Source organism: Pipra filicauda, unplaced genomic scaffold, assembly GCF_003945595.2.
Source record: "Pipra filicauda isolate LSUMZ 115617 unplaced genomic scaffold, ASM394559v2 scaffold142_size1944046_pilon, whole genome shotgun sequence".
NCBI classification, from domain to species: Eukaryota; Metazoa; Chordata; class Aves; order Passeriformes; family Pipridae; genus Pipra; species Pipra filicauda.
Window position 1 is genome coordinate 1,877,968 of NW_024103907.1, and position 66,081 is coordinate 1,944,048.

At 37.6% G+C, this 66,081-nt stretch overlaps 1 protein-coding gene across 6 annotated transcripts; it reads right to left on the reverse strand.

Annotated features, from left to right (window-relative positions):
• Positions 1 to 2,793: 2,793 nt before the first annotated feature.
• Positions 2,794 to 47,458, reverse strand: IFT88 (intraflagellar transport 88). Of its 6 annotated transcripts, none has more exons than XM_027743383.2 (26): positions 47,177 to 47,458; positions 46,359 to 46,452; positions 45,341 to 45,403; positions 44,534 to 44,590; positions 43,338 to 43,391; positions 42,974 to 43,043; positions 42,828 to 42,897; positions 41,745 to 41,835; positions 40,250 to 40,354; positions 39,062 to 39,164; positions 38,309 to 38,423; positions 37,978 to 38,209; positions 37,214 to 37,284; positions 36,458 to 36,544; positions 33,773 to 33,872; positions 28,947 to 29,033; positions 28,113 to 28,299; positions 27,473 to 27,581; positions 25,862 to 26,012; positions 24,583 to 24,698; positions 21,244 to 21,296; positions 19,338 to 19,403; positions 17,605 to 17,711; positions 13,235 to 13,289; positions 3,753 to 3,848; positions 2,794 to 3,064 (listed from the first exon to the last, which is right to left on the reverse strand). In XM_027743383.2, the coding sequence occupies exons 2-26, from the start codon at positions 46,446 to 46,448 to the stop codon at positions 2,943 to 2,945; spliced, it is 2,457 nt and encodes an 818-aa protein (XP_027599184.1). In that variant the 5' UTR covers positions 46,449 to 46,452; positions 47,177 to 47,458; the 3' UTR covers positions 2,794 to 2,942. The 6 variants fall into 6 exon arrangements, with proteins under 6 accessions (XP_027599184.1, XP_039234602.1, XP_039234601.1 ...); XM_039378668.1 differs by having other exon boundaries at positions 46,935 to 47,458; XM_039378667.1 differs by lacking the exon at positions 47,177 to 47,458 and adding an exon at positions 46,706 to 46,924.
• Between the last annotated feature and the right edge of the window lie 18,623 nt (positions 47,459 to 66,081).

Below are 66,081 nucleotides of genomic sequence, written 5' to 3' on the forward strand. Positions count from 1 at the left end.
CCACAGTATGGCTTCTGGAGATGGAGTCTGTTTTGTACAATCAAACCCGAGGAAATGTTTCTGTTTGAATTTCTGGGATGAAGGTAGAATTATTTAGCTCATTCAGTGCTTCCACTCCTGTGGTTTCTGAGACTTATCACAAGACTAAGGGCATCCTACATGGCAGCAGGCAATGTAACTCATTGCACCTGAGCTAAATGCCAACCAATCTTCAGGACAGGGGCAGTATGATCACATCAACATAGCACAATAATCCCATATAACACAGGTAATTATTTTAGACACAACACCCCACTGGCCTGGCCATGCTTCCTTCGAGACCTGAGCTGTCTGAATCTTGCAGGTGTGTTCACCTCCCAACAGCTTTGAGGCCTTCCAACAACACGCTGACACAGCTCTTTGGACATTCCTGCAGCTTCTTTCTCTACAGATTCCAGTGTACTAGTCCCCATCAAGGATCACTCTTCAGCCTTGGGTCCAGCTGGGATGTCACATCTTGTGTTCCCTCACACAGAACGCCTCGCACCAAAGAAGAAGGAAGTTGCACTGAAACTGCTTACAAAGAATGCTTCCTGGCCCAGGCTCACCTTTGGATGATGCAAGGCAATTGTCTGGGAGATCATTTGTCATGGTCCAAAACTGTACTCCTGTGCACCCCTGTGCTACTGGCCTTACAGTACAGACAGTTACACATCAGCTCCTCTGCTCTGGGCTTGCCCTGGCAACACTGCGATTCCAGTAGAGATGTAGCCACAGTTAACATGGTTTTGAAGTAGATGAACCTGGGCTACATCACTTTGACTGTCAGTGGGACTGATTATTCTGGTGTTGGAGGTGGATCACATGGCTTTTTGTCAGTTCAGAAGGAGCTCAACCGTGCTTACAAAATAACATGCATTAAAAAAATACATTATAACCCAGAGCATTATATAATCAGATCCTCATGCTGTAGGAAACAACATGTTCCAGAAGTTCCTGGGAGTTTATGCATAGGAAACAACATGTTCCAGAAGTGCCTGTGAGTTTGTGCAGGACTGGAACAAAAGTGCAATTCCTTGTAATCCACAGGATTTTACATAATGTACAGTTACTTAGGACAAACTGAACCAAGAAACTGCTGCTGGTCAAAATCTCTCTGATGTCCACAGGAGTGTTTCTACACTCACTAACTTGTGAACCATATCCCAAGTTATTAGTAATTCCTACCACTTCATCATGGACATGTCTGTGTGATTGCAATGTTTGATTAGATGCTCTACACAAATGTTTTTGTGTTAGAACGCCATGACAGCACCTTGTCTGTCTTCTCTTTTGCACTGTTTCACAGGTTCATTTATGCTCCTTGCCATGGTCCCAAGTATTTCCACTCAGTGTGATTAAGTCAGATATCTCATACCACTGCTGTCTGTAGCTGAAAATGCTCCCTCCTGCCTGGCACATTGCATCCCGGGGGTCCAGCTCTTCCAAGACTAAGCCTGACAGAAAAGAACTACTATGACATCCAGGAATATGTCATTCCATGACCAGAGCAATAGACACAGCAGGACTAAGGAGCAGGCAAGAAGACGACTTGGAGAAGTAAGACAGGTGCCATCCACATCCTTCTTGTGTTGTTTTCCATCCCTTAGAAGGATCAGACCCCATAGCTTTCTGTGTCTCTCTCCTTTGATGAGCTCCTTGGGATGTTCATAAGCCACTCTGCATATGTTCTGCTCATCCCACCAGGAGGAAGCTGGTGCAGTCCCAGGCTAAGCACTGCACCAGTACCATGGGAAGCAGGTACATATGAAGTAGCTCATTAGCTGTACCATAAACCCCACAGGACAACATTCCTGACCACTTGTAGAGACACACTATGAGGCTGGGCAGATATTTTTAAAACATGGAAGGAACCTTTTGTGAAGATATGAAGAGACCTCTCCAGTGTCACTAGCTGGGAAACAGTTTGAGCACCAACACCAAGCACTGAAAACACCAGTGTTGGAAATTTTAGAAGACTAAATCCTTGCATTTCAAAGTACAATAACCAAACTCTAACTATTAAACCAAACTCATGTTAATGTTCTAAAAACAAGCCACCTCAGTGGACTAGTTTTTCAAATATTTATTAGGAAATTCTGAACACACAACTAGTATTTTTATCACCCAAAAGTGATATAAATAAGGAATTTAACGTGTCTCAGTAACTTCAGGTCAGACTTGCTCAGTTCATAATCAAAATGATGATTTCTGTAACTAACATTTTTGCCCATACTCAGCCTGGGCTGTAGAAAGCTACCACTGTGTAGTCAGTGCCACAGTCTCCAACATAAGATTCAAAAGCTGCAATCTACTTAGGAATTCTGAACAAACTAGACTGAAATCCTGCCAACTCTGACCAATAAGGAGGTTGCCAAGAGACTGCAAAATGGCCCTAGTTCAGCTAAGCATAGACTAAAATTAAGATGCTTTCCTTGGTATCAGTGTTAAGTGCTTTGCTGAACTGGGGCCTTTAGGAAGACCAAGGTCACATCCAACATTTTCAGAAAGTCAGTTCACAGGCCTTAAATAAATTCTGGCTTTGGATGAAGGATATGGCATTTTCAACCTTGTAAGCACTGCTTTGAGGTATTTCACACTGAAAGGTGAAATTTTACAGGCTTCTGTGTTTCATATGATCATCATATCTATCTCTGAAAGGAAAAGCTTCATGCATTTGATATAGTTTGCAATGAGTTTTAGTACCTGTGTAGATTTTATGCATGAGTAAAATAACCATTATTTTTTTAAAATCAATAATAAAAGATACCACAATTTCAAATACAGGTTTTTAATACAAGGTACCATATATCCAAAATATTTCCCAAATAATTTATCAAAATCTACTACAAAATCATAATGAATGAAAGTTTTTCAGCTAAAACTTTTACAGGGATTAAAAAAAATGTTGAGTGGCCCATATGCTATTCTGGAAGCAGATCGTCTCCTAGTTCTTCATCAGCAAAGTCATCTTCCTCAGTTCTTTTTCTTGCTGCTGTTCTTGGTCTTTCTGCTTGTGGGCCAAGTGGATCTATGTAGGAGGCATCTGGGATTTAAATAAATACATTTGAAATGGTTACCTGCAAGTAATTTTAGCTTTGTTTCAAACATACAAAATCAAACACAAGATTGGGTTTTAGCACTACACATCTGTAAGGTGTCTTTGAAATGCAGACCAGAAAGAGCACATGAACACTAAAGGAGAACAAAATATTGCATTTAGGAACTGATGAAGGGCACTAGAGTGAAGTTCCCGAGTGCTAGTGATAGAAGCCTTTTTTTCCCCTTCTTTTTTTTTTAATAAATTTCTCGTTATTATATAACAGTGAGAAAAAGACTTTGGAAAAGTGCAAGGAACAGCAAGCCTGATTACTTGTTTAAAGAACGGCTTTTTAGGAAGTACCGCATTCCACATGGAGTTGAGTTTTTAAACCCCTTTGAAAACTCAATCTTATTGAAGATTTCATGACTGCAGACCCACAGAAACTGATTTAAAAGATGCAGAAGACAGATACTGAAAGTAATATGAAAATAAATGAGCCACATTTCCTAATATTTACAACTACTTTATAGTGAGCTCCGAACAATGAAGCTAAAATCTCATTTTAATGAGGAAAGTGTTTCCCTAAATATCTAATTTTACATGCTCTTCCAATAATTTATGTTTTCCTCTCTCCTTATTTTTCCAGTCTGTGAGGGCCAGGAAAGTAAGAAGGCCTAAGATGTCCACTTGCCTATTTCTTTACTGCTTCTACTTTCATAGGGTTCATTTGTTCCAGGCAAAGCTTTTAGTTTGGCACTCAGTCTTTCCCCTTTGGTACCACCACTGTCTGGGGAACAGAAAAAAAAAAGGAAGACAAATAACATGCTGTTACATTCTGTGAAATCATGATACAAGAACAACATCAATTTAGCTACTACTATCTGTCAAACACGGTTTGGATGAAACCATCTTTTCATGATGGATACAGTACTCAGTTGTAATAGTGGTCTTTAAAACACAATGGACACTGTGTCCATACACGTGTGTGTTAATGTTTTTTAAAAAATCTATACAGCCTTATTTACTTTGGAGTAAACACCTTAAAATATTTCTGCTTCAAATGCTGACATTTCAGTTGCTTATAAATTACAGTCACATTTTGGAGTTAAAATAAGCACAGTGAATATAAACACCGTTACAGGGTATACGGGACATTTCCTATGTCTGTGTGCTTACCAGTATAGCAGTGTGATCCACCTGCTCCGTACTGTCAAAGTTAAACACAACACTGACTTTGCTTCTAATGAGAAGGGTATATTTGACACGTGCTGTCTGCATGGCAGGCAGGCACAGTTCATGTATACAGACCATCCTAGCCCTACATCTTGCTGTAAACACTGTGCTGGCAGCTCAGTTTGCAGCGGGGCCCCAAGGAATGTGTCGGCTCCAAGGGCTCCCTCCTGCCCAGACAACATCAGATTAACATTCTCTTGCCACTGCAGTGTTCCAGACACTTTAAGTATTCTGTTCACCTCTCAATCTCTTTTTCACATTCATGGCAAGCTTTCAATCTCATCTGCTACAAAAAATTTTTATGACATATATTTTGTCCTAGGAGAAAATATTTCGAGTTTGACTTGGTAAACTTAGAAAGCAGGGCATGCCAAACAGCCAAATACAAACATGCTCATTTACTACACGAAAGAACACCGTTATTAAAAGTCTCCCATCTGTAAGGAGCAAAAATGGGTTTCATTTAGTAAACATTAATTACAAAGTCTGGACTTGGCAACACATTTCCATTGCCTTATTTACTCTAAATGTTATTTTAATAAATATTGTTACAATTAAAAGAAAACAAACAAACAAAACCCCAAACTTCTACAAAGATGACAAACCTTAATATCTCTATAAATACTATTGCAGACTTTCGTTTGCTCAGCCCTAAATTGGAAGAACAATGTCTCTGCTCCAAGCAAGATCTAATACACACAGTCACATGTCAAACACCGAATAAGTTCACAAGATACAGATTACAGGTGAAATTTCAAAACGAAGAAAAAGTATTTTAATGTACATCTACCTCCCTCAGACCAATTCTCACTGAAAGGCTTCATGAAAGAAGTGAATACTTAACGAAGGATTTGAAGAAATGGAGAGAAATCAATGGGTTGGACTGGGGGGGGCTCAACCAAAGGGCTGAGAAACTACAAAAAGGGACGTCCCTTGAGTTCAGCAGGCTCTGGACAGGCCTGTACAACAAAGATGGTGTGGATAAAAATGTTTTGAGGACAGTTTAGAGGAAAATACAAAATGATAACAAGGAGAAAAAGAGTAGGATAGATGTAGGCACAGAGTCTTGCGCAGCGGAAAAGAAATAATTTACAAGATAATGAATAAAATTGGAAGAAGCAGTAAAGAGTTGCAAAGACAGGAACGACACAGCAGAAACTAAACTAGGGAAGAATGAGCTAGTCAAAGAAACTCCACAGGTTTAATTGGTTGGTTCCAGAACAGAAGAACTGGGTATAATGAAAATAAAAGAGGAAGAAGATGGCATATCAAAGGTTTTTGACTGTGAAGGAAGAAAACACGTGGGGTTTAGCAATACTACCAGAGGAAGGTGAAATACTTTGTATTAACTAAAAGACGGAAAAGAAGGATGGTAAACAAACCAAACTGGCTGGGATAAACATAATATCCACAAGTTACCTGCACATCTCATTGCCCTAAAAATATACAATTGAAAACAGAGGCTTTCTTGGACACCCTAAGACCCTTAAGTTTTATTAGGGTTATGTCCAAGAAAGGAATGAGGCAGTAAGTCCAAAATTTGAAGTCTATTTCCCTCTCTTTTTCTCTCCCCATCTACTGGATGTCCAACCCTGCTCCCCCTTCCATAGCTCTGAAGTTCCTTAAGCACATATTGCTATGATCGAGTTGCCCAAAATGGCCATGCCTGCAGGTTGTTCAGCCTGTGACCCTGGAGCCTAAGCTCCCCTCTCTGTTTATGAGCCAATACAGTACATGGAATTGTGAAGTGCTGTAATAGTGAGTAAATGTAGCTCTTCACACAACTAGAGCTTTTCAGGCTTCAGATTTGATTCAGTTGCTCAAACACATTATTTACTGTTTTTAATGGACTGGATCAACTCACCAAAGGGTGAGATTAATGCTAGAAGTAGTGCAAGGAAAGCAGCAAGAACACAGGAAAAGGAATGGGAAAGAAAAGAAGTGCTGAGAGGGGGTGGGCTGTTGTTTCCAGAAACTGCACTCTATTTGATCAATACATCCCACCTTGACTAAACACACCCTGGAAAAACTATGAGTAGGTGTCTATGGGCACAGTGTCCTCTTAACACTTAAGCAGCAAGAACATATGGATGCCTTACTAGATTAAAGGTCTATCTAAACTGGCTTATTGTCCATACAAAAGATCACAAAATGCTGAGGGAAGAGCATTGTAAGTAAAGCAAGTATATACAGCAGCTCTCCAAGAATAATTTCCTAGCTTCCAACAGTTTGTAAATCAAACGTGCATTCGGGGAAACGGGGCAGCTCTTTGTGTTTAATAATGGGATCGATGGACTTATTCTCCAAGAACTTGTCCGTTCTTCTCTTGTGACCCTGTGAAATTTTTGCATGTGTAAGAACCTGAGGTAAGGAGTTCCACCTTTCGTTTCCTCTGAACCTACCACTCTAGCCCCATCTCACCACAGAAAGGAGCACCCTGCCCTTCCTGCCCTGCATCGTATCCCCTTCCATATGCTGTCCAGTGGCAGCAGGCTGTGCTGGAGCATCTTCCTGATACATTTAGAAGTAACCTAATGAAAACCTTTTTTCGGGTGGATCAGCAAAGCAATGCAGCTCACCTTACCTCTAGATGAGCATTATATCTTCAGCAAGAATGAAGGCAAGGTTAACACCACTTCTGGTAGCAGCCCACAGTTAGTTTAAAATAGGCTAACAGGCAAAACCCCATCAAGTCTCCATGGACTGCAATATGCTCTGACCACATCTAAAGACATGGAAGAGAAGCATCCATGACCACATCTAAAGACATGGAAGAGAAATACGGAAGAAAGTAAGAGGTGCTTGACAACATCTGCGTTACATGGAGATGTCAGACAGCAGCTCAGGAACAGAGAGGTCTGGCTTCAATGCCTTCCTTCACCTGAGGGAGTTCGAACCCAGAGTTCCAGCTTTCAGAAGGAATGTCCTAGTTTTTGAGCCAACTGGGGTAAGCTTTTCTTGACACTCTGCCATGAGATACAGGATTTGCCTGCCAATACGGCAGCTAGTAAAAATTCTGTTGACCATTTAACATGATCTGCCGGAAGTTTAAATCTCATTTCAAGTTACTTTTTCTAGTTCTGTTTGCAGATAAATCATCTGCATGTTTTTATTCAGTATACATTCACACATAATTTGGCAATGTTAAGGAACACAAGCTTGCAATGCAGACTTCAGGATTTTGGTATCCTACAGTGAAGAGAACTTCAGGGAAGGAATTGTTTTTAAAGCATTTTATCACAGACACAGATACTTTTGGAAGGTGAGTTTTACAGATTCTACTCACCATTCCCTGCTGCCCTCACCCTATCCAGGAAAAAGATTTTATACACATTTTGGATTAGGGAATGAAACTAACTTTCAAAGTAATACACAGAAGAAAATAAAGCTAACATTGGGTCAAAGTATAATAATAAAAACTGTGGATAAAAAGCTTTATTTGTAGTTTTTCTCTGCTAATAACACAGCTTTGAGTGTTAATGTCTTTCTGATTGCACTTGCAATCAAAGGACTACAAGCAGACATTTCTCAAACTGCGAATTAATTCTATCTGCATTACTGTATTAACTGTACAAACACATGCTCCTAATTAAAGACAGCTTTTGAATAATGGACGACCACTGCTGAACTAAATTGTTCTCTGTATCAAAGAAGCCTTCACTGCAACGAATACCTGTTCCTTATTTACTTATTGTGCTTTTATTAATTATGTTATTATTATAGTTCATGTGGAGGCAGTCCCTGAGTACTCACTTTGGGGTGAAAATGTGGTCACAGACACATAAACTGACTGCAGGAACATGGCTCCAGGTTTCAGTTGAAAAAGCACCAGTAACTAATTAAGTAGAGTTGGTCAATATATTTTTAAAATCTGATTTGCAAATACATTTACTCTGTAAAACAATTATACTTGAGACTTGGATTATCATGCTGACATTATCTTCCCCTCAGTAGCCTTAACTGGGCACTATGCATACAAAGACATAAAGAATAGACTGCATGCTGATACCTTTTACAGTGCATTCCTTTCTCTCATCTGTTTAAAAGTCATGACCGTACTACTATATTTAGGTTATTTAATTTATTCTATTATAATATGTTCCATTTATTTATATTTGTTCAACATCTTACAAAAACTAATTTGAATTAATTCCTCCACATAGAATTTGGAGGAGAAAAAAAAAGAATAAAAGCATAAAACTTAAGTTTAAAAAAATTGGTTAGTTTTAAATGGCAGAAAAATAAATAAAGCAACATACTTCAAGAGTAATCCTATTTTGTAATAATCCTATTTTAGGAAGTGATATCTAGCAAAAAACATTCTAAATCTTTTATGTGTTTCTGTACTTTCTACGTCGCATGATACCTGTCTGTACTCCAACCCATAAAATCCACAGTATTTGTATTTATTTTTTAAAGGAATCTCACTAGTTGCAATTACAGTGATGAGACTACTGCACTCAATACTCCTCCAGGATCACAAAGGATGTAAATTAGAATTTTTAGTACCATTTTACTCATTAGGAAAAGATAATAAAGGGTAAGGTTGTTTGGTAATCCACCTCCTCTGCAAGATGCTTATGTAACAAAGTGCACAGTGGGTTAATGCTCCATTGAATCCAGAATGCCTTTTAATGCAGCTTTGTGTATCTTTCATATTTGGAATACAGACACAATCTTTGGAGAACAATGGGCATTGGTTTGACCAAAGAGAAGAGTAAGTTCAGTGTAGAAGGCAGAGTATTATATTAAAACTGTGAAACGGCACGGGAAGTGATGCAATTTTTAACTCCACTGCAGGTCATTTTGATTTGATCTGGTGTGTCAGTTCAGCTAACTCCTCAGGTGAGTTCATAGCAGAAAACTTAAGATATTCTCTTCACTCAGAGATTTCCCTGTCTATTAAGAAAACATTTTTCCTATTTTGCACACACAGCCAATGGAACCATCTCACAATGACTTTTAATTAACGAGGCATCAACAGGCACACAAAGCCTAGAAAATATAAGTGATCATGAGGTCCTGGCTGCAGGGTAACAAGAAAATCTCTCACCTCTCAGTAAAGATTATCTGTGATGCCTACAGCCGTAACATTTATAATGTGCTTCCATAATATATGAGGAAATCCCTATGGGATGGTAAGAGGTCTTTGAATACGGGACGGACAAACCAATTTCTCCACTAACACCATCATCAGTGGAACAAAAAAGGGAAAAGACACCTAAGTTACTCTCACATGGTGTCCTTTCCAAATTCATCTGGACAGGCTTAGGTAATAAGGAGAATGCAAAGTGCTCAGCCTTTCATCTTCTGAATTCAACACTGCTTCTTTGGGCTCCTGTCTGAGACTCCATGGTTCCTCTCACCCAGTACAAACCCACCCATTCAGAGAGCTGGGCAAATGCAGAGACCAAGCAAACACTGCCATGGCAATGTATTCCTTAAAGTCATACTTTTCATTATCTAAAGGCACCGTGCTATTAAACAATAAAAATCTCTTATGGTAGTAAAAACCACAGTGCCCTAACTTCTAAATTCTGAATGTTACCATCATATTTCTGCAAAACACAAAAAAAATGAGCACGAAAACAAGAAAATATTATTGGAAAGGAAATCTTTGAGAACTGCCTAAACTGAGATGTACTGTTAGCTTCCTTCGGGGTTTTGTGGTGCTTTGGTTTTGTTTTTTTTTCTTTTTCTTTCTCCTTTCATATAGTAAAAAGAATAATTTTAACAGGACCGTATCAACGTCATCTCCTTCCAACATAAATCAAATAAGATTGAAAATCATAACTCTGATAATTGTGGGGAGAAGAAAATTTCACTTTTTATAAGAGTGACAAATGTGTTCAATTTTAGGTAGGCATTTTAGATTTAATGCTCATCTTCCTCACACGACAAGAGCAGACTTTAACTGATGTTGACACACATGTCAGTTTTCTTGGTCTCCCTGTTTCCATTCTGTGTGCCATTCATACATACACTAATCCTATTGTGCAAATTGTGCTTTAGTGCATCTCATACACCTTCTGTTTTAATTTATATTGGCAAAGTAGTGGATGCCCTTTGAAGTACAAACCCTGTTGGCTTAGTTCTCTTTCCTCTTAGCTTCCTCTTTAATAGCAATTGTAGATCATATTTCCTAGACCAAGAAGTCTGAATTATTAATACTTATAATATAAATAACTACATAGGGACAAAATACTCGGGGAAAAAAAAATCTGTTAGGAATGCCAGCAAGTATGGGGACAGCGAGCTGCTAAGAGGGAAGAAATAAAACAGGCATCATACCTAAAATATTTGGAATGCATACACACTTCATTTAGCTAGTAGGTACGTTAACTTAGCTAGTAAGTACTGAGCTAAGGAGGATTCCATGCTTCACTGGGTTCAGTAATGATGGCAAATCCCTCATACAGTGTAGGAAAACGATCCCTTTTGGTCTTGGCAACACCACTGGAAAAGACTAATCTTAAAATGTATACCATTTCTTTTAATTCTTCTTTTGAAGTCATTATGAAATAAAATAACCCATGTTTATATTTCACATGTGTCTTGACACAGGCCATGTACAGAAATTTATTACACTTCAAAAATACAGCTCATAACCCAGCTGAATAATGCCAAACATTAGACAAAATTACTCAGTAATCCTCAGTAAAAGGTAGACAAACTGCAACATAGTCCTTAACATCTGATGCTGTGAGTGTGCAGTTTCTTCACTGATAAGGCTCCCCAGAGTCAATATTACCAGTTAAAATGTGCGTAACGCCTTTAACTTGTGCTAAAAATACATGTAAGTATCTCACCACAACTTTTAATTAAGAACCCCAGCAAACAAGTTAACTCCAGGCTCAATACAGGACCTTCTTTGTACCTCTGCGTGTTTGCAGAATCATTTCCAGAGAGGCTGGATCTTTGGCACTGAATTTGTATAACGAAGACTTCTCAAACGTGCTCTTATACAGACTTGTTCCCAAACTGTTTTTTTCCATTCTTTCATATCCTTGACATAGTATCTCCAGCAACAATCTAAGAATTATGGATAGGGCAAATTCTAGGTCAATTCTGTCCCTGCTTACCCTCTCATTCTCTTTTTTTAATTTAAAAAAAAAGGACAATTTACCATAGATACTTCTGTCTTTAAAAGAAGTATTGACAAACTGGTAGTTTGGGGGATTAGTGTTGTTTTAGCATCCTTTCAGCCTGATCAGTATTTATATCTTTTGCTAAATTACTAACTCACTCTCTCCTGATAACATACCCCTTTTTCACTAATGAGGGTGGAAATAGTTACAAAATAGAGCTGTAAGATAAGAGACTCTTTGTGCCCTTTGCCTACATGCCTGGTGCAACGTTTTGCATAGCTGTAAATATCCTTGCCTGCTACCAATGCTGCTCTTCGTTTCTATTTATTATAAGACAAAGTGGATCTTACTTTATGACAGAGAACAAGGACCAATCCTGTCTCACACCAACGTTTTGTTGGCATCTCTAGCTGGCTGCCTGATCACAGGGCTTATGTAACACAGGACAGACCAAAAACATTTTCATTCCTGTCTGTTACCAAATCAAGGAATTTCACTCCAAGAATTACTTTGGCCTGAGGCCCAGAACAGGTAAAATTCAATCCTAGGTGTATGGAGTTTCTTCTACATATCAAGAAATGATTTAAAAGCTTCTCTAGTGAAATTACTGAGCTGAAAAAGGAATGAGATCTCTCTTAAGCACCCAACACTCTTAAGCCTTGGAGAATCCAGGAGAGCAGTCTTCATAAATGTAACAGCATTTTAAGATCATCTTCTGATTACACTAATAATTTCCATGACTTTTCATGGCCCTATAGAATTTCATACATGCTGTAAAATATCTGCTATGTAGATGGAGAAATAGTTACCAAATAAGAAAAAAAAAATCATAAATTATTTCTGTGTAAGAGGAAGGGAAGAGAGGCAAGAATTTATAGGGGATATCTTTTTATGAGACCGATTGATATTAAGATAAGCTAAAAACACAATGCAAAGAAAACATTTAATTTTTGGGTCAAAATACAGATTTTTTTTTGTCCGAGTGGTTGAAGTAGCCTTAGGTCTGCTAGTTTCTTTAGAGTGGCAGTGGGGAACATTTAGGTTTACATTACTAACATTTCATGGATTTAATAATGGGAGGGAAAAATCATTAGCTCTGCAATGTGCAGGCTACCTAGTGCAGAAAAGACGAAGCAGGACAGTTTCCTGACTTACATTGCATGAGTTTTATATTTATGGAAGTCAGCATCGTAAATCTATAGAAGCAGAGAGACTTAGTAGTCAGTCAGCAAGCTTTCCTCTGGGGAAGACTCTAGTACTTTGCTTCTGCTATACTGGGAAAAGGGGAAGGAAGAACTCAAAGACAGTAAGGGTATGTTATCCTTATTATGGAGTTGGTTGCACAGAACAGTCTCTTGAACTTGTAATGAACACCTAACATAGTAGATTAGACGGTGGGCAAAAAATTCCCTTTCCTGCTCATTAAATAAAGAAACAATGAATTCCTGGTTTTCGTGGCTTATGTGTTCTGTTTTGTTCTCATAAATGATTCCTTATAGTAAATATTCCAAAGTTAACGGGGTAAGAGTGTTCGAATACCAAGTTAATAGGATAAAAATGTTCAAGTCCACAGTACTGAAAAAAAGCAGAAATTTAGTCTTAGAAATACCCTGATATCTGTATATAAAACACAAATGTTAGACCAAATCCATGCTACTGTACCAGTTGTGGTTTCATACAGCAATGAGATAATCAAAAAGTTTGAAACAATTCGTGAAGTACTTCCATATTGCTCAATGCATATTTGTGTGCATTTCAGAATGTAAGGAGACTTTACAAACACTTTCAGAAAAACTGTTTTCTTTAGGATCCTGACAAATTGCATATTTAAGCAGAGGCCTTGTGTACTTACCACCACCTCCTTCTCTGCGGTTACGTGCACTGCCATCTCTGCCAGACTTAATGCGCTGGGGAACAGTGAAAAAGGTTTGAAAAGACTAGAACAAAAACCCCCATTTAGCAATATATATATATTAGAGATAATTATTGAAAATTTAACTTAGCTTATTAACAACACAGTAGAAGAACATTAAACTAGACTTACTACACTGCAACTAATAAACCCTGTTTTTTCAACATACAAAACTGTCCTTAAAATCATTGTTAAATCCAATAAAACAAGAGTTCTGTGAAAAGAATATCTCAATAAATTATTTTTCTTCAGATAAAATTTATACAAGGAATGTGCATAAAAATAGTTCAGATGTTACTTTGTAAAGTACAGCTGAAAAAACAGGCAACATAGCCCTCCTTGCATGAGTTCAAAGTAGCCTCTACCTATTAACATCTTGTAAATCCCACAAGCATTTTATTATTGTAAAGACTCAAAGGGGAGAAGTATGGGAATCTATAAAAAAACTACTCACCCTATGGATCTTAGATTTTGAATTCTTGACACAGTACTGTACTTCACAGCAAAATTTAATTTGCTGTTGAGTGTTAAATGCAAGATAAAGGTGAAGGTAAATACTTTAAAAGCTGTGTTTAAAAAGTCAGCTCTCTTGCAAAGAGGAAGGTACCATAAACATTTTCCAGCTGTGTTTTTTTTAAGTGTTATTTGAAAACTTTAACAGTTTATCAAAACAATACCTCTGTATGATATGGCAGACTCAGCTTCTCCTGGCAAAACACCGAATTTCTCACGCATACATCTTGTCAATTACAAGAATGTATATCTCAGCAAGGGACTTTTTGATAGGTAGGTACAAAAACTTGGTGTTTAAAGCACTCAGATATTAATAAAGTATCTCTGCATCTTATTTCAAAATATGACTTCAGGATCTGAAGAAAACACACGTGCACACTACCTAACCATGTTTTCAGGTCAACTACTGAAGCTTCTTCACTCATTTTTCACCAGAACAATATAATGGAGTCTGGGAAAGTTGGAATGGTACCAAAGAAGTGAAAGAACTTTCAAGATTCATGCCAACAGAAAAAGGAAGAACTCTTAAATCAAAACTCACAGGAGTCAGACAGGAAAGCATTGAGCCTAGTGTGAAACCAGGATTAGTCTAGGAGAGGAGCAATTTAGTCTGGAACCAGAATTTCTCATACTTTTTATTTATTTTGGGAAATCCTCAAGTCTAAAATATGTTCTCTGAATTTTGTATTAAATATCGTTTTCACAGTCCAGTGAAGTAGCATATATCAATCCTTCAGGAAGCATGTTCAGACTCTCCAAACATTGAATGACTGACATCAAGTCTGACAGTGGAAGCTTAGCTTCTGACTGCCAGAGGGAAGCAGTCCCTAGATGATAGTGCCCTCTCGGCACTCACATCCTAGGACTTTACTCCCAAAATACTACATCAGTACTACAGCTTAAGCATATGATTAATTCCTGTAAAGTTCCAAGCGAGTAGTTTGTAAGTAATCCCATACTAAAAGCAGACATTCAAAATAGGTTTCCACCCTAAAAATGCCTGTTTCTCTTCCATGACTGCAAAAGACATTCAGGATGGTTAGCCCAGATGTAGATGCCTGAAGGTAAGGGCAGTAAGTCCCTGCCAGCATTTGCACCTATCATCACTGCTTCACAGCACACCCCATCAGCCCCTCATTTTCAGTCATTAAGCTCACTTAACGGAAATAAATAGTAATGTGTGTATACATCAGTGCCGAGGAGCTTGTGTGAACTTTTACACTATTACCTGTCTTTTTTAAACTGAAACATGAAAAGGGAAGATTAATGCAGCAAAAAACCAAACCAATACCAAACAACAAACCCAACATCCCCCCCAGAATGCCCCAACATATGAAGGTTGCAGTAAAAACTGAATGCTGTGAGAGGCAGGGAGAAAAATTTCTACAGGGAATGAACTCCACAGATGTTCTCAGATTCTTGGCTGGAAGTATTTAACAACTTGTCCATATTTGAGAACTGAGAGAAATAAGTACTCCAGAATATTTATTTTGGTAAAAACTCCATGTGGATGTACTTATTCTGGAAAAACAATGCCAGAATAGCAAATTTTGATAAATTTCTACAGGAAGACAAAGTCTGTGTGCAGACTTTGAAATGCAGGTATACTACACCAGCATTTAACTATTTTGTGTTTACTGGGTGCAATCAGAAAAACATGGCTTAATCTGAAATTGGGAGCAGGAATAGAACTATATCTGGTACTGCTAACTGAAACCAGTATTCCTATTGGAAACTTAGGTGGTGAAATAAAATTTTGGTAATTTTAGAACTTGACAGTTTAGTTTATGACTATATGGTCACGGAAGACAGAAGAAAATTCTTAGAACAAAAAAACCCTAGTAATTTCCAAAGCCAGATGGTAGACATAAGGCTAAAAAATCACACACAGACCCCAACCAACAACAAAAAAAATAAATCCCCAACCCAAAACCAGGGTATGGAACCCGGATGCAATCACAAAAAAAGGAACTGCAGGGCTATTGTTTGCAAGACAGCGCTGATGCTGGGATTCTGTCACAGAGATACTCAACTTCTAATACAGGACAGCCACATACTAAATTGCAATGCATCCTGAAACATCTTTTCTTGCATCTTTCTTTGTTCCTTTACTATGCAGTAACTTGTGCTACCATGCATCTGTACTGGATTCCACTGATACCTCTGTCATTCAGATATGACAGGTACGAATTCCCTTAACATGATGAAGTCAGAATGAAAAAATACTCCATAATTTAAGTGTGATTTCTCTGTTACTAAAATCTTAAGTAACTTAGATGATTAAAACTTCTAAATATTCTACTGGTAGTTTTTTCCTCATGAGAAAGTAGAGAAATGGTTTGGGAAAGCTCACACTTCCAATGTGAAATAAACAGAAAGAGATGTGATTTTTTTTTTTTAACATATTCGAACATTAACTTTCTGAAAGGAAAAAAGGTGTTTTCCTTAAAATCCTTGACATTTGCAGATCTGTTGTACATAATTAACACCTTCAGTGTAAAAAAAAAGCCAGAATTACATGCAAGGAAATAGATAGCCTCTCCACCTCTTTCTCTCTTATGAACTATAAAATAATCCAGTTGTAACTGGTTTAACTGGTGAGCTTTCCCAAGTAAAGTGCTGAGGTATTGAAAGTTATTGCAAAGAGCTATGTATATTACTGACATTGAACTGATATTCCCTAGAAACCAAGCAAAACCTGTTTAACACACTTTAGAGAGATCTCTTAATTATGAGTTTTGCAGAATAGAAACATTATATCCGGTCATCTGTTTTGCTTACTGATATGATTATGGGGAGACATGGAGGAATACTAATCCCACTACAGCCACAGACTGCTTCTTTTGTCCATTTTTGCAAGTGCTTTAAATTTTTACATTTACTGAAAATTCAAACCAATACACTTCAGCTAGTCCTTCAAAGTATGGTTGTAGCATAAAGCTGGAATCCTTTGATCAGTGTTTCCCTTTGTGAGTTTCATTTTTAAAATGTCCTAGTGTCCATGGGCATACTCAGACTCCCTGGAACTTAAGTAAAAGTATCTGGCATCAAAGGGGACCCAGTAAGTGTTACTAGGAGCACAGTAAATTAGTTAAGACTTAATGTGTCCTAATGTGACTATGTAGCTTTGAGGCAATAGGAAAAGCAAACTTGAACACTTTGCAGTTCAACAGCAGGGATACTGCTTTTTAAACAAGCAGCTGTTTTTCATTTTAAAATCTTACTTTATCACCAGAATAGCAAGAAAACAATGCACCAGTGCACACACACACACAAATGTGAGCTCACTTCTGAGCAGAACACAAGTTATGATCTCATACCTTTCACAGCCTGTTGCTGTTCCATGCATTTTTTTTCAGTTTAAAAACTGGCACTAATATGAATAGTTTACATCTAACTATGTAATCTGTCAATGTTGCAGCTTTGTATATAACAAAAAGACAAATTCTTGGGCTCCCCACCTCTCCCTGTAGTTGCATTATTACTTGGCTTATAAGTACACTAAAGTATTAAATGAAATCTGGCAAGTAGGTAGGAAAGATGACATTCCAGAGACATTGAATTATGCAAGTGGTTCCGGCATTCCCATCACATCCACATAGTCCATCTTTCACTAGTATTAAAAATCACAGAAAATCCGGTATTCAAAAACTATTCAGACAGATATAAGACTGACCAGTAATTTAAAACTAAACTTCCCAAACCTCAAAACATAAGCCTCTCTAAACCAGGAAGTTAATAACACATTTTATCTTGAAGTAAAATAAATACTATTTTAGCTTCATCTATGTACTTACCTGCTCTCTTATTTCTTTTAATTTTTCCACTTTCTTGAGCTTTGTTATATATTCCTGGACTTCTTTCAGCCCCATATCTGTGCAGAGACGAACTAAAAATCGGAGGCCTAATTGAAAAGCAAAAAGCACCATTAAAAAAGGTTTACAAGCAGGTCCAACTACAAGTGCACCCCAACAGAACTGGACATGCAGAATGGCAAACAGTGCAAGCAACTGTGCAAATAAGGTGACTCCAGTCCAGTATCGCCATCCGAGTTGTGATATTTTGCAGGTAATTCAACATTTTCTGTGTGTCTATATCCATGAAGAGTACAAATACCATTTATACATGTGGAAGGCACTAACTCACCTGGCTCAGAACTCTTAACATTTGCAAAATATTTCGGAAGCTGGAAGCATAGTAATGATACTAAGACATTACTGAGGAGCTGCTATCAAGAGCATTTTGTTGAAAGCAATTTTACAAATGCCAAGTGAATCAAAACGTTTTTTTCTGTTGCTGTGGTTGATTTTTAAAGAGTAGTATTTATAGAATTAAAAAATCCCAACAAACCTGACATGAAAATTAACTACAACTGTATGATTGAACCAGAAGAACCCCTAAAAACATTCTCCTGAGACACTATACCAAACTGAAGACATTGTTGCTATTCCTATGTGTTTGTCAACATTCCTTTGAAAGAACTGAAGCCAAAACAAGCATGACATGATACATTTCTCTGCTGACACTTTAACAAACATGTTATTCATTATGTGCTAAGCTAGTTTTCTGCTGGTTTAGGGAAGACATGGTCAGGGAGGGATGAGTGAAGAACCACTGTTTCAGCAGCAGAAAACTTAAATCAGTTAAATTGTCTTGTCTAACTTCTGCCTCCATTTGTGTAATTTGTAGAAACTACATTCAGAAACATATTTGCACTCTAAAAGGTTTACTAAATACCCCTCCAAAATATGTGTGACCAAAATGAACACCATATTTAGCACTGAACTTCAGTTGTACAAGAGAGCTGTGTGATTCCTCTTTAAAAAAGCAATAAATTTGTTAAAGCAGAATGATACAATTTTAAAATAAAACTGAATTAATGTTCTTCCCATGTTGCATTTAAAAGCATAGACTTGTTGGCGACAACCTCGTATTTTGGAATTTGTGAGGCAGAGTGTGGGATGTCAGAATGTTTTCACAACCACCGACAACCCCTATTTTCTACATGGCTTTTTTATTTAGAGTACAGGTGTGACTGATTTTGCAAAATGTCTTACTCTTCAAAGATTTCCAGAGACTGGTTGACCAACTATACTTAAAAACCCAGCAACAAAATCTCACCCTCTACATTTTTTGGAAAGCCTGGCTTTGGTAAAACTTAGCAATATGATTTTCTCATATCTAGAAACTTACAGCAGGAATTTCAAGTAGCAGGAACTAGAAGTACAAATACATATATTTTATCACAAGAAATATCTAATAAGTAACATAGTTATGTATGAGAAAGAACTCAATCAATCCGACTCAGTTATAACTAAGTTTATTTTCATCACTCTTCTTCAGCATTGACCTAATATTTCTTAAATCACACTTTAGTGTTGTCACAGAAAACATGCAGCATTAGCATGAATAAAAATGTTAGTTCATAAAAATATTTTCATATGAAAAACATGTCATATGATTACTAACACACATATTCTATGTAACAAAGTTTCCTTTGATAGTTGTACCACGGAATTAAACAACTTACATTCAACATTCTCTGGGAATTTTCTGTGAATGACTTTGTATTTCTCTAGAGCTTTCTGGTAGTTACCTGTAAATAAAACAAACATCTCCTATCCACACAGTCAAACATAAAAAAGAATATCTGATGTGAAACTGATACACTTTAACATCAATGTATCTTTTTAGTTAGAGTAAATAATTTAATATTATAAGACCAAATTTGGTGAGACCAAACTTAAAATTCTTTAATTACGTAATTTAATAGTAATTTACTTTAACAGTAAAAATTAAGAACCACTGAAAACAGTCCAAATTACTCTGTAAATAACAAAATTAACGAAGAGCAGTTTCCTGACTTTTGCCTTTTTTTTTGACCTTCCTCTAATACTCTGTTTCTACAACACGACTACTAGATGAACTGTATCAAGCCTAACAGGACTTATCTGGGACTGCAAATGTATGGATTGATCAAATGGAAATATCTAACAGCAGAGCTCTGCCTGTCCTTCCTGACATCAAAATACAAATTGTGTGGCTCTCCTTTGCCCAGATCTGGTAGTGAAGTAATTATTCCTTAAGTCTTTTGCCTTCAATTTTGACTCAGATTGATTATGGAAAGGACTGACTGACCCTGTAAATCTAAAATATCATATCCATTAAATACTTGACAAAAAAAGTTTCTTGAGATATCACTGTTTTTCTCTTCCTGGTGTGAGGCAGAGATCAAACTGATGTGCTATGTGTTAACACGATAAACCGGGAATTTTGCCAATGAACCGTAAATGATCTAAGAAGCAGCCAAGCCCACTGTTTTTCTTTGCTGGGAAAATGTTTCATCTGTCTAGTTTTGGGTGGTGCTGATTATTCTTAATACACTGGCTTCCCCAGGTCCTGTTCCTTTTCTCACTGTTGTATTAAATAACTGAGCTAAGTGAGAAAATGCACTTATTTATTATGGAAGACTGTTCTGTGAAGTTCTAAAGAAGCATAAAGAAGAGGGACAAGATGGAACAGGAAGAAAGAAGAGTATAATTTACATCATCAAGTATCCTGAATGCATTTTAGGTGGTGAAAAACCCCAAAAAGGTTAGTCTCTTTTAATTTTGCTTATCAGTGTATTCTATTTCCAGTATGGAAATACAGCACATTAAGACTCTCTTCTGCTTGTGTAGTGCAAATACTATTTTAATATTGAAAAATTATACCTGCTGTTGAAAAGAAAAGGGAATTAAGCAACTTGAAAAACTAACTGTTTATGTTGGATCAGTTGGTAGTATAATTACATTCAAAAAACCTTCAGATCACGTGTGCTGTACTATTTTCTTTATTTATTTAAGAGCACAAGGAATGTTTCACATATAAGTCAGTGCAGGCACACTTCCTGGACTTAAAAGAAACTTCATGTTTTATTACATATACAGAGAAAATTTATAACAAAATAATACATAACTGAGTGTTCACACAAACTTTAGCACCAATATTCACATCAGTCAGAAAAGATCAAAAGAAAAAAGTCAAAACATAATCAAAACAAAACACAGAATCATAAAATGGTTTGGTTTGGAAGGGACTTTTGAAGATCATCTAGTTCCAACTCCCCTGCCATGGGCAGGGACACCTTCCTCTAGACAAGGTTGCTCTGAGCCCCACCCAATCTGGCCTTGATGGAGCATCCACGACTTCTCTGGACAGCCTGTTCCAGTGTCGCACTATCCTCGCAGTAAAGAATTTCTTCCTAATATCCAGTGTAAGTCTACCCTCTTTCAGTTTAAAACCGTTGCTCCTTGCCCTGGAACTGCAGACACCAGTTTATCTCCATGTTTTCTATACGCTCCCTTCATATATTGTCTAGTCTGAACAACCCCCATGGATTACAAAAAAAAACGTTACAAACCTCCAACCAGTTACCAGAAAGTTACAGAACTTACCACTTCTCCTGTAGCAACTTGCAACCATCAGCTGCCACTTCACTTGTGTTGGCCTGTATATAAATAAAATAAAGTTATGCACATTTGCCAAAGAATGAATAAGCAAAATAATCTGCATAGCACTGCTAAAGACCTACTATTAAACTACTAATAAATTTTTCACCTAGCCTATTGCCTTCCTAGAAAGAACTTATCCAGCTCAATTCACACACAGTTCACCCCTGCATCATGCACCTGTTTTCAGGCCTTGATGTCACTCATTTTCAGTCGTATGTTATAGCCTTCCTCCTGCTCATGATTCTGTGCCCAGACACAATTAGTAGACCGGACAGGTGAACCACTCATCTTTGTCAGAGTTACAGAACCATGCAGTGGGGAAGAAGAAAATGCTAAACTGTATTTTGAGGAGGCCCTACCACTAGGATCCCGTGCATGCCCAAGAGATCCCTGCCAGGAAGCACACTCCCCACTCACAGCTTCAAACTCTGGTTTCTCCTTTTTGCCTAAGATGCCATTGCAGCATCTAGCTGCTGCCTATATGCTCCTTCTCTTTTTAGCACATAATGGTGACAGGTATGTCAGAGAAAATATTTGAGATGTTTCAGCATGTACAATAAAACAGTTGGACTCCTTCCTCATTCTGCTCAAGTTAATGTGAAAACTGGGAAATTTTAACGTCAATAGTGTCAAGATCCTCTATAAGCCAAAGCACTTTCCACATGTGGCTTACAATGCAATAGTAGCATATCCAAAAGGTACTGTAAGACAACATTTTCAGAATAGTTTTGTACTTATTCTCTTCAGTTTTTCCTTCTAATCGTAGCACAGGCCATTTTTAACTCTAAATAATCTGTTTGCCTGGTAGTTGCCAAAAAAGCTCATGAAATACAGACGCTGCACCTTTTTAGTTTCAGTTGAATGTGTCTCCTGCAAACAAAGGCAGTCAAGGAGACACGAAAATAAAGTTTATTACATAGTTCAGTATGAAAATTCTAGCGAGAAGAAATTGTCAGCAGCAAGCATTAACTGCACAACTCCTTTTATTACGATAGATTTGTGCATGCTGGTAAAAATAAAATAATGGAAGCTGTTGTCCAGTTCATTGTCTAACATGTTATCTTAGAATGCAATTTAAAATGTAGTTATTGTGATTAAAATACTGAATGCATGAAGCATGAAGTATATGGATTGTAAACAAAGTAAACAAACTAAAAATTGTTAAACTAAAAAATGCTGTTCACAGTTAAAATAATTTAAAAACATAACTATTTAAAATCAGTAGCAATTTATATTTACAGACATATTTACCATTTAGCATATCTAGGCTCTATTTCTAGTACCAAATAAACACCAAAATATTTATGCATCATTATCTACTGTTAAAAATCTCCCACAGAGAAATTTCTCTCTATTACAGATAGATTACAATTACAAATAACAATGAAGAATTTCATATGCCAATTATTCATTAAGTACTTTACAATCCATATACTTCATGCTTCATTCATGGACTGAGTGAGATAAGAAGCACAAAATCTTTATATCTTTGCCAAAACAAGATTATGAAATAATTCTTTTTAGTTTCATCTGTTTCTTTCAAAATTTTCTAACAAGGCCATGAACACCAGTATTTGCAATCTCATAGTTTGACTAAAATATAACTTTTTAAGATGGCCAGTATTTATAGGGAAAAGAATATTGGCAAACCTGTGAACTGGGTATTTTTATCTTATCTACATCTCTATTTCTTTATAATTATAACACCATTTGGGTGAAGTCTATGTCTTTTTTTATTATTTTTTTTCATTTTTAATCCTTATTTAAACCTTGGATTTTCTCTTCTACAATTAATGTCCATTCCAACTCAAGTGTCTCAAAGCCAGAATTAGTAATTTTTACTGAACTTCTTACAACCTGGGGGAAACGACTGAATGGTAGGCCTTGAATTTGAGCAGTTGCAGCTCTGAAGTTGCAGAGGAATGTAAACAACTCTAAGGAAATATTTACTGCAATGCCGGACGGAACAAATCTAATGCAGCCGAGACCAAAGGTCACCAATCAAAATGTGTGTAGTATCACCAGTGACAGTGTGCACAGTGTCTTCAGTGTCACCAATGACAGCATGCACAGTGTCACCAATGAAAGTATGTACAGCATGCTTGAGACTTTTAACCAATTATGTTGTAGCACGATAGTATGCAAAGAATATAAAAGAAACAATTAAGAGCAATAAACAGTTTTCCTGATCACCTTACACCTGGACTACGACTGATATCTGAGCGCATTCTTGGCCATGGCAACAACCTATTTGCAGTATAATTTTTCCTTGAGTGATACTGTACAAACTTTTTGTTCACACGCTGTCTTTGTACAGGCATGCCCATTCAGATTCCCAGAACAAAAAGAATGTCAAATTTTGGATCATCACAAGACAAGAAACAAGAGAGTTTTGTTTAGTATGATTTTTGGTAGGTTTCCTAAAACACAAAATAGAGAAATTCACACTTATTCAAGTGAATTTCAGTTGCATGAATTGGTTTGTTAACACAAAATGCTTCACAAATTCCACATAAAAAGACCATATGCATGTCTTTTTAGAATTATCTTTGAACTCTGGATTATAGATTTAAATTTGACCAAATTTTATTTAACCATTCTCTGGTAAGCTCCCTTTCTGAACTAAAATAAAGTATATAGCCTATATACTTTCTGAAGTGCATCATGTTCTGCTAATGGACAATTTTAGCCATTAAGTTGCTGAACTGAACTCAGTATATTTCAAACATCTCTATCAGGATCGATTTAATCTGCAAACTTATTTTCACTGACCCCTGCACTGCACTGCACAATTTTGCTTACTTATATACCTTATTTGTAATAGCTTTTTTATGGAAGTAGGAGTGATGCAAAAAGTGGAAATGCAGCAAGAACGGCTAAAACACGCATTTATCTGAACCACCAAATCATCTCTGCATAACAAAACAACAGAAAGGAAATATTTCACATAAAGCCACGGAGAAAGAGGTCTTGGTGGCTTTGGAGAGCTATTGCCCACTTTGTAGCTGTGTTTAATGGCAGATAACAGAGAAAAAGAGGGTCTAATACCTAATACTTTCTTGGGCCCAAAGGAGGATCTTATTTAACATTGAAGTTGCACAGTAAGAACAAAAACACACTGTAAATGAACAGACAGTTGAGAAAATTAAGTAATATCCCAAATACTCTTAATTCGGATGTTTGCTTATAGTATTAATAAAGTTATACAACTGATTTATCTCTAGGTATACTTATGGATGTCTAATCACAAATCTGAGTAGGCATAAAATAATAACTACTTACAGGATAAGTGCTGCTCTTTCAAAGTACTCAATGGCTTTTTCACAAAACTGGGTGTCAATATAATATGCTCCAAGCCATTCAATGACCTCAATGTTTGAAGGGAAATACCGGTATGACTGACAAAACAGGAAAGGTGAAAAACCCCACAATTTTAGTGATAAACAACATCTTTATGGTACTTCTGGAATATCTTACTCAAGTGTTTAAGTCTCCAGATGCCCAAAATGTGTAATATAAATGAATAGAAGTAGTGTGCTGTACTAAGTGATCCTGGGAAAAAGAAAAAAAAAAAAAAAAGGCATGCCAAGTTTTCTAATTGCAGAATGCTTTTTAGAAGTTACCTGAGATGAGTCTGTCACATTTTCCATCCAGCCTTATTTGAAATACTATTTTAAATAGCTTGCAACAACAAAAACATTTACTTAGCTCATGTCTACATATGAGTAAGTTACCTAAAACATTAAACAATGCTAACTAATACGTGTACAATTTCATATTCACATCAGTCTGCTGGAAAACTCAACTAAAAGCATTCTTTTCTATACATATGTACATAAATAACATTTTCGGCTTTTTAGAAATTCCCATTGAAATAGGCAGCAAAATTATCATCAAGCACAACTCAACTAGTAATTCAGACTGCAACACAGCCTTTGGTCATCCTTACTTCAGAGATAAAAAGAACCCTCATATTGCAACAAAGCCATTTCCCATCATTCTTTTTTCTAAGACAGAAGAATCTCTCCAAACTACAGATAGTAGTAGAGCTGACTTGAAATTAAAGAGGCTGTATATCTTTATGCAACTATGTATACATAATGTATAGCTATACTGCTAATATATATATATAAACTTACATATATAAACACATTATATACGTATCTCCATATCTATTATACAGACACAGCCTCCAATCAACTCAGTCACATTACACACCTTTAAAATTACTACATTTACTAAATTTGCTATATTCAGATTTTATTTTGTCCCAGACTATATTTTAAAATAAAACTGTTACAGGTCAGTGTAAACAATGACCACATAAAGAAACATGAAAGTCTGGGTCGGTCTCCACATGGAACCACAGGCTATGTGTTTCCTTAGGCTCTGACTACAAAAATGAGATTTTGTCTCTCCCAGTATCTCTTTTTTTTTTCCTTTCTGGAGGACATTTTAAAAAGTTTAAATGAATCAATTGTTAATTTGATATAGGAACTTAGGGCAAAATTTTCTGTAATTATTATAAAGTGCACTGAAAAAGCAATATAAGAGCAAGTACCTCATAGTAATAATGAAAAGCTTGGGATTTATCACCTTCATTATCATATAATTTCCCTAGCTTTGAAAGTACACGTGGATCAGTTGGTACTACACTGATCAACTGCAGGAGCCACTCTATGGCTTGATTGGGATCTTCCATGATCTCATATCTGAGTTTTCTTCAGTCAAGGACTGATGCCAATGGTAGTTTGATTTACTCAGAATTCCTATTACTTTACCTAATGCAATCCATGTGCTGAACAGATACACCAGTCACTGTAGCGTGAAGATACACTGGCCTTCTTTTTTTTTCGTATTGTTTTCATAATTTCATTTCCATTAGAAAGTCTTTTTGTTATGCTAAAGGAAAAAAAATATTCAGAGACTTCGGCTGCTCTTTCACCTTAAAACCAGGTTGGGCTCAACAGAACTTTGGGCTCAATTCTTCTCTCTCTTTCTGACACTAATTTTACTTTGACTTCCTTGTTTATAAGAATAAGTCTGACAACCAGGCCACTGATTTTTAGCCTTTACAACTTGGTTAGTTTTTCATACTAACAGCATTTTGTTTTACTGTAAGTGATAAGGTAAAACTGCTATTCCCAAGAACAGACTTTTGCCAGTAGTGAGGTTTTCTGCTGTATGTCTAAGAAGCACAAGCCAGATTCTGGTCCAGAGAGGCAGCATTAGTTGTAACTCAGCCTGTAGTGTGCTCTTCCCTCCTCAGTCACCCCTGAGGGGCACAATGGCTCAGAGCTCTCAGTAGTGTGAGCTGGAGCTACTGCCCAACCTGCTTTTTCACTTTCTGCTGCATCCTACCTATCATGCAAAAAGCTTGTGAGTATTGGTGGAAAACAGTTTTACACAGCAGTAAAGCAGATAAACTCTGCTCCAGATGGGAACTGGGAGTTGTTGGGCCATTTATGCTGTTGTAAAGGGGCTATACAACAAGCAACAGAGATCAGAGTCCTTTGGTATTCTTGGAGGTTACTTATTTTACCGACTAAAATATATTTTTATTATCTACACTATTCTTAGAAGTGTAGTACAGCAACTGAAATCTGTTCTGCCTTGGGAAGGATTTTATTACAGTTTGCACATCCTCAGAATTGTTAAAGAAATTCATAGTGTAGAATATCACTGGTGATGTGCAAAGCCAATTCCTCCCTTCCTCAGCTTTTCAATTTGTTGAGCTTTTGCAGTATTGGGAGATAATTATTTTCTTACACATACACTAACTAATCTGAAAACAGCTTTCAGAAGAGAACATCATATTCATTAACCATAATTTTTTTTCTTAAATATTTTACTTACTTGTGCTTATATATGCCATATTATTTTCATAATAAAATCAGCAGCATTTGAAATATTCCAGGACACAATTTAACACTGAGGGTAAATCACTAATTCCCTGCAATGAGAGCAGTCTTAATGTATTTCTTCAGTCTGGAAATGTTCTAGCAGGTTTAAGTTCTGGTCTTATTTTCACAAACATCAGAGAACAAATCATCTTTACTATAATGGACACTGCAGTAAATTTCCAAGTCACCCTGTCATGATTGAAACACATACTTCAGACTAAATGAGTTTACTATAACCACCACCCTTATCATAATCCAGAAAAAGATACATGCTTGCTATCTGGTAAAGGACTTGGGCACTATTTGGAAGGATTGCATGGAGTTTCAGCAAAAAATCCAAAGCTTCGTCTATCCTGTTTAACTTCTTGTACGCTAAACCTAAAAAAAATAAAGGTTACAGATTCAATGCAGTGAGAAAAAGACTACTTTGGCCTACTAACTGACAGAATAACAAGAAAACCAAAATTGGTACTTGGAGGAAGTATGACTGCCTTGACATTAACAGACTCTTTGTGAGAGCCATGCTTGACCTACCAAACTGATAAACACAAGGAACGTGAACCCAATCAAAGTGCAAGGACACGTGTAATCTCACTTTTTGAACAAGATGAATGGGGGAATAAGGGTTTAATAATGCTAGAACTGGTATACTTTTAGTAGGTAGCATAAATTTCTTAATCTTCAAAGTAACTTATTCATCTGGAATTACTAGTCAATTTTCTTAACACAGGGATTTTTTTTGCAGAACAGACAGGAAGTACAAGTTAATATCTTGCTATAACATAAATTACTCAATAAAGTAATAATAACTCACATATATTTCTACATAAGAACACTCTGAAAGACAGATTCTCAGAAAAACTGTTACCTTTAGACAAAAGCTAAATCACAAAAGCACCTATGACTTACCAAGGTTATAAAGTGCTTCAGTGCATAAGGAATCATTCCTGAGAGCTTCCTTATAAAATTCAGCTGCTTTTTCATAGTCTCCATTTGCAAAAACAGTATTTCCTTTGTTAGTTAGAGCTGCTGGATTATACCTATCAGAATTTACAGCTAAATCTGCATAGTTAGTTGCTTGTGCCAATTCATTCCCCTACATGAACAAAACAAACATTGTATTAGCTCTTTGTCAGTTAATTTTCTTGCAGCTGTGGCTTCTTACAGGAATTACAAAAGACTGAGGATTAAAAAAAAAAAAAAGATTCTTCATTCCCAAAATATTTCTTATATATTTGCATAAGGCAGATCATCTCTTTCTAGTCGCTGATAACTTAACACTTGAGATGTGTCTTGCTGTTGTGTCCCACCTGGTCTGGAAGTTTTCTTTTAAAGTAGCATTTATTTAAAAAAAAAATAAATAAAAAAATACCCATACCCTACAAACTTCATACACAAACACACCTGCCTAAGCTACGTAGTTCAGGTCTTCCTAAGTTCAACCTGGGTCTCCAGGACCCATGTTTTAAATGGAGCCACTGAGCTGCTGCACAAATCCCACTGCAGATACACTTCTGTGGCTTGGGGCTCAATCTCACTCTTCTTCCCAGCAAGAGGATACAAAAAGACCTGATCCAAACTGCAACTACAGCCAAGAACTGGTGTTCCAGATTAACTCCTCTAGCACAGAGTTTCTTCTTGTTTACAGGGATTATTTAGACAGACACAAAAATTGTTACAAAAATACAGAAATTGCTACATAAACCGCAGTTCTTACCTGGTTTTGTTGAAACAAACACTTACCAAATAATAAAGGAACGAAAGGTTTGTTGCAGCTGCACTCTTTACTCTGCTATCCTTTTTTTCAAACATTTTCAAAGTCTCCAGTGCCTAGAAGTAATTTGGAAACAACTTACTTCCAACTGAAGTAAACTTACTCCAAAATCCTTTCAGAAAGCATTGATAAACTTCACAGTAACAAACAGCTAAAATTATCAACTCATGTACTCACATATTTGATAATTACTAGAGCTTGTAACACATACTTAAAGCATGTACACGCAACAGTATATCTGTATTATACATAACATTAATTTTGGTCACAAAATTTCTATAATATTGAATATTTATTACTTCTCCAAAATTTAGATTAGATAAGGCTACTGTGAACTACACAGATATCTGACAATTCTATACATATAAAACACAACGTTAGATGATTTGCTTTTAATCTGGCTAATTAAAATTCTCATACATAGTTTTCCAGCTAAAAAAGAACGTGCCATATGTAAAAAAATACACACAACAGCATAGGACTGGACTTGAACTTGCAGTTGGTTTGTGTATTAAGACAACGACAACCGCCCAAGTCTAGGAAGTACTCACATGTGAAGCCACAAAGCTTTTTAAAAACTTTTACATGAAAACTAAATTTCATCAACTTCAAAATAAAGATAAAAAGTAAACATATTTAAACTACGAGAGAAACTTCGAAATAAAAGGCAGCTTTTTCTTTTGGACAACATTTCTAACTGCAGACTAAATGATTAAGAAAAATCTGTCTTCTTGATGCCAAATATTTATATTAACTACACAAACTGTTAGAATATCACAGTGAGCCCAGTTCCATCATGTATCACAACACAGATGTGGCAACCTCAATTTAGCCATCAACACTAGCAATTCAAAAGTTTCCCTCTTTCTTGATGTGAAACATTTCAGCTGCTATTTACATATCAAAGCAAATGCATTATACTGTATGTCAAATGCCAAAATAAACATAAATGAAACAGGTTTTAATTGACTGTCATACATACAATGTTTCACAGTTAGTCTACTAGTCTACACAAAAAACGAATGATGTGTAAAACGACAGTATACACAGCTAAATGAAGTTCATTGATTTAGTCAACTACATTCCACCCAAGAACTATGAATTACTAATGATCTTAATATTCTCCAATAACAGAAAATCCTCTAAAAATACACCAATTTTAACCAAGAAAAGCATTTCAAAAGGCTCTGGATTTTGTGGTCTCAGAAATGTAAGAATTGTAACTATGATAATTTTAAATTTTATATATATTTGTGACTTTCTCCAAAAAGGGAATGATCCCAAATATTTTCAGATGCCATACTACTATATCTGAGGTACTCTACTATCAAGAAAATTCTTCATGGAATTTTTAGTGAATTTAGAGCTTTATAGTTCAAAGTTACTTTCTGAAAAGCTCTTTCCCATTACAGCTGATTTATTTAACTTTGCTTTTACTGCTAAAAGGTATCTTTGATGATAAAGATCAGAGAGGAAGTAATGTCCTTTTCATGTATAATAAAAAGTTCACGTGGACTCTGAACTCAATTCATTTACTGGTCATTTACTGGTAAATAATGTTGCAGGTCTCTTGAACCCTTTCAGCAATTATGAGCCCTAGGATGAAAATCCATAGCAATATTCCTTTTGTCCTTGCAACACAGCACTGTCTCATCAGCTACATTTAAAGATTTCTAAAGAACTTCTAACTTTTTAATCCCAACAATAATTATTAGTTAGATTCAACAATCAAAACACTGACTGTCCAAACTATTCTTTGTGACATGCTTCCAATGTACCTAAATTATTTGCTTACAGAAGTTAAACTTCAAAGCAGCTTGCCTGACTCAAGCAGGATGTGCCAGAGATGTTTAGGAGCTGCATGGTTAACCTGCAGAATTTAGGTTTTAAATTGATTTTCAAAGGTTTTTTTCTGATATTAAAAAACACTCAAAATATCTAATACACAAAACCAGACATAGTATGGTAATTTTCCTCTTGAATTTTCTTTTATTTTTTATTTGCAAGAACTGTTTTAAAATAACATATTCATTACAATGAACCCATCTATTTTAGTGTTTTGGTTTTTTTTAAACACAAAAAAAACCCTTTAAGCCTTGAAACTGAGTATTTCAAAAAGTTTCCATTCTTGTTCTTCAGCCAAAGGTGTGCTGAGCAGGTGGTGAGTTAGTAAGTATACGAACAACAGGCAGATTGGATGAATTTAAATAGCAGCTGCAGTTTTACTAGAACAAAATGACTCTCTGCAATCACCATTCTGCAGTCCCACTGTACCATTAAGTGGTTCCAGTGCAGGTTAAATAATAATCACATAATCCAACTAAAAGGAGTTCTCCCCTTACTGCTAACTTCCAACACCCTTCCCTCTCCCTCCATTTAAGTACTACACAGAAACATCACGAACGATCTCTGTATATCATTTACTTCTGAAAATTGATTTTAGGGGGCTTTTTAACCTATACTGGATACTAACTGGAAATCACAAAGAATTACCATGACAATAGTAATTTCTTAAGTTTGTATGACTCTTTACCTACCCATAACACTCTCACCCTTCAAAATCTACCAGATTTGCCCAAAATTTTCCAAACTCTCAAAATTGCTTCCTGATCTCAGAAAAGCTATCAGTGTGCTGGTTTTGGCTGGGATAGAGTTATTGTTTTCATAGTAGCTTGTATAGGGCTGTGTTTTGGGTTTGTGTTGGAAACAGTGTTGAAACTCAGGGATATTTTCATTACTGCTGAACAGGGCTTACATAGGGCCAAGGCCTTTTCTGCCTCTCACCCCACCCCACCAGTGAGTGGGCTGGGGGTGCACAGGGAGTTGGGAGGGTACACAGCTGGGACCTGACCCCAATTGACCAAAGGGATATTCCATATCATATGGCATCATGCTCTGTATATAAATAAGGGGAAGAAGGAAGGGGTGAATGTTTGTATGAGCAGCTTTTGCTTTACCTATTACATTGCCTTTATCTCTACCCACGAGTTTTCTCACTTTACTCTCCTGATTCTCTCCCCCATGCCACTAGGGCAGGGAGTGAGCAAGTGACTGCCTGGTTCCTTGTTTGCAGCTCAGTTAAACCACAACATTCAGACATGCAGTGTAACAAAGTATAACTCTCTTGCTGTATCTTCAGGGAAGGAGAAGTGGACAAGACAGGCAGGAGGAGGAAGAGCTGTTCAGGAAACTAGAAAAACTTAAACATGAGAAGTAAAAGGGGTTAAAGTCAAGCACGTGGCTCTGTGTCTACCCGTCCAAGATGTGTGAAGGGGAGGGACCTTAGAACATGATGGAGGTATTCACAGCTTCAGCAGTAATTTTGCTGTATATGATCTCTCATACTTCTTGCCACTTGTGCAAAACTGGGGGTTGATATTCCTTCTTATTTATTAAGCATTCCTATCACTGAATGTACCAACCAGTGCATGTTAGAAGGAAGCTGATCAAATCCTGTCAGATATCTGAGCTTCCTTTTGTTCAAATGAAGCTGTTTTCCAACTGCTCACATTTCAAACCAAGCCTTTTCCACAAGCAAATAAAAGATTACATTACAATTTCGATGAAAACCTGGTATTATAAATTGTGCCACAACCCATAAAGATTAAGTGCAAAAAAATGCATTTGTCTTTAAATAAAACACTGTCAGAAAGCTGCACATTCACTCAGATAATACCAAAAACTTAAACATGGCAAGCTGTGGTATTAATTTATACACCTATATTGGCAATGCATAGAAAAGGAAAGCTAGAGTTAACAGCCTCCTGTACTTATTAAAAAGAAACTGGTGAAAATTTTTAAATGAAGGCAGTTTGGCATAAAATTCACAGGCAGAAATTTATCTTTCTAATGATTGGGCAGCCAGCTAGAGAAAGATCTTACCTACATAAATATACAGAAATCATTTCAAAATAGCCAAAAGTTATCTCATGTGTATATTTAAAAATACAACAAACCAATTAAAATTAAACATGCAATAATGTGCAAGATAAAAAAATATAAAGTCACAATGTTTTTGGTAGCTCTATCTTCTGAACTTCTGCAAGCTATTGAATTTTGAGCAACGTGCTATACTTTTACCTGGAAGTACTAATACTGTATCTTTTCTATGACTTTTTTCATTTGCTAATACACACTGTGGCTTAAACTGCTGTAATATCTTCCCAGTACTGGTGATTCACCCAGCCCCCTGTGCTCTCCAGAGGGGCAAGCATTTTTATAAGACATGCAGAACTGTCCAAGCTCCTGAGCAGATGCTTAATGTAATTTCAATTTGTATTTCAATGGAACAATAGGAGGGCCGACTAAAGTATAAGAACAGTTTACAGTAAAATCCTATAAAAGCTGTAGTACGTGGGGAACAGTGAGAATACCAGAGCATAAGCATTAATGATACATATGAAGTGCAGCTGCATATATTTTGTCAGTCAACCTAACAAGATTCAGCTCATATTAATGAAAACACCTTCATGTTGATTAGCAACAAGCTTTCTAGGCTCTATTGACTGTACTAACCTCAGTTCCACTAACTGTAATGACAGCTTGGACACCCAGTGAAGATAACTAAATCTAGATGTCTTGATTTTGAAGTGCATTCACACCAGCTTCTGTGGCAGAAATTTTGTTTAGATAAAGCTCATCTCTTGCCAGTGTTTTTATAAAGTTATTTTACTGATCAGCATAAAAATAATTATGTTTGCATAAATCATTCTTTCCCTCACCAAAAAATATGCTGTGGCTCAGAAAGGTATCTTTGCAAATACAGTAAAAGCAGTAATGTGAAAAGTTACTATACCTGGTTAAAATTCTGCTGCCTCAAGTAAGTAGTGGCTTTATTTATTTCCAGGTCATTGGCTAACTCTACATAGTGGGAAGCTTTTACCGCATCAACACACCTGCAACAGAAGCGATCCATAAAGATAAACAAAATGCACCTGTGCAAACCCCTCTAAGTTATACACTTTTGCATCTAATTTGCATTCCAAATTCAGTTTTTCTTAGCTAATCTTTCTTCACAAAGGAAAAGAGCACTCTGATTAAAAAATATTTGAGAAAATATTTATACCCATAACTTACCTTAATAATAGTACCTCTGCTATCTCTTTTTTTTTTTAAGCCAGCTGTCTAAATATCAATTTATTTTTCACCACTGAGCAATACTTGATATCAAAAACTCACTAAGACAATTTTTCAAACTATTTTCTTTGGATACATTCTATACGGTGGTTTTTCGAACCTCATCTCCTGTTGCATATATTACCAAACCTGTAGACCAGATTAGTGAACAAACTGCAGAGACTGCAGATTGTGTCCCTGAGCTCCATAATAATAATAATAAAGTCATAATAATAAACCTCTTTCTGGTCATCTCCCAGTTATTTGTGGCTTAGGGTCTTCTGCAAAATGAGTGCAGAAGAGAATGCAGCAGACAGTTCAGATGTTCATTCACAAACTCCATCTTCCAGGGTTTGATGTGGTCTACCTTAAGCTGCCTGATCATATGAAGCAAGACCTTTATTTATTGTATGCACATACTGTTCTCTCAAGCAGTTGGTAATTAAGCACAGTCAATGAACAACTTGCAGGATGCTTCCTTCATCCCTTCCCCTATTTTTTTAACTGGTGGAGAGCTGACTTCCTTTCTTCCAACAGTTTGCTATATTGCCAACAGAAGTTTAATTTAACAAACTGCCTCCTGCTGTAATTGGGTTGGCACATGGACAGTCTCTATACAAATGTCTTTTATGCTGGAGGAAATATTATATTAAATAATAGTAATTTCTTCTTTTATTACAGATGTCTTTGCAAAGTCAAAAAAGTTTTCAACTGCTACTGCTAACATCTTTTAACTATAAAATGCAATGAGATCTAACTATCCAACTGTTCTTTTTGGAATATGACAGAATAGTCCCAAGACTATGTCACGTTTTAAGTAACATGCTATGAAATCCAAAGACTATTTCTCCCCACTTAATTTCTCTAAAGACAATTAATCTGATTAAAAGCACATTTAATACTCAGAGGACTCATTAAAAAGTTTATCATTTGGAAAACCAAGCTCAAACTGCTGGTTAAACTTTTTCACTGGGCTCAAATACCTCAGCCTAAAATTACAGAGAGTAGATCTATCCTGATACACACAAAACAATCCCACATATCTCACCAGAAGTTGTCTAACTAGCCAGAACACATATAAGAGTGTGTTACTTCATGACAAGTATTCTGTGGATAGCACTAAGAAAACAGTATCTGACAACCTTTTCCAATTTTCCTGAACAAAAAAAACAAGACACAGAGCAAACAAAAACGACTTACTCATGCTAACAAATTCTAAAGTGGCAAGCTAATTTTCACAGGACATACTGTTTAAGTTCTGATAATTCAGAATGGCAGAAGTAGTGAAATTGTAAGATTATAATGATTATTAAACCATCAAACACCACCTTGTGGACCCTAGCAGACAAAGCACATCTGTGTGAGAGATTATTTCATATTAGTATAAACAACCTTGTAAATTATAATTATAGGATCTGCACAATTTGAAAATAATCCTAACAGGCCAAAAACCCCAGGTAAAGGACAGTCCTCTTTTCTCAACAAATGTCCTTCACTACCCAAACACTGAACACGTTAGTAATTTTGTGCCTGCAGATACACAACACTCATTTGTGTACATGTTATTTTTCCAGTGTTACTAAAAATACATAAAAATATCAAAGTCCTTATAATAGAAAACTAAAAGTAAGTTTAAAATACATCTTGGGAAAGTTATACAAATCATTTTTATATTGTCATTACAGTAGGTGTGTCTACTTGATTTTGTTTTAAAGAGAAGAGTATTCTCCTTTGGTAAATACCACAGAAAGCATAAGCTAACCTATAAACTAAAAAATAAAGTTCAAATGGTGAACTGTATCAGCAGCCTATCCCTGTATATACTTGTAAAATGTTTAAGAAATGGTAGATTAAATTTACATTTAAAAATATTAGGTTTTTAAATGAAATGCAAATAAACCTTTCCAATAAAAATTTGGATTTAAGTATTTTATATAATGAGTCTATGGAGTAATGAAAACTTCTTGGGCACCCCAAGTTTTCATCATGCTATGTTCAAACTTACACTAAAGAGTAGTGATCATCACCTTCCATATAGCGTTTGTTTACTGAGATTTTTAAAAGCTTTTCAGTTTTCAAGCTGAATTTTCAAATTCAATTGAGCTTTTGGAAGTTCTTTTTGCGTGAACACAGAACAGTGCAAAATATATATTTAACAGCTGAGTTTCAATGATAGACTCTAATGCTTTGTTTTGTTCTTCTCCATAGGATTATGGAGGCAAACTGTAAACAGCCTGGATACTACATTGGAGATGTGGGGCAGATCGTGTTTCCCAGGCTGTTTATGTTTGTGAATCTAGTTTCATAACCAGCACAAGACACTCACATACAGTTTAGAAAAAAAGAAGCCCCGTTTGACTCTTACCAGTCATAGCCTACTGCAAAAGATGTCTCAATTACTGGTGCAATGAGTTTAGCAGCTGTCATGATGTATTCCTCTGCCATGGATTTCCTAAGGAAAAAGAAAACCAAACAAAAACACAACATAAAAATATTAAAGAAATTCTTCACTGCAAGGGTGGTGGGGCACTGGTGGCCCCAGAGAAGTTGTGGATGTCCCATTCCTGGAAGTGTTCAAGGCCAGCTTGGTGGGACTTGGAGCAACTTGGTCTAGTGGAAGGTGTCCCTGCCCATGGCAGAGGGGTTGGAACTGGATGATCCTTAAGGTCCCTTTCAACCCAAACCATTCTATGTCATCATTTCAAAAACATGTATAGAAAAAAAAAAACACAACAAATCTTGTTCTTGCTTCTTCCTGCACTCAGGACAATCTCAGAAGTCAGTCTAACCAGTCCCCTGCTACCTGTATCTTGACACTGCCCTGTATCTTGCCCTGTATCAGTTTTTTCTATTTTCCTTTCACCGCACACTGTAGTTGTATTTTTAAAAAAACTCTAATGCTGCAAGTTTTAAGCAACGTAACCTAGATCATTTGGGGCAGATATTCTACTTTAGTGCAGTACACTAAACTGAGTGATCCAACTGGTTCTTCTGAGTTTGTTCTTTCCTAAGAATTATGACACTTTCGTAACAAGAGCTGTGGACAGGTGAGAGTCCGATAATCCTTTCAGGAGCTAAAATCCAGGCACCACAGTCAAAAAAGAATAGATTCCATCATTACCTCTCACGTTCCATTTGACTTATACTGTCATTTTTAATGGCTTCGAGCAGTAGATTGGTATGTAGATCATCCTGAAGGGGGACAGAATAACTGCAAATTATGCCAGTATACAAACATTTTAATTATCTTATAGACGATATGACTGCAAACATAAATTGATGCAGAATACATAGTCTATAATTTCACTTACTTTCCACATTTGAAAAAGCTAGCTTCAGTTTAAAGTAGTTTTCTAACTGTAAAATCTGAAATTTGGCATTACAACTACTTCAATCCTGTTTTTCTGCTCATATATGTTGTCACAGCTCACGTTAGGGTTGTTAATGGATGTAGATCGTGTCATGTATATCAGACTGGGAAGGCTGCAGAGTGAGAATATTCTCATGCTTAAAAATAAGCATTTGCTGAACTGCATTCAGCAGAGAAGGACTTGTGTTACCTTCTCATTACAATAACTCACATGATCATCTTAGGATTTCTATCTTTCTAGCTAGCTCTAAAAGAACTAATAATTAAATTCAAAAGACAATGGTGTGGATTTTATGTACATCATATCTTTTGAGAAGAAAGGCTTTGCATTTTCTTCCATTATTTTACACTTCTGAGCAGTAGTGCCACACTAAAATCATGTTGGTAAAAAAAAAGTTATTTTAGATATCTAAGTACACATTGATTTACATATTCAGTACTTTCCAAGCATTACATATATCTCCCTCTTTCTCCCAATTTACTATGTAAAGACAGTTTCTTTTTTTCAAACTTACATTTAATGAAATGTATTTGTCATCAAAATCTACTTCCAAAGGAACTGCAATCAGTTTTTTGAAGGCTTTCTTCATTTGCTCACCATTTCCAACAGCAAAATAACATAGGATCAAGTTGAAGCCTGCCTTCAGGTTGGGGGATATGCTCATTATATCTTCAAATGAAGAAATGGCATCAACGTATTGGCCAGTTTTAATAAATGCAACTCCAATATTTTCCATTATTTTCATCCTAAGTAAAGAAATCAGGATTAGGTTATATTTTTAACTCTCAAATCATATTGTATCCAAATCTTGTGTTTCATAAGCAGGCCTCCTAGAAGAAACTCACCTCATCTCTTTGTGGGCACTAGTAATCTGGTCTAGAGCCATACGGTAGAATTTGATAGCTTTGGAATAGTTCCGTTGTTTTAAATATATATTTCCCATATTTACCTTCAGTATACCTATCAAAAGAAGTCAATGAGTTACAAGATTTTTAAATTGTTTCAAAGTGGCACAGTAGAACAACTTCCTAATAAATTTGTCTTCATTACAGGATACCAGTGTCCCTTTAAAGCAGCACTGCACTGAACTGCCTTCACCCAGGAGAAGATGAAGTACGGATGAAACCTAGGAAAGAACTACCATGTAAGATGTATTCTGATTTTGACTATGAACTGAGGGATGAGGTAGAGATTATTTACAGTGCTCTCCAGAAAAACAGCTGCAAATCAACATCTCTAAGAAAAGTGCACTGTGGTTGTCTCAAAGATGTGCAAAATACTAAAAGAATCTTTCAGGAGGGAAAAGCCAAATCAAAAGAGAAAAAATTAGTATTAGAATAGACAACATAGTGTGTGTGGCATGAGAAAATTATAGATTTGTCTTTATGTTTAGCTTTGTCTATGTAAAGAAAAGACTTCATGAGTTGGTGTAACCTAATGTGGTTTGGCTCTCCAAGTCAGAGACTGTGGGTATCTGTTGCCCACTCTGACCAGCTGACTCTGACGGCTGAGATCTCTATGAATCAACACCATACAGATGCAGCCCTCATTTTGAATGCCTAACTATCAATTTTAATCCACTCTGGAGTATAACCTACCTCCACTGGTGAACATCTTATTCTTCACTATGACTTGGTAAGTAGTCAGTGCTTCAGCATACATTTCATTAGCAGCATACTGACTGGCCAGATTGAGAAGAACCTATAGAAAATTGGAATTATAGGTACAACAAAATATATTGTCCTCTCAACAGTAATAAACTTGAATTCATAATAGATAATTTGAAATTAATTTTACTTTGGAAGTCCTGTTTGTACCAGTTTTAAGCTTCCCATCTTTAATGTTCCTTTGTTCTTGCATATGGACATAGAGGAAACAAGTTTAAAAGATATTTATTCTAGGTAATTATTTTATTTTGTACATAAATAACTACCATTCAAAGTCATACTAAGTGAGACTTAAATCCAAGTAAACACAATGTTATAATACAAAGTTATTAATAAATATTCGTACAAGTCCATTCTCAGAAACTGTGTGTAATTTATGGCTCCCAACATGTGGAAAACGGTCCCATTGCCTGAGGTCACTCAGTTTAGAAAGACAGAATTTTTCCAAACTGCTGTTTGGAACACAGCAGTTCTGCTGGTGTCAGGTAAAACACCTCCACATTTTTTCCCCAGCTTTACCCTGACCTTCACAGTAAAATAAACTATTAGGTCTGCCTAATTTAACTGTTAATAGTTGTCTCTACAGCACTACCCAGGGTACAACTTTAAACACACCTCAAGTATTTTTATACACCTTGTACCCTTTTTTTTAAAAAAGTCTACTATTAATTTGAAAACCAGAATGTAAATCTAGATATCTGATTTAAGATTCAAGAATATTACTGTATTCTATTTCATGTAATACATTCTCTGTCACTTTATGGTTTAATTTAAAGACAGCATCTGATCTTTCCTGTTTTCTTCTCTTGGCATGTCACATTTTCTAGACTACTTATTTCTGAAGTACAGGGTTTATATCTGTTACGTTTTGATATGCAAGTTTTGCATGTGAGTAGATAGCTGGAGTAGATATTCATGGGCATCCTTCTCCACTTAACATTGAGTACATGGTTTCTCTGGTACTTGAGATTACATGGTAATAGACTCAGTGACATAAATGGATCTCCTCTGGTACCCTGCTAGGAGCATTACAACACACACACTTCAGGAAACACTGAAATATCTGTTCAGGGCGGTTTTTAGCAACATTTCAATCACTGAACATTTCTAAGCACTTACTGAGTAAGTGAGGTCTAAGTTGATATTTTCTGGAGGAGTAATTTGTTCACGTTGTCTCAACAATTCTCTTTCCTGTCTTCCAGCCTCTTTTGCTTTTTCCAGAGCCTTAAACAAAATGCTAGAATTTAACAGTGCCTTGACTCTTACTGACCCAAGATGACAAAAGTATACTCAAAAAAAGTATGAAGAGAATATACTCATGTCTATTTTCTTTAGATGCATAGACTGTACCAAATGCCTGAAAAATGGCACTATAACCCACAAAAAGGTGTTACTTAGCACTAAACAGTCTACTTAGCTGTATAATTTTAGAGAAGTACAGTCACACACATGCATATGCCATAATCACTACATTATCATGATCCTAGAAGATTATTCTACTTGTATTAATCACAGAAAGTGCACAGAAATGGTTAAAAGAAAAAAAAGAGGGAGCAATTAGGTTTGGCATGTTTTCTTATTGCAGAAGCTCAGTGCAGGAAAGTGTTGGAAGGAAGTAAGTGAAGGCAAGAAATAAACATGCAGGTTACAACCACACAAATGTATTCTGTACATACACCTTTACTAATTCTTGATGCTGGTAAACTGCTTTCCCTTTTTATCTATCCACAGTGGTTATGTCACATGGACATACCCAATTATAATTCTCTGCAGACTGGTGTCAAGACCCTTTGCACAACTAATGCTCTGGGTCTAGGAAGTGCCATTAGCAGTCCTGTATGCCTTCACAAGGGTACAATCATTAAGAAAGTAATGGTTACCACTCCAGGTAGCGATTTGGCAGCCAGCAGTGAAGGAAGTACTTCAAGATACAGCTTGATTATTATCCCTTATGACAGAAGGCAAATCCAACTTGACTCTTCTATAGATAATGAGTTGGTCACTTTGATGGCTTTTGCAGAAAAATGGATATTCTGCTGGACTTACCAGAAACTAACACAAACATTCTAGAGGACCCCTGGAATAGTCTGATATAATCTACATAAGAAACAACCCTTTGACATCAAGAAAAAAAGAATATTCTAGAACATACATGCAAGGAGCTCAAGAAAAATTAACAAAACAAGTTAGCTCATCTCCTGAGAGCTGAATGAATTCTAGATCTCAAAGCAAAAACAAAAGACATCTAAAAAAAGATAATCTACCAACAGATCCAGTACATTAAGACAGCTGAAGTAAGATTAAATGATGCTGTACCCACCACATTTCATAAGACCTACAGAGATATTTGAAATTGTCTGAATCGGAGTAGCATAGAAAAATATTCCTTTGTGTCAAACAGAAAGACCACATTTATTAAAAGTGCTAATTTGTCCAAACAGCTTGAGCTCTCCAACTACATCTACACTAGATGTAAATCAAATGGGTGAGAGCCTGTTACTTAGCCACTATTCACTGGCACAACATTGCTCTAGTACCCTCTATAACAGACGAAACACTTATCTATACAAATTGTTCTTCGCACAACAGCAAAAGTGAAATCTAGAAAAATTACCAATTTCAAGTCTCCACAGCTGTTGGCAACACAGCTTTCTTCAACCAGTTCATTCACTTTTTTTTCCAACTGCCTCAACTTTTCTTCTGGACTAAAACAAAAATAACAATAAAAGGATTAACATTAGTAACATAACTGCAAGCACTAAGCTTTTACATATAATTCAATTCTTTTACACACTACTCAATAAAACAGCACAGTGATGTATCACACGTCGCAACTAACTGGTTTTCCCATCAATGAAAATATCACAAGAAACTATGCCCAAAGAAGATCCTCCAAAGATATCACATTCGCACTTTCAATTTGAGAACAGAGACCTAAGAAAACATAAATCCTCTTAAGAGAACAATACAGACAGGTAAATTTCATTAACTCAGCTTGTTAAGGAGAAGTAACAACAGAACAACAGATAAGGTGTTTCAAGTCAAACACCTAGTGAAATGAAATATCACATTAAAAGCAATTAATTGAACCTTTATTTACACAGATAACTCCAAAGTACTGCTTGCACATGCAGATATAACAAAAAGTTGTTATTCATCTAGATTTTTTCGTCTGCTAAATAATTGAGCATTCCAGTAGGATTCCCTATTCCTACATAGTTACATTTGGGGAACATAACTTTTGCATCGTAAAGCTCAACAACATTTTCTGAGGGAACTCCACAACATTTGCACTAGCCTGCAAGTTTTACCTCAAGTGCTAAGAGAGAAACGGCAGGCAAATTCCCTCAAGTTCTTCCCAGAGAGCTGCAAGAATCATGGTGTTCCTTGCCTGTCACACACACTTCCATGATCCTCCACAGTTCTATATAACAGCATTTGTGTGACAACACCTACATCCAGGCTGCTGAGCTATTCAGAACTAGAAATCACTGAAATCAAATGTTCCTGAAAGTCAATGCAAGTGCTCCAGCAAGTCAGCTAACCACATGCATACTGTTTGTGGCATTATTCCACAAAGTTAAGAGTTTGGCCTCTCAAGGTTTTGTAACTGCCTGGATGTTTTTGAACTCTATGAATGGTTGGCTTTCGGTTGCTGTTAATGCTTTGAGATAATTTAATGCAAAACTGAACAAACCTGTCTGAATTTTTCTTTTCCAGAGGTGGAGCAGGACCTCTTGCTTGGCCAAGAGGATCAAATGAAGAACCTGCAAAATTAACGGCGTACTGAAAATTGTAAAATAACATCTCCCTGGGGCAGCTGGCAGTTTCTACAAACCATACCTCTCATAGCTGCCTTAGTATAACCTGCAGCTTGCACTGCTGTCATTGGTCGAGAAACCCCATCCTCAAACAAAGAAGAAGATATATTAAAATAGACTTACTAAAAATTATATGGTGGACAATACAGACATCATTATATGTACTTACAGATATATAATTTTATATATTTTATTATTTATATATAATTATATACTACAAAACCTTTAAATACAAAAATTAGTTACCACCTCACTAAACTGAAAACATTTTTTTAAATGCTTTTATTACTTAAATATTACAATCTTTTAAAAATACTTGTATCAAACACTTATCAGAAAACTTTATTGTTCCAAATGAATATAAAATATACATATTGAATCTTTACCTGTATACCTCCTGTCATTGGTCTTCCCATAGATGAAGGTAAAGTTGTCTTTGGCTACAAAAATAAGTAAATTGTTTGAAACTGGCAGTCAGAAAGCATAAGAAGCCTAAGTACAGTCTTCTCAACGCTGAGGTTTAAAAGTTGAGCTCTCACATAAGTTCATAGCAAAGTTCCCATTTATGTTATTCATAAACAACATACTGCCAGTGCCTGGCAGACTTAAAGATGTTGAACACTTCTGTTAGCACAAATTTGCAATAAGGTTTTTTTTATGTATTTGGATACTTCTGTCAGCTCTTTTAAAAAGAGGGAACTTGAGGGAATTTGCCTGCCGTTTCTCTCTTAGCACTTGAGGTAAAACTTGCAGGCTAGTGCAAATGTTGTGGAGTTCCCTCAGAAAATTATCTGAGGCAGCAGTGCTTTCCATTATTAAATTATTGAAATTACTATCTTCAAATTGAACAAGTGATTTACACAAGATACTTCAGTAAAATTCTGAGTAGAGCTGATAAAATCTGTCCCCGAATTAATTCTTAAGTTTTACTTTCATGCAGATTTATTTTATCATAAATACAGACACACTTTTTAACTGCCAACGGATATCTCTTCCGTTTCCTGAATGACACATACTGTCTTCCTGCAGAAGGTTAAAAATGTAAAGAAACAAATGTGAAACATTTATTAGTAAGTGCTAAATCTTGCTACAAATATACAATACAAACGGACAAAAATTAAGGGTTTCAGGCCATGAAAAAGTATTCCCCTACTTCCCACTCAAAGGCCGATGTTTTACTATTATATTCACTATCCACATACACCATGATTGTTTTTTATTTTTACTGCTAAGGATTAATGTACCTTAGCAAGGATTATTGTGTAGGAGAAGCAAATCTGTGGAGCAAAAGATACAGTACTGTGGACAATGCCTTGGAAATTCTAGCTCTGTTATTGCGGATAAACAACTCAGACTTCCAGAAAAATTTTCCCAAGCCAAAATAACAAGCTATTCAGTTTCCCCTGCAAGAGAATCTGGTTATTTCCTTGGATTCTAATGCCTTATGAAGTATGGAAGTAGATTTACAGTATGGTTTGGGAGAAAAAAGAAAATAATCTCACTTTGTGCGAGGAATTAAATGTTACATTTAATTTTTGGTAAATACCATTTTCATTAGGGATACAATAGAACAAAAACCTACCCCAAATCCAGTAGCTAAAGGTCTTGAACTTGCTGAGCCAGGAATTTTGGCTGTCACCTGAATGGGAAAAAAAAAAAAAAAAGAACCAAAAAAGAAAATCCTCACCAATTAACAACCGTATGTGTCAATTATTAGTCTTTCTATATAAGTTCTGTAGTGATTTCACAGATATAATGCTTCAACTGCTACAGAAAGAATTCTCATTGTAGAAGCAGATTATTCTGGCAAAGAAGTAACAATCAGACAGTTCCAGCTCCTCTTTAGGCATTCAGTAAGTACTTCTAAAGTGCAGGTACCAACTTCATATTTGGTTTTGAAAACTGATGTAAGATTAAGTCAAAGCTAGACGAAAATAAGGGAATTGATGTCAGTTACATTAATATGGAGGAAAAAGTTACCAGAACAATAGCACATGATTTTCTAAATCCCACTGTCTAGTATATATTTCAACCTTGTAACGGTACATCAGAGCCAGTAATTCTATGTTTGGAATATTAAACAAAGTCCTTTGTGAATGTATAATTTTGTTCTTGAACGAGGCTTTACCTCATTTTATCAAACAGGAAGACGCATTTTCAACCAAAGTTCCTTGTTGTTCTAGATTAACTCCAGAATGCAATGAAGTTAATCAGGCTCTGCTAATTTTTTACTTATTTTTCATATGCATAACTAAAGTCTGTATCTTCATGTTAGTAGTAGACAAAAAAAAAAAGGTAAGAGATTCTCAAGTTTGTATCAGTGCCAAAGTTTGAGCTAAGGCTCTAGAGAAGCTCTACATTACTGCAATGTATTTTCAAAGGTACTTACAGGGGGTCTTCTTCCATGACTTGTTCTTGCTGCCTGTTGAAAAGCTACATCGTTTTCTAAATCCTAGAAAAGATAAAATAAAAACATCAACCCTTTTAAAATGACAACACCCAAAGCCATAATTCCAGAAACTTCAGACTACTAAAAGCAGAAAGGTAAAAACACAGTAATTCTTCCCAAAATACTTGACCTGAAGATAACTGAAGAACAGGTTTTACTGACATTAAATTACAACGACAGTATTCGTCTATCTTTTTTGGTATTTTAGACTAGGAAATGTAAAAACTCATTATTCTCTGAAAAGTAAAAACATACTGAGGAAGCAGTGCTGAAGTGATAAAATATGAAATTTTATCTCCATCCAAATGTTTACTACTCACGCTATTTCTAAATTTTAACATTAAGACCTGCCATCCCAATACATTAAGACATCTCATGTCTCTCAGGTCATGCTGCAACTCCTATGAATTTGGCATTGGGATTTCACACAGGATGCCACGTCTAGTGGGTTTGGATCAAATGAGCCCACTGTTGTTCCAATTCCACCATACCAGCAGTTACCAGAAAGTGGTCTGCAGGGCTATCTTAAGACATCCCAGATTGCACAGAGACCTATAGTATTCCATTTCACTGTGAGTTCCAGCAGCAGCAGCTCAGCAAGAGATCAATGACCTATTGGCCAATGAGTAGCCTCTTTTGTTAGAAAATGTACTCCTGCACGTAATCTGGGAAACACCACACTGAATGTGCCTACAAATAACTAAGATTTTATACTTCATAAATTCTAACTACTATAGTGTATTAGGTTTCCTGAGATGTACACAACTACTTTCCTGGAATAGAAAACTATCAAAGAATTAACTATTCAAAAAAATCTTGGTGAAGCTTTTTATGTTTCTTGCTAAATAAAGTACATTTCACTTCAAAGCAGTAGTAAAGTTGCACACAAGTTCTTATCTTGTACTTCTAAATTATAATTCTATCTATGGGAAAGGTGGAAAATAGTAAATATTTTTACCTCTGTATCAAACATGGGATTATAATCATTGTAGCCAGAATAGAGATCATCTTCATCGTTCTCAGGAGCCAGATGGACATTTTGCATCATTTTCCTGTGAAACATTTAACATGCCAAATGTTACCCTGGTGGTTTTATATAAATCTTTAAAAATGTAAAATACAAATGTAAGGTTTACAAGTTCAAAAGAGCTAGGACTCACCTATAAACAGTATTAAATGGCACCATTTCACAGAATTATATTTTGTTTTGTACTTATACCAGTTATGAAAACTGTTTAAAAGATATTCATCATTAAAACTAAACGATTATAACAACTAACTGTATTACTACTTTTCCAATAGTACCTTTCCATTGTCAGCTAATTCAGGTTTAAGATAACTCTTTCATATTCTAAAGTTTGTCTTTATTAGGCCAAACCATAGTAGTTAAGTCTAATGAAAGGTATCTCCCCTAGCTTCAAATCTTCCTTCCTTCATATGTCCTTATATCAGCATAGCCAAAGGTATTAAACAGAAACGAAGATAGGAAGAATGTCGTAAATAGAATCTATCATATATGAAGAATCTATCATACACGAAGAATGTTGCATATAGATGGAAGAGTCAAAAAGGTTTTTAAATGCCAGCATTAAACAAGCCCAGGTTCCAAAGTCTTTCTTCACAAACACTCCACTGTCTAATACGGCTGCATTCGCCTGGTGGCCTCTCCCTCACGGAGCGCAGACACTAAGGAGGTCTCTCTTTGCCTGGCTTCCTATTTTCATAAAAATCTTAAGAAGGCAGCGTTTGATTTCATCAGTAACATGAAGTACGTGCCCTTCAGCAAGCGAGCCCCAACCAGGATGAAGCGCACGGCTCCCCTCCGGCAGCAGCAGCAGGAGGAGGAGGAGGAGGATGTCCCCCGCCGCTTCCCCGTCGTGCGCGGAGCCACCGCGGCCGAACTGCTCCTTGTGCGGGCTCCCTCAGCCCGCGCCCGAGGAGGGGAGCGGCGATGTGCCCGGGGCGGTGATGTGCCCGGGGTGGCTTCGCCTTGGCGAGGGCGGCAGAGGGCGAGCGGCCCCGAGCACAGAGAGGCCCGCTGCCCGCGCCCCGATGGCGGCCCGGCGGCGTTGCTCCGGGACACGGCGGCGGTCCCCGCATGCACCGCGGCCGGGCGCAGCCGACGCCGCGGCCCCCGGGTGGGCGGGGCCTGCCGTGAGGGACAGCGCTGCTCCCCCGCCTCGGCCTGGGCGTGCTTAACCTCGGGGAGGTGGGGAAAGAGCTCGCCCTCGCCTCGTTTCTGCAAATTAAACAGGAAGAAATGGTCCTTCAAGCGTTTAAGTGTACGCCTAATTTCCCGAGTCACAATCCAAAGCGTTACAGATATGGCCTAAAACTGCAGACGATTCCCTAGTGCTTATGGCGTTTATATATTTCCCATGGGTATAACTCGGGGCAAAGAGTGAGAAGAGTTTGTTGACTACAGTCGGCTTTGAATAAAACTTCCGTTTCTTGTGTTGGTTGAGTAAACTAGGACAACGCACATACTGGAATAAAAAAAACCCGCACTTTTCTGTCCCCCAAAGGGATTTTAAGTCCAAACATTCAAACAACTGACTTCTGTGAAGTTGCCTTTGCCATCTTACCCCACTGCTTCCAGGAGATGTGTGGGCTGTATCCATTGCTTCCAGCTTCCACCTAAGATGAAGGTCTTTATCTGAATGCTCCATTCATCATGTCAATATTTTAAAGAAGAATTTCTTTATTATAGTTTATTATAGTTGAATATATTCAATATTTTAGAGAAGTGCTTCCCTGTGAGGGTGGTGAGGTGCTGCCACAGGTTGCCCAAGTAAGTTGTGACTGCCCCATCCCTGGAAGTGTTCAAGGCCAGGTTGGACAGGCTTGGAGCAACCTAGTCCAGTGAAAGGTGTCCCTGCCCACGGCAGGAGAGCTTGGAACTAGATCATCTTTAAGGTCCCTTCCAACGCAAACCATTCTGTGACTCTGTGTGTCAGGTTATCCATGTTTCCAATGTGGGAGCCTGAGTGCTAAGAAACAAAAGTTGTGTCACGTGATAGACGTACAAATAAAATTTTGTTTTTCCCTGTCCTTTTCTTGTCTTATGGAAGAGGAACACAAAACAGCTGTGAAGGATTGCGGGCTCATCTGACTGCCTACCTTTGTCCATGGGATAAGGAAAACAAATGGAAACAAGATCTGTTGTCTGCTAGGCATTGCTTTGCTGTGTGCAAATAAAACTCTGTGGTGTGGGTGATATTTACTGACTTTAAAGGGAAAATTATTAGAATAAATTAGTTGGTGTTTCTGAAACATTAAATAGAGGGCAACTAAAGTTCAGAATGGGGGAAAAAAAAATCTATGCTTCTCCATAGCAGGGAATTTAGGATTACAGGATTGTAGAAGGGACCTCAGGACATCTTTATACCTAGTTTAAATTTCTTTGTGTCTCTTCCCAATAGTAAAGCCAACCTACTGTCATTTTATGGTGCAAATTGTTATTTTATGCTATAGATTTCCTCGTGAGAGAAAAGCAAATATATTTTGATACAGTAAATGGCTTCTTGCATAGCTGTCAAAGCTTGCACTCAAGCACATGCCCCATACCTGAGAGTACCTGAGAGCATGTTTCTCGAGCTCCAAATTATTGCTGGCACATGGCCTCTGGAGCACAGTAGGACTCCACTTGCAGGGATGGCTCTCAGGCAGCAGCCAGCACCTCTGGGCAGAGACCTCATCACAATCACCACTCACTCTCAGGGTGCTCAGCTACACCATTTTTTCCAATAAGCTGAGAAATCTGCTCTCAAAACTGAAAAGCTCAATTAAAAAAAAAAGTTATTAAAGCTTCCCATAGGCCAGTCTCTGAAACAAAATTAAAAAATTAAAATCCCTAATGTCTTAAAAAAAGATGATTCCTCCTACCATTTTTACTAGTTTCTGTTGATATTTTGGAAACCCTGACAAGTGTCAGCTGATTTGCTCACAGCAAATCATTAACTCTGGGGAAAGTTTCACGTGCCTAAATGGGAAACAGAATAGAGCAGGGATCTCTGAACAAGCCTACAGTATTTTTGAGAGAGAAAATATTTTATGAGACCAATTGTAACCTACCCCTACTGCCTTATGCTAATGGCATAAAAAGGCTGCAAAGACAATATACAGTACAAAGTCAGTCGGAACACCCTTTTTGTGGTCAGGGGTTGTGCACATAATGCAATGTCAGAGCCTTCTGCTGCTCGCCTTTCAGCCTCAAAGTCCTTTTTGGAGAGATAAGGTGAAGAGGATATGAGTGAAAGGTCTTTCTACTCTGACTCCCATCAAGAGAAACCAAGATAACGTAAGGAAGTATTAAGACATTATCACTTCTTGCATTAACCTGTTCACATTCCATGCATGAACCACTTTCACACAGAGACTTCAGACTTGAGAACTTTGGACATGAGAATCTTTATACTCTAAATTTCTGGAATACAAGTATTTTGCAGCATAACAGACTTAAGGTGGGAAAATATTTCGGTTGCATTCCTTGCCACAAATTATGAACTTCAGCATAAGAAATATATATACATTTTTAGCACCCTTTTTTCTGCCTGTGACTCCTCATATATTATTGAGCCTATGGTTTTTAGAATTTTCTCATTGTCCCCAGATGCATCAATATGTATCTGAGTGGTAGGTAGATTCTGTGGATAGCTCTGCTATCCATCTTGTCCATATTGGAGACCCAGGCATATGGGTGCCCAGCGCTATTCTGCTGCATGTTGCCTGTGCTGCTGGAGCGTACACCAGTGGTCAGGACCTTGGGAACACTCCCTGGCCCAGGTCCTTAGGCCTTGCAGTACATCTGTTACTTTTGACATCCTCACAACAACATGAGAGTCTCAACAGACTTTTTTCATGTTTCTAAAAGCTGTGTCATTCTATGATTTTTTTTTTCTGGTGCTGTGAAGTATAAAAATGCATGAAGATTTAACACAAAACCTCAGGATCCTTTGTGACAACACAGGACCATACTAGTGGGCTGTGATTATAAGATATGATCTAACAAGATGATGCTACAGGAAGAAACCCTGTAATGATGTAAGATGATGTAATTGTCTTTACTGGTTTTGGCTAAATCCAGAGGGCAAGCTGGAACACAAATATGACAGAAAGAAGTGTAGCAAGTTTAGTATACAGTCCAAGTAACATCGTATGCTGTGAATTCCTAATCATTAAGCCAGCAGAGTCACTAAATGAAGTTCTCCTGTTCTTTTGCCACCTTCTGATTTTCATCCCTGCCCCAGATCAGTCCTCTGACTGGCATCAAGTTACATACTTGTGCAGCTGAAGCAAACTGCAGATCTGATGAGGTTTTTCTTCAGATACCTTTCAAGACATGAAGTAAAAGATCCAGGGACATCAGTGAAAAATTAGGGCAGATTAAGGAGACCATGAAGCTATACTCTTCAGTATGAACTTCTTTTCCTTTCAACACATGGTGTATCTGTCTTTTTGCAGTGGTAACATTGCAAATTGATGCCGAAAAACCTCGGTATGATTAACTGCTCAGAGACTTTTTCATCTTTAAGCAGCAAGGTATTTGTTTATTCAACACTGGGAGCAAGCCAGCTCACGCTGGACAAACTTGCTCAACCTGAAAGTGCAAAAGCAAGCAATTTTATACACTTCTGATACATGTTTACATCATTTATCATACATATTAATAAGTAGGCTAGTCTCTAGGCGGAGTCTTTCCGGGCACACGCAGTCTTCTCCTCAAGCCTTCATCTCTCTGGTGGTCGCCACAGATATCTTCCTTGATTTGACCTCTTCAATTTTCTTTATTAGGTGACCTGAATTCTTGAACCTTGCAAAATCCTGGCTTTGGGCCTTCTATATCTTATTCAAACGTCTGGTTCCCTAATTTATTGCCCTGTGTATACTATTCTTATTCTTTCTATAATAAGGCCTTTGTTCCAGTGAGAAGAATAGAACATGATATTAACCAGTGCTCCTAGAATGTTGTTCTAGCAAAACAGGTATTGGGGTTTCTTAGCAGGACAAGGTATCTCGGTTAACTCTTTTAGGCCTCTTTTAGGCTCCCATTTCAAAATAAGGACTGTTCCAGGACCTACAAACTCGGGTTCAGGGGTTACTGGCCACCATCTGCCTGTTATAATCACTGTTGGTGTGTACCTTACCCTTGCTTTGTCAGTTGAACTGTTCGTCTGATCGGCCACTAATTGTTTTCAGAAAATGGTCTAAATTGAAAAAGTAATTCTCCCATTATAATCTTTAAAAAGTAATTTTTTAGCATGGAATTTTGGACTGACGGGGTGTTCAGGATTTTTTGCTGTTATGCAGAGAATTTTCAGGTAGCTTGACTGCCAAAGACAGTGAAGCTACATCTAAGTATTCCTCAGGGAATTAATGTATCTTGTCAGCATACCTCTAAAATTACTGAGGGGCAAAAACCCCAAAAAATAGAGCATTCATTTAAAATTAAAGCCTGTATAATATTTAACCTTTTAATTATTTTTTTTGTTGAAAATTTAAGAGCTGAATGATAATTGAACTTAATAACTACATTTATTATAAAGACAATTAAAAAATTAAAGCGATGGTTCATACTCTCCCTAAACTTGAAAATTCAAACTTCAACTGTTTACTATTTTGCTGACTGGTGTATTTTACAGCCTTGATGCTCTGAGCTTATTTATCCCATCAGCAGATACATGTTGCATGTTACTTTCCTCCGTTATCAAGTGTTTGAACAGTATGAGTGTTAGAATCTTTATGTATTAGCTCATTATTTCAGTGCTGTTAAAAATACACCTCTGTAGCACTTTATAACATCAATTTATTTCGGTTAATGTTTTCTAAAATAGAAACAGTATGTTAAAGAAGCCTTCTGTCTCTTGAAGGAGATTTAAACATCCATTTTGTATTTATGATCTCCAAGTTTCTGTGCATAAACATACATAAATTACAGTAAGATAATTAATGGTAGAAAATAAAGTGTAGACAGCTACTATTGATGCAATGATAAGTACCACATCAGAATGTTTTCAGAGTTAGGTTCTTAATGAGGAATTTATTATGTAAAAATATTTTATAGATTTATATTGAAAAGTTTTAAAAGAGCTACTTCAGAACAGTTCTAAAGGCAGAAAATATTCAGTATAGTTCTGTTCTAAACATCAATTTACTATATAGTCTGTATTTAGTAAAGCAAGTAAATAAATCAATTTATGTACAGTTTGAAAACAAAATTAATTGAAGAACCTCATTATGAATAAAACATATGTTACAGGTAAGGTATATAGAATCATAGAATATGATGAGTTGAAAGGGACCCATAGGGATCATCGAAGTCCAGCTCCTGGCCCTGGCACAGGACTACCCCAAGAATCACACCACATGCTTTTATATGTCCCACCATATGTTATAGTGTGGGTTTCAAATACATTTGCAGCAGGAAAATTATCTTGTTAACAGGTATTTCTGCTATTGAAGGATATAATTCTATCTAGTTTTTCTGAATCTTTTGTAATATCTATTTCACTACTATTTACTTTCCAATTCCTGCAGATTGCTTCATTAAGAGTCAGCATTTTAGCACTATTGGGAGTATTTGCATCAGACCATTTGCACTGTAAAGGACCACCTAAATTAACAGCACAAACTACTGATAATTAAAATTATAGTTTTAATTGTAGTGTAATTTCAGTATAATCACTAGTCATAACTACAGTATGCAAACCGTTAGTTAGAACTCTACAGAATAGCAATACGGTTATTAATTAATTAAAGCTATAATTTTTAAGGCATTATGTTTTCCAAACCATTAGGATCATAGTAGCAACGTGCCATAGTCCATTACCAAACAAATGTACTTTCTGGTCGCTCCGGTGAGCAAGTAATGTATTAAACAGACCTAATACTTAACAAAATGTGAACTATGCCTCTGTTTTCATCCCATGCCAAAAGCTCAATCTAGAACCCTCTGTATCCTTAAAGCACACAATACCTTTATTTTCTCTAAAGGGAAATTCACATCTCCTTTGTATTCTGCCTCTACGTGGCTCCCAGTTAATGTGAGTTATTTCCCCTTGCTTGTTACATGACCCTTTTATACCACCCTGCTACTCCCTTGCAGTAAACCCACCTGTCCATGGCCAGTAGCAGATTTCAGCTCCACACACGAGGAGCAGAGAGACTAAAAACATGGAGAGATTAACTATGCAGTTCCCAACACAAGTTGAATCTGCTCCTAACTGCTACTGGGCTTAGAAGAAAGAAAACGCTGGTGAGCACATGTTTGCTCCACCTGGGCCCCTCCCACTGGCAGGACAAGCCCTACTTTTCATTCCCTAGTGGAGCCCAAGTCCTTTCTTTGCTGTTTCTGGGCTTAGGGCAGCTTTTCTCCTTCCCATGTGAGTTGCAGAAGAAGGAGGAGAATCATTGTCCCTTATTTGTGGAGGCTGCAAGTAGTGGGCTTAAAACTCTTATGTTGTTATGTAGAAATGAAACTTGCACTTTGTTTTTAAGTCATATTTTCTTCCTTTGACTTACACTTCTGATAATTTAATTATTTTTATTTTCTTTTGTTCTTGCAAACTTCTCTCTCCTCTTCTGATCTATTCAGTTTGGACTTATCAGTGTGTCTCATAGCTGTAAACAATGGGGAATATGCCTGCTGTCCTGTCATACCCTAATTATGATTAAGTAATGCATGTGGCTTTGTCACTAATATATTAATAATAATAATAATATAATTCAGAATTAATTTCCACGTATTTGTTTTGTTCACCCCCAGAACTTAAAGGTCCTGTAATTGCTTTTATCATGACCGTGATTAGCTCTCAAACCCCTGTGGTAACACTCCTGAACAGTTTAACTGAGCTTTTAATTCTGCTGAATCCATTCGTCTATCTGTAATGGCTTTTGTCTCTTATAGTCTGTTGCTAACAACAACTTGAAGTATAAATACACATCTCAGGAGGTCAAAGAGTATTAAAGCAATTGATAAGTACTTCCAAATGGGAGTGATGGTGAAGTTGTTCCAGAAACTATGTTTCCAAAGCCCAGGAGATATTAGTTTTATGTTTTAGGAAATTAATTTTTTTTCTTTGCAGTAAAAACTTGAGTTCACAAAATAAATATATATTGATTGGCTAGAGAAAGATCTTTGTGTTTAGAACATGTGTCAAGTCATGCATTTTGAATTAGTCTTCAAAGGAACAAAATTGGTACCTGCTAAAATCATAAAACACTGCTTTCTACGCTTTTCTATGCAAACCCTGAGCAGCAGAACTGGCACAGCATCCTGCACTCTTCTGTCCCAGTGCCCTAAATCTTCCATGGCCCAGTTACATCCACTTCGCTCCACTAACACTTCCCAGCTACTGGCATGTCTCAGCTTACATGGATGGTATTAAGGTCATGAAGTCAAAGAGCTAGCTTGGTTTTCCACCTGCTACCTGTTGAGTGGTATTCATGAAGCCTTTAGGAATTTATACTTGTGAGATCTCTGTCTCCTTTTTGAATGTGACTGGAATTAGCAAAGTGCCAGTGAGGGGGACAGATGTACCAAATGATTATGTGGGCCTTTATTTTTTTTTTCTCATAAACTAGAAGAAATGATAGCCAAACAAAGGTTCACTGAGCTTCATCAGTAACTATTTATTCTGGGAACAAATGTATTAAGTTTCAACTGATTTATTTTTTTTTCAGAAAGCCAGAAACACAGGAGAACTTGCAAGTATCTCTCAGCTATATTAAGAGTACAGTAATATAATCTTTGATAATAAGCAGGCATTTAAAATGCTAAATCTTGTTTCTTTTCAGGAACATCTGGCATGATTACAGAACAATATGCAAATGAGTAGGAACTAAGCCAAATTGGAAAAAGTGAGTAATGATGAGCACGCCAACACGAACAGTACATGTTACAGAGCAGCTTGAAGAGTTGACATTGTAATGTCACATTTTGGCACAACTTTAAAAAGATTTTGTACGAAAATCAAGGACAGCAAAAAAGAAAATTAATTCAGAATTAGAGGATAAAGCATTTTTAAGAATAATAAAGCCTTGCTTAATGTGAAAAAAGCATGGAATTGCTTTCAAATTTGAACTTTGAAATTAATTTGTGCCTTTGTCAAAAGCAATGGGGCTGGATGCACTCTAGTACTGCCACTGGCCTCTCAAGGGGGAAGAGGTGAGCTGGTCTCGGCTGAGATGAGAGCTGGCGGTGCGGGAGGATCGGGGACAGCTCTCCGTGCCCGTGTGGGGACTGGGGGGGACACCCGGCTGCTGGAGGCGGGAGCTGTGCCCGGGCCCGCCCCGCCCCTGGGCGGGGCCGCGGCGCGCGGGGCCAATGGGCGGCCGTGACCTGGCGCGCGGGGGTGGGTCGGGCGCGCGCAGGGCAGAGGTGTCCCCGGCGCCGGCGCCGGCTGCGCGTGCTGCTGCTAATCCCGCATCTCCCGGTCCCAGCCATGGAGCACTCGCAGGTTGCCATCATCGGCAGGTAACGCCTCTCCTCTCTCGCAGGTGGGGGAAGCGCCCGGCAGCGCTCGCCGCCTCTGGGGACGGATGCCCGCGGCGTGCGAAGGGGCTCGGACGCCGTCCCGGCACGGCCCGGCCTGCGGCGTGGTGGGTTTGGGGACTCAGTGGCGAGTACGGCCCTGCCTCAGATGTCACCGCTGCTGCCGGCGTGGGATGTGTCGGGGAGATGCTGAGTCGAGGCAGTCGGTGGGTTTTGGCCAGCTGCGGGGTCGTACTGCTCCTGGATCTCGGGAACCAGGCGGTGATGCACCTGTTGGGCTCCTTCGAGTGCCTTTGCTTAACGCCCCGACAGCCCCGTGCTACTATAAAACAAACAGCAAAAAAAATACACACAGCATCTCTACCGAAGTAAGTCATCCTTTAAGTGGGAAAGACTGGTGGCCTTTTTTATTGCAATGCTTTGTGTGCATAAGTGCAAGAGGAGTGGAGAAATCCAAGCACAGCTTTAATGTCCTGTTTGTCAACTGTGTCAAGAAACTTCTAAGTTCCTCTAAGACGCTCCTGAAGTAATGCTTAATTGCCACAAGATACAGCAATATTTCTGGCTTGTGTGGGAATGCATTGTTTCATCCTCTCATTGTGAGCTGAACCTGAAGTTCTTGAACAGTGATCTGGAGGGGACAGAAAACACGTACCAGACAGTAGCAGTCCACTGTACCTTGGTGTAGAAGTGTGGGCTGCAGCAAACTTCACTAGCAAGACCACTTGAAGCCTCAAGACATGAGTCTCAGAGCTGTTGTGTGACACTGACAAAAGTGGCTCTTACTGTTGGCACTTCGTAAACTTTTGTTCCCCACGAGTGCGTGTGAAGGGTTGGGAAAGCTGGGCTCTTGCTCGCTGTGGCTGCTGTGGCACTGTTGCAGTGAAGGCAGAAAATGTGTTTCTGGTAGCACCCACAGAAGTTATGTGAGCAGATCTGGTCCTTAAGACTGTCTATCACTGGACTCAAAATGACAGTACTTAAAGTTTCAAAAAGCACTGTCTTGGGGTCAAATATGCTAACATCAGGTTGTAATGATGTGGTTGTGTACAATGATGTAAGAGTTCAGGACTGATACCTACCATTGATTTATTTTGTGTTCTCTGTAATTCAAAAGAAAAAAAGCCCATGATCCTAAAAACCTGTATTGAAATACACTTTTTTTTTTCTGTTGTTCGTCAAACACTCTCAAGGAAACTTAAGAGTGCAATCTAGAGAGATGATGCGAGTTTATAAAGATACTGGCAGCTCGGATTTACTTGCTTAAGGCTTAAGTGATCCAAGTTTTATAAATACTTGTTAGCCAGGAAACTACAGTAGCTTACAAACCTTGACCATACCTTACCTGTTCCATAAGTCTGTTCTGTAGCTTGCCTGAGAACTGATGAAGTCTAGACTTACTACAATGAAGTTTTGTGTTTTTACTTTTAAATGGTATGTTTTTAGTGAGACTTTACTGTCTGTTTAACAAGACTAAATGCAAAGCTTGACTTTTTTTTTTTGGTCCCAATTATTTCCACTTATTCTTGCTATTTCCTGAAGCTTCCTGTTTTGATCCTTTTTTAAAATGTATACTTAAACCAAAGGCTGAACATGTTCTTGTTTTCTCTTCCTTCTTTTCTCATCTGTCCTGCTGCTTTATCTTTGACTTTTGTTCCCGTTTTAATCTTTTATTGATGCCCTAGCGGCCTTACATTTTCCAGTTGCCAGAGATCACTTAAGTTTATTGCTGCAAATAAGCTGATCTTGAAAATGACAGGAAATGCATGTAATTATCAAAAACCCCACTGTAACAGTCATGGATATGGAGTTCTGATCTTGTCTCTATTATTTTTTTTTTTAATGTTTTAAATTTTTTTTGTGATCTCAGGTTACTTAAGCTTCTGACACCATGATTTGGGGCTTTCATTTAAAAAGGCTGATGCCTGCTATACATCTAACTAAGTTAAAACCTGCATTGCTTCAAGAGACATGATAAAATTGTCAGTTACTACAAGTTTCCTCTATGTAGTGCTCAGTAATTTATTTTCACCAAAAGATGTAGGCAGGCTGTTCCTGTGTGTATCCAGCATGTTGAAATGCTTCATCTAAAAATAAAGGTAGTGCTAGAAGTGGCTAGATGGAAAAGTAGTATCAAACCCATGGTTAGGTGAGGTTTTTTTCCCGTTTCATATGTGTATGGTACTTTCCGAATTGCTGAGGGCCTGTGACTTCAGTAGCTGTTAGAGACATTTATTTTTTATCGATATCAACTTATTTTTTAGTCAAATATTGAAGAGTCCAAGCTCTTTTTTCCTTTTTGCAGTGCTTGCAAGACCTTCTTCCTCCAAATAAGTGCCGTTTTATGAATTGGCTGATATTTATTTTTTTTCTTTTCAGCGGGCTCATTGGTCGCAGCTGGGCCATGGTATTTGCTGCTGGAGGCTTCAAAGTGAAACTTTATGATATTGCACAACAGCAGCTAACAAACGCACTGGAAAATATTCGGTAGGTCACCTGGCTTGAAATGACTGGGGTTGTAACGAAGTTGTGGAATTGCTGTAACTATGAATGAATAGCCATATCTTATTATGGGAGCATAGATTTTAAGCTTTGAAGAAGGCTTTAATTTAGAAGTACAGGTCCTTTTAAGATCAGAACTGTGTTCCCAAGTGTCACTGACACTTGTGAAGAGAAATTTAATTCTTAAGTAATTCAAGAGCTTAAGTTTAAATTCATTTTTGTTTAATTATGCTTACCACCATTAGGTTATGTATAGGCTAAGTTTAAAATATACAAACATAAGAGGTTTTGTATAGAAAGACAACAGAAACGCTTTCAAAGTTTAAGTAGGTTAAAATGGATTGCTGAGGAGCTCTGCTACAGTTATTAGTATTTTATAACTAGAGTTTTTTAAACAAAGTAATATTTTTGAGTCTTAGAAGAACAGGTTGCCACTTTCACCAAAGATAGAACTACTAATCAGTTGTAGTTGAAGCTGGGAAGCATCTTTAGAGGGATAGTAAATTTGAGGGTGTGAACATGAGATCACTCACACTGGTTCAGGCCAACAGTCCTCCAGCCCTTTTCTCTTGCCCTGTGGCACTGTGGCTAAAGCCCCATGCTTTTCATATTACAAGAGCTACAAGTTCAAGTCTTGCCTGTCTGCACCCTGCCCCCAACCTTCAGTGCCCAGAAGTTGTAACTCTTTAGTTAATGTATTCAGTAGCTCTTAACTAGATTTCTTCTAAGTATTTCTCTAACTGTCCCCTGAACCCATATAAATCCTTCCATGGCCTCCTTGCCCAAGGACTTTGTGTTCTGCAGGTTTACTGCTCGCTGCACGAAGAGCTACTCCCTTTTGTTTGTTTTGAACCTGACACCTCAGTTGCTTTGATTGACCCCTAGTTCTTATGTTAGAAGGGACAGTATCTGGTTGGTTGTATGCACCCTCTTCTTGCTGGTCCTTGAAATACAGCTTTTATATGCATGTGAGAGAGGGAGAGAGTGCATTTATCAAGTTGTTCTGTGCACAGCCTTATGTTGCTTTATCGGCATTTAATGCTAAAGTTCAGATTGCTTCACGATCAGCATCAACCTAAATGCATCAACTCTCCCTTCTGATGCATTGTAGTGACGTGTCAGCTGGTATGGGGTGTAAGGTGCACCTAAAAATGGGTTGTGGTGTGTTGCATCCTCATTTCTTTCTGTAACAAGGCTTAAAGCTAACAGAAATGACTTCAGGAGCCCCTTGTAGGTCGGTTCAGTCGTTGGAATTCAAAAGCAAAGCAGTATGTGATGTCTAGTGAGATTTGCTAAAAAAGGCTTGATAACAAAAGAAGAGGAAAATCTATCTCTTACTTTTTTTTTTTCTTTCCAGGTAGATGTTAGTCAGACCAAACATCTCTATTGCATCCCTAGATGACAGACACTTTTGATTTTTTTCACAACTGCTGTCATAGTAATAGCCATGATAAGATTCGGATTATTGTGGAGGTGGCAGTTTTACTAAACTGTGTTACTAAACTGTGTTACTAAACTATGTTACTAAACTATTTTACTAAACTGTTTACTAAACTTTATGTTGCTAAAGACAGCATTTGCCCCTAATTTTTTTCTTTTTCTAATAACAAAATCATGGAATGAGGATTTTAGCCTTCCAAGGTTTTCAGCTTGAAAAAGTAAAGCATAAAATGTCATGCATAATAGAATAGAGTGCAATTTGAGTGGGTCTGTACTGTCCTGTGCCTGCATGTGCTGTAGTATAAGAGCTGACAGAATCAAAAATGAGTAAGGTTGGAAGGGAGTGCTGGAGGTCATATAGCCCAACCTCCCTGCTCAAGCAAGGTTCCCTAGAACATGTTACATCCAGACAGCTTTTGAATATCTCCAAGGAAGGAGATGCTGCAACCTGTCTGGACAACCTGTTCCAGTGCTTAGTCACCCTGACAGCGAAGAAGTGCTCCCTCATGTTCAGGTGGAACTTCTTGTATTCCAGTTTCTGCCCATTGCCTCTCATCGTATTGCTGGGCACCACTGAGAAGAGCCTGGCTCCATCCTCATGACACCCTCCTTTCAGATGCTTATAGACATTGTTTAGGTCCCCTCTGTTGTCTCTTCTTGAGGCTGAACAGGCCCGACTCCTTCAGCATTTCCTGTAAGAGACGTGCTCCACTCCCTTAATCACCTTTGTCACCCTCCACTGGACCTGCTCCAGGAGCTCCGTGTCTCCCTGATACTGAGGAGCCTGGGCACTCTGCTGGCTCATGGACAGCTTGTTGTCCACCAGGACCCCCAGGTCCTTTTCCACAGAGATGCTTTCCATCAGGTCAGCCCCCAGCCTGTCACTGGTGCCTGGGGGTATTCCTCCACAGATGCAGGATCCTACATTTGCCTTTGTTGAACTCCACTCCGCCCATTTCTCTAGCCTACTGAGGTCCTTCTGAAGGGCAGCACAGCACTCTGGGGTATTGGCCACTACTCCCAGCTTTGTGTTATCAGTGAACTCTGTGGAGGCATCTGCCCCTTCATCTAAGTCATTGATAAGTTCAAGGCAAGTTCAACTGAGTTCAAGGCAGGTTTTGCCTTTTACGTAAGGTGTTCTTAACTCAATTTATAATTAACTTGTGTATCTTGGCTGTTGTAACATTCTAGTTAAAAAACCGTGTCTCAGGACAACATAGTTTTTGTGTTAAGAATACAAGCTATGCAGTTTCTTCAACCACTCTTTTAATGATTGCATCTATCAGAATATGGTCAAACTTGAACTTCTTTGCACTGATTTCATAGCACACAACCTGCAGCAAATCGCACTGGGTGCTACCTCCGTGAGAGCTGGAGCTTCAGTAGGTAATGAGGGCTCACAGGAGAACAGCAGCTCCCATTGGAGCTGTCTGACAAAGCCAGCTGGTGACTGTTTCTCTGGACTTGCTGTGATTTGCTTTCCTTTTCCCCTCCAAATAGCTAATACTTTTGGGGAAGTTTTTAGGCTTAGAGCTTTTATGGTTTATTTTGTTTTACTATTACAATGTATTTAGCAGGAAGGTTTCCCAGCATGAACTTGTCAGTTCTGATGCCAAGATGCCAAAGAGGTTAGATGCCCTAACTCATTAGATGCATTAACAAGTGAACTTACTTAGGTCACTAGATTTGGAGACAGCATTAGGGTTGATATTCAGAGAGCAAGAAGTGACTTGTAATGAGTTGCAAACTCTGATCAGACTCTCTGGTATTCACAACACTGTGTTTACTGTGGAAAAACACGGCGACGTTAATTGCTTTTCCTGTTATGAAGTCTTTGCTCTCGTTGCAGCATCCAGTTTGTGAAGTGCCAGTGTAGACATCCTGGGAGTGCTGTGGCTGGAAAACAGTTTGTGTGTGTGATAGCTTCAGGACATCTCAGAACTTTGATTGGTTTTGTGCATCAGCACACTCTTATGGTGCGTCCCAGCTCCTCTGTAGTCCTTTGCTTTGTGCCTCTTCAAAACTGTGTCAAAGGCAGATGTGCATCTGTCCCTCTTTAGTATACTGCTGTTGCTATAGGTGAAGTGCATTTGACAGCTCTGGATCTCTCATGTCTGGATGTATACATACTTTAGTGATTCAGCTTGTACTGCTGTTTCAAGAAGACTTCATGTGTGATGACTTTTCCATGGTGATGTGTTGTGTGTTTGCCTTTGGGAAAAGCAGGAAGAGGAAAGTGGTTGCTAATGCTTTCAGATAGCCAATTGCAACAGAGTGAAGTCTTGTGCTGTGTGCTAAGGACATGGCTGCAATGACCTCAGTCTCTGGTCATCCTAGGGACGAGCCTTTGAATAAAAAGCCATCCACTAGAGGTCAGTGGTGTACCGTTGTATGTACAAGCTGGTCTGGTTTCTGCCTTAATGTATAAGTATCAGGGAACACTCTCTTCCCTTTCCCATACTTTTGTGGCAATCTAATAGCCTAGGGGAATACAAAGATGGTTTAGCATTTAGAAGACTTAAAATTCATTTGTGAAACAAAACAACCAAAATGTCAATAGGTATATTGTCAAAAGGTGCCAAAGAACAGCATTTCCTGGGAAGGAAAGCCAAAATTAAAGTAAAGCACATATTCCCGATAACTATACTAATTTAAATAAATAACTAACATGAAGATTGGTGATATTAAGAGGGAGATTTTTGTTGAGGAATAAACAAAAATCCAGCCTTAAGTTGCAAAAGATAAAGATGGTGGTTTTGCTGATCAATTAAGAAGTGTTATCAGTGTGCAGTGTAGTGTGTAATGGCTTATGACAGAGAAGGAGAAATGACAGGATGGTTATCACTGGCAGAGAAGGAAAGATATGGAACAGGAGACAGGTGCTACAAACTTCTGTGAGAGCTTGAGGAAGAAAAATAAAAGCTTGGTCTCCTAGTCTATACCTCTAGCTTTTTTGAATCAAGGATTACCAATCATGTACTGTTACTGTGGAGAACCAGGGAGGATGAGACAAATGTTGTGTGGCATAGATGCTGAATGATAACTTGACCCCCTTCTTCAAAGAAGGAAATAATTCTGTTGTGGTCTCTTCAACATTAAATTTGTTTGGTTGGGTTTTCGTGGGTTTTAGTGTGGGGTTTTTTTTTAAGCAATATATATATCCTGTGAACAAGAGTATGCTGGATTTGGGCAAGAGCAACTGGAAAATGGACTTCTGACAAATGAATAGTTAAGACTTGAATTATTGGCTCCTTATCTTCCCTCACTAGGTGTGAGGTAGCCTTGTGAGGAGTTTGGATACTCTAGCTTAGGTGCACCATTTCTTTACAGATGAAGCACTGGCACCTTTAGTGTGATAGAAACCTTAAGTGTTGGGTGAAGTTTCTGCCTAGCAAGCTGTGGTGTATATACCCTGTGACCTTGGGAAATGGAGCTGAATATTCCTGCTTCCTATTCCTTGCCATGCAAATTGCTTAAGAGGTAGAATTCTGCGCTTTTCAGCCATTCATTTGCTGTGTCAGTAAGAAACTAAATGGGGAATTCCTCCAGACACTTGATGGATTTCCTGCTGGTTTCTGTGGCTTTGCCTAGGGAGAGGTGTGTACTTGAGCACATTTTATTAATATTCTTTTTCTACCTTGAAGTGCTCTTAAAAAAAAACTTATGAAAAGGAATTTCTGACTACTTTAGCTTTGGGTAGGAAAGGTCCAGGTTTTTGAGTCTACACCCGTATTTGAGAAAAGAGGCAGAAAGATATTTATGGAACTCTTCATCACTTTTAGACTGCATGAATTGGTGAAAATAATTTTAGTGCCAAGTCTAAGGGACTTCAGGGAAGCAAACAGGACAGACCTGAGCAGTGTATAAAAAGCATATGACTCTTGGCTTGGTTTTCCAGTTAAGAATTAATTGATCCTTTTCAAAGCTCTTGTCCAATCTAAACGAAATGCAATGTCTAATGGTTTACTGAGGTAAAAGAGTAAAAGAGTAAAAATTAAATTACTAAAAGAGTAAAAATTCATTGTCCATGATCATCCACGACAAAAATAAAGAGGAAGTATTAGAAGTTGCAGTATGGAAATGATTAGTTGGAGTTAATTGCTGAAGAGATTCATTGAAGAGGAGAAAGTTACTGCTGGTACGAGTTAGCACTGTGTGTGTGCATGCATGTGGATATTTGGTGGTTTTGTTCTTTCCAATCTGGAATATAGGTGTATATTCTGGTTTGTAAGGTGCACTTCAGCAGAATGTTAAACAGAGCCTCCGTTGATATCTTACCTGCTCCCAAGTTATTTGAAATGCTTTGATTTTAATGTACAAAGTCCATAGTGATTTGAAGGTATGTGATTTTTAGTGGGGCTAAAGGTTAGATGCCCTAACTCATTAGATGTGTTAACAAGTGAACTTGAACTTGCTCCCAGGATAACATATTGCTGCAAAGCTATTTTGTTTGCTGGGAAACAAATGTTCTCTTTTCTGATACTTGGTGTGGGAGAAAGGACATCAGAATAACTTGCAGAGCTGCGGGTGTTTATAACCTCTTAAAGCCATGATATATAACCTCTTAAAGCTCCATTTTCTTGGATACAGCACAACAACATGGATACTGAAGTAAAATTCTGATTCTTTGGAATTTATTGGTAGATACAGTGAGCCAGTTCAAGCTAAAGATCTAAGGGCTCAGTGAATCTTGGCTGAGGTGTGACTTGCTTCTATATAGTTAAGTAGGAACTGGATTGCCTTTAAATAAATCCCAGCAAACTTTCATCCTTGCCTTCAGAATACTATGGTCTAAATTCTCATTCTGAACTATATTCTCTTGGGGTGGAAAATAGGTACTTCCAATGTAAGACAAGATGGATTGCCTACTTGGATGTCTAAAAAAGATCAGACAAATGCACCTGAAAAGTTGTTCCTTCTCTAAAAGAGACCTGAAGATGATTGTCTCAGGTGTGCATTTTGTCAGAGTAGGTGAGATGAATTGCACTCATTTTGTTTAGGACAGTCTGGAGGAGGAAGCTTAATATTTTTATTTGATCTATGTCAACAGTACTTGTTGAGAGGAAAGATTTCTAAATAAAAGGATGATTTGACAAAGTGTGAGTGCATTATTACACATTGCTCAGCAGATGGTCTGAAAGGTGTAGAGACAAAAAGAGGCAGTGTGATCTAAGTCCTCTCCCTTCTCAATTCACTTAAATGCTGCTTGAAAAGTGTAGACGACACCTCCCACAGCTTCATAAAGCAACTGAGATCTGAGATCCAGTTAGGATCACTGTCTGTGTGTTTAGGACTGCTGGTGGCTGCAGTGGTGTCATTGGCAGGGGGTGAGGAAGGTCTGTCCCAGGGCGTAAGTGAAGGAGCTGGACTGGAGAAGTAGCCTGGGGCTGATGTTTTCCTGACCCTGGGACTGGGTGCCTGTCCTGCTTCATAAGAACAGTGTCTGTCTCTGGCTGCTGTAGATTGTGACAAACATGTATCTCCTCTGAGGTCTCTAGATACAAAAGTAAATTCAGTGTTACTGTCTGGACACTTGGAGGGGACTGGGCAGGTGTATTAAGGTCTGAGGTGTGACTGGGAGTGGAGATTATCTGTGCTGATATAACTAAGTTCTGCCCATTTAATGTGTTCTGTAAAGCCCCTAAAGAAGACTGTTATGTGTGCTTCAGTGCCATGGTCACTTAAGAAACACATGATGGATCACTGGTTATTTCTATATTCAGTTATGGTTTGTGTAGTACAAAAATATACTTTTTCTGTACAGTTTTTTTAATCACTACAGCTTTTCTACCCTCTGAGTGGCAAGGGCAGTTTATTTATCGTGTAAAAAGGCATCCAAAAAGAAACCAATGCTTCAAAACTAGGCTGGTAGGGAGAATAAAGGGGTTTTTTTCCCTGCCACTATTCATTAATTCAATTTCTTCCTGTATTCAGGATGAGCAGTTTTTGCTGAATAATAACCAAAGGCTCCAAGGAATTCTGGCTTGAGGTAACTGAACAGATTTAAGCATGATAATGGCTACAGCAAAGACCTTTAGGTTGATTGCAATCAGACAGTTTATTCCCACTTAATTTCTGTGGAAATTGTTCCTCTAAGTGACTTATAATGGTTTTGAAAAATGCCTTGCTTGCTCTGGATGTTTGAGGGCTTCAGACTGTGGAGACTTCTACTGAGAAGGTAAAAGCAGTGTGTGTAAAAGTGAAGGTAAAAGCCCTAGTAGTGGTGTGTACTCAAACATTCATTTCA

Excerpts from the sequence above, each read along its gene's own strand:
- IFT88 (XM_027743381.2), bottom strand. The coding sequence starts at position 46,586 with ATGGTGCCATTTAATACTGTTTATAG. Across the intron at positions 36,545-37,213 it reads AGTCAAATGGAACGTGAGAG|GAAATCCATGGCAGAGGAAT; the intron begins GTAATGATGGAA and ends CTTTTTCCTTAG. Across the intron at positions 27,582-28,112 it reads TGAAGCACTTTATAACCTTG|GTTTAGCGTACAAGAAGTTA; the intron begins GTAAGTCATAGG and ends TATTTTTTTTAG.